Source organism: Sylvia atricapilla, chromosome 1 (assembly GCF_009819655.1).
Source record: "Sylvia atricapilla isolate bSylAtr1 chromosome 1, bSylAtr1.pri, whole genome shotgun sequence".
Taxonomy (NCBI): domain Eukaryota; kingdom Metazoa; phylum Chordata; class Aves; order Passeriformes; family Sylviidae; genus Sylvia; species Sylvia atricapilla.
The window spans coordinates 135,184,235-135,256,323 of record NC_089140.1 but is presented as its reverse complement, the minus strand read 5'-3'; the positions used below and the strand labels follow the sequence as shown (position 1 = coordinate 135,256,323).

The following is a 72,089-nucleotide window of genomic DNA, read 5'->3' as shown; positions in this document are numbered from 1 at the left end:
TGGACAGCTGTAAAATAGAAATTACATACATCTCTGACTAAAGGCTACACGTAAAGCTGGCAGAGCTAACCATGTGTTACTTGGAAAGGCACTGTTGTCTTCTCAGAGCTGGGTACAACCATCCTGGAAAATGTGCAAAGACATTCCAGTTACACTGTAAAGAATTTATTTTACATCAAGTGAATGAGAAATACGTGTAAAACCTTCATCTTTGACTAACATTTCTCCTACTTCTCCTTCATGTTTAACAAGTTGAAAACAAAACAACACCAAACTTCTTAGAGCCTGGTACAGCCTCAGGATGTTACCAATATAGACAGCGTGCAGATGTCTTCAGAAACTGTTCCTGTGGTATAAAGTTCTCCAGAAAGCATCTCAGCTGTCCAGTGCCTTGTTACTGCAAAAACACTGTGTAAGCAGGAAAGAGCACCTGACCTGGCATAAGCCTAAAAGGGCTTCTCCATTAAAAAAGAGGAGGGAACCAAAGAGATATATCTAAGAAAATAAAGAATTGATGTGTTTGAGTACAAGTCAGGATTTTTTTTAAGAAAAGCTAAAGGGTGCTTCATGATCTTAACAAAAACACCAAAAACCTTTTTCTATCATTTGATATGCAGATTTTTGTCGGCAAAAAAAGATTTGGGCAGAAAAAAATGTAACTGATTTTTAGTGAAACAAGTAAAAGAAAGGAAAGCAATCATACATCTAAAATCATAGGCTGTCTTTAAAATAAATTACATATTTAGATTATTTTTACCATTCCCCAAGGAGAGCTGTTTGTTCCTAGGAGTGGCTACAAGACATATGAGGCTTTAAGGGGTAGCCTAAATTTCAGCTTTCCAAGATCACTTCCACATACCAGTTCAATGTGCTGATGCCTCAGATCTCACGACCACATGGTTGGTTGCGGATTTATTTTAGTAGAAGTGGCTGAAATGCCAACTGATCAAATTTGCCTTGTCTGTGCCAGGATGGAGATCCTGGCTGCTTTGGAGTGACTGTAAGAGCAATGCTGGTCTTCAGTGCATGAGCTCTCACTCCACCAAATTTCAAAGTTTCAGCCACTTTGCTGCTGTGACTGGAGGTGTGAGCACAGCATGGGATTGGCCTCTTGAGGAGGCAGTGTGGTTCACATGGAGGGCTCTATTTCTTCAGTTGTAGGGAAAGGAAAAGACAAGAATTTCCTCTTCAGGATGACCACCAAAAAATGCTTTTTCTTTATAATTAAGCTCATGCTTGAGACAGTAAAGATAATATATTGTTATATATAAATAAATAATAAATATGTGAAATGGTGATGCCTATGGGGAGCTCCTGCTGAGAGCAAACCTCTCCCACTAGTTTGGGTGCCCAGCAAAGTTCCAGTCCAGTCAATACTTTAAGAAGATTGGACCACATACATTCAATGTGCCAAGCCATTATTAGTCCCTGGGTCTGTAAGATCAGAATCCGTTTTCTTCTTCTTTGTATGCAATACAACACATTTTTCCAAAGGGATGACTGAGTGCTCTCCCCTGCTGCAGCCACCCCCCAGCATGATGAAATATTGGGGTGGACAGGTTGGTCACACAGCAACTTCAGCTGTCACTCCTGGCTGGCTGGAAGCCACTATATGAGGGTTTGTGACCTGTTGCTTTCACAAAGAGTCATACTGTAAAACTCCAAGAGACACCACAGGATAAAGCACCTGCAAAATTCACTTACTCCAGAAATATTTTTTTTTCATTTAACAGCATCTCAAACCCTTAAGTAAGAAAACAATAGTGTTCCTGACAGTGAAAAGAAAAAAAAAAAAAAAAAAAAAAAAGAAAAAAAGCCAAACCATTTTCCTTCCAAAGTCTGAAACACAATTCCTAGGCTATGAGTATTGCCAATTTTTATCCCTCAATTACACTTTAGCTCATTTTAAATCTAAATCTAATGCAAACTGCAACTGAGATTTTACAGCATATCACCTCCATATTTAACACTCTGTCACTAATTCCAAAATATCAGATTTCTTACAACGGGCAAAATGCACCTTTAAAAACAGCTTAAAGGGCTAAGGAACTCTTCACAATAGGAATGCTCATTGCAAAGGTAAGGCAGAGAGAAGTTAGAGCACAAGAGTTAGAAATAGCATGATTTTGTCTTCAGAGCAGAAGGTTGCCTATGCAAATATGCAAATATGGCACTGCCTAGCAAAACATTTCAAGTGGCCAAAGTAAAGGATGAGCAAAATTTTACTATCAGAAATGAGACCTGGTTACTGGTCCTGTGAATGCTGAAATGACAGCTGAGCAGAGCCCCCTCAGAAACATTGTCTCAGAGATAAAGAAATGCAGAGAGGTGAAGGAGTGAAAATATGAAAGAATGGGCACACAAAACGCTCTGTCCAACAGTGTCACTTCAAGTTTTCTTCTCAAAACTCTGCCTTGCTTGAAGCCATGCTTCCACTTCATACACTGTTTTGCAGCCATTTCAGTGTGGGGCATGTTAACATCATAGCCACATAGCAGTGTGTACTGACATGCTAAACTGCAGTTATTTGCTGGCATTTTACTCCTGCTTCACCACCTTGTACTGTGTGCGTATGGTTGATACTCTGAATTCAGCCTCAGATCACAGTCTTTAAGCAAAGACAGCAACATCCACCATGCTTCAGAGTTCCCACCTGCCTGTTTGTGCAGTGCCAGTGCCATAAATACTTCCCTCCAAACTTCCTTGGCAATAGCTGCTAACCTGTGGGGGTAAATAAATCCCTCCTTTGTGCTCCCCAGATATACACCATCTAAAAGGAGTCATGCTTTAAAATACTAACAGCTTAGTATTTCATTACTTTTTCACCTTTACGTGGAAAATACTATTATTTGCAAAGTATTCTCAGCTTTTCTTCTGCATCTGAAAATATTCTTTTTGATTTAAAATACAGGGAGCACAGAAGAGGTCCAGCTGAAATTCAGACAAGCTTCTAAAAGAACACCATGGCCAGAGATGGCTTCACACTGACCTGTAACTCAATAACTACTTGATCAATTTTCGTAAGGCCCAAATACCTAGAAGGTCAAGAAAAAGGCAAACATACTTTTTATAATAAATTTTAGAAGTTTACCTACACCCACATCCCTGAGTGACCTACACGTGGATTCACTCAGGAACTATGTGATCTATGTGACGCAGCTGTGGAGGGAAAACCAGCAGACCTCTGCAGCAAAGGTCCAAGGCTGTCTAAACCCACTTATTCACCTGAACTTGCCCCATATCCATGCTGGGTGGATACAAGCTAGGAGGCAACTTTATTTTTTTATGACTGAATGCCAAGAGCAAAACCCTGGGAAATGTGGGTCTAAGTGTACACCAGCATGTACCCTCCACACACGGAAACAGCATCAGGCAGGCATTTGTCTCATGCTTCAAGCAACCCTTCATTTGCTGCCCATGGTAAGCCATGTTTTAGATCATATCTCTAACCAGCTTCTATGGAGTAAATGGCTCCATGTCTTGGTGTTTTCCATGTCCTTCCTTGCAGTGCTTGTCCCAGTGCTGCTGTTGCTCCACTTGACCACACCTTGGCTCCTCGCCCCATCCCGCAAAGGAGAAGGCCAAGCATGTCCCTCCCTGCTGGTCACCTGGCCAGAGCAGCACAGGGCAGAGTCCCTGTCATTACAAGTTTGCTCCTTCCCAAAAGACAGGGATGGCTGTTGCGACTTCCCACAACAGGAATTTTAACTTTACCTGTAGAAAGTTACAAGCCAAGCACACCAACTGCTCCAGCACATACTTCCAGCCACACAGTGCACTTCAACTAAAACCCAAGTTTTTCATGTTCCAAGTCAACATGAACTGAACTGAAATCCCTGCAATATTTACTCAATGTAATTAGAGCAGATCAGGTTTGATTTCCCCTTTAGATTACTGGCAAGTGCTCAGCACCATCAATGCAGGCCCCTCCACTTGTGAACAAAGCACTTTGCTGCTGATCCTTTTCCCAGTGCAGCTCTCCATGTGTGCAGCTGTGGTTGGAGATCTCCTGGCTGACATGGCTGCTATTTGAGCAATCTGACCAGATTACCAGGGTAGCTAATGTCCTCGCTTCATCACCCTCAACATCTGTACTGGCAGTGCTGAATAACTACATTTAAATAGAAGCCTTGCATGTGAGTGTTCAAAAGGCTTTTACTCTCTGCAAACCTGAATACTGCATGTTCAAACCAGGCACATGGAAAAACCATGCAGCAGGTGACACAATGAGAACCCAGCAACATCTCTGACTGACTTTTGCAGAAATACTCTCCTTAGAATGGAAGCTTGCTATTCAAATCCTGCTAAAGCAATATTCCCAATAAAAAAGCACAGGAAAGGACGAGGAGGGTAATATGATACCACAAACAATGCATTGTAGAAGCTTGTGGTTGCAGCAGAATCTACACAATATTCACGAAAAAAGTGGTGAAGCTTAGCCCAATTTCAGCCTAAAAAGTATTAGGCCTGTGCTACACTCCTGTTGAACCCTTCCAGTTCCCAGTGAATCCTCTGTGACACCATAAACAGGCACAGAGAGACATGCCTAGCCCAGCGTGTCATGTCTGGGCCACCAAGTGTTCCATGTACGCTGACAGGACCTCTGGGGGACATTCCCCATTGGGTTTGAATGTTGCAGAAGGCTGGCAGTCAAAAGTATCCTGAGTCTCTGCACTTCACAAATGTATGTGGGATTTGTCCTCCAGACAAAAATCTTCTGTACAGGCTGCTCTGGGAAGGGCTCTTTCACAATGAACAGGCACAGCAAATTTGGATATACTTTACCTCATCAGGTAGATGGTTTATCAGGACTTAAGCCTGACTATACCTCATAAACATGTCCTTTCAAAGAGTCACTCATAAATTGGAAACAACACATCCTGTGAAGGAGAAAGTGCGGCTTACAGTTAACTTATTCATTCCTATCTAACATACTACAGACATCCTGATTTTTACAGCATTACATGTTTTGAACCTTTTCAGTGAAGTGGAGGTTTCTCATTTCAGCCTAACTGCTGTTAATCTGTTCCAAATGTTAACATTGCAAATAAGGTCTGGTTACCATCTCTGCCCCAAGTCGATAATAGGAACAGAGGTGATCAGCATCTGGTTTAGTTCAGAGTACAACTTGCTGCCTAATGCTGCAGAATTTGGGTTGGAAGATCGTGCATTTCATGAACACCACCGAAAAAATTAACAAACAACACTCACATACAGTCATGTGTCATTATTTATTGCTCTATAGGCTTGCTAAAGATGGAATATCACATTACCAATTTTGGCAAATTTCAGCACACATAAACAGGCCAAAACCTCTTAACATAAATTGTACCAGAGCTGCCTAATGACAATCAAGAAAAAAATCAGTCACTTACATTTCACACTTGTGATGGAAAAATAGTTTAAAAATAAGGCAATTTTTGACCAGTTCCTTATTTTATCATATACTTTAAACACTTGACTTGTCATGTGTCACATTCATTACAAGGTATTTGGCACTGCAGCACCTTCAGTATAGAGAAACCTATGATAAAAATTTAAATGGTCCAAAAATTATTTAAAAAATATAAATTAGTATTTTAATGGAATATTTGAGCTAAAACTCACAACATTAAGTTCACATTCAGATCAAAATAAAAACTCCTGCTGAGTTAAATCAGAGCTGATCAGACTCTCAGTATATAGAATAATTAACTTCAGGATTAGCTGTGACCTCAGTAAAATTCAGAACCACTTGCATTTTTTTCTTCAAGACCCTTTCATACTTTATTCCACATCCCTTTATTGTGTGATCTCATTTTGCACTTGATTATATAATAATTCTGCATACAACATATTTCAAATATATTTCTCTTGTTAATCTAAATGGCAGATTATCTTTTTTACAGTCTATGAAGAATACAGGGTCAAAAGCTCTTGACAACTTACAGAAAATAAACCATGGATAAAAGCTGAAGTTAGCAAGACAAGCTAATTTATATCCCTCAACTACTTACATTGAAGTTCAGTTTGAGCAGAAAAACTAATAACCACCTCAACTATTAAAAGACCACTTTTAAAACTGAATACATAGAATGCCTAAAACATCTGGAGCTGGTAGGAAATGTACATGAATTCTGCCAAATTTACCCTACACTCTCCTGTCACTTGAAGCACTGACTGGATTGATGCACATGACATGAATTTCTTGTTACCTGTGAGAAATTACTTCTTTCCCCAGACAGATGTAGCTTGTTGATAGCCAGCTAGTACTACAACATTTATGAAGTTAAGCAGGATAAAACTGATAAGCAGTGTATTAATTTCGTAGCAACACCTATGAGCAGTGATTTTTGGGGGGAGCAAAAGATTTCGTTGATTGTATTTTACAATCCGAAGGAGAAAAACCCTAAATTACTGAACTGAACCACGTTGCAGAGCCAAGTCAGTAACAAAACTCAGGAAGTGGGAGGTTGCTTTGTGCTGGTTACAAATCTATACCATTACCTGCAAGATTTTTGTCATTAAAAAAGATTGAGTAACTCCCACTGCACAAGGGAAAAATAACTAATCAAAGATAATTTCCAGTGAAGTTACCTATTTTCTGCATACAGATTTCATCAGAGATATTTTAAACTACCCAGGGAGGGGAAAAAGGAATAACCCCACACACTGAATGACTCAAGAGATAAGACATTACTAATGTAACAAAGAACAGAATTTACAGGTGTCTTTTATAGAAAGATCAGAATAATAAGGAAATTTATCTACTTAACCCTGCTAAAAATTATATAAAAATTGCAAACTCACCATACTTTAGCAGGTAAGAAAAATGAAGTTATGTTTTAAGATGTTTTTGCAATGGCAAGACACTGTCAGCACCAGTTGTCACTTGAAATCTGAGCCAAGCAATGTGCTAAGTTAATCTTAAATATTTGAAGATGCATCTGTGTGTCTAAAAGATAGTTTACTTTCTTCAAGCTCAGTTAACACTTCAGTAGTTTGCTGATACAAGAAGTTCACCATGAAAGGAAGGCAAAGTTTGTCTTTTCAAGCTGCCAAGAGAAGCAGTCTCATACTGAGTTCTCCCTTTTTTTCCAACCATCTCTGGGCCAGAGACTTGACTCCACACATGATGAATAGGTCACTTGCTGGGAATACAAGAAACACAAGTTCAAAGTCTTTTGTAATCAGGTGGACAACATAAACCCTCACCTCCTACCACATAGGGAAATGACTCACTCATTTAGGTTACTGGTAATCCAGTGTGGAGTAAACCTTGTGGGTATGGCTTTTTCAATGGTGAAAAGGTTTCCACTGCTTTTTCTTTTTTCTGTTATGGAACAAGAGCAGCAGTCAAACCTCAATTTTATTGTAAAATGTAATTCAGGCATGCTAGCCAGTCCTCAGCAGTATAACTTCCCATCTATTTAATCTTCTTCATTCAGGGTGTTTGTGCTCACCTCCTCCTACTCCCACAGTAGCACTGAATTGCTGGTCCCACAGATTTCTTCTGACCACTGGGGTTGCAACAGCAGACAGACATCCTTCTGACACTTCTGATTTCTCTGGCTCATATACCTGAAATGACCAGAGGTAAGTGAACACTGTCAATATATGGCAGTGTTATGGCATTTATTGTTCACTGCCAAAGAACACACTCTCAGGTCTCACTCACCACTGAAAAGGGAACAGGAGAAGACAACAGACGAACCACCACCCAGACATCATCCCTCCATTGTCCTATGGACCACAGTTGGCCACAGCACATGGATGGGAACCTGCCCCAAAGAGCCACCACAGAAGATGTAACAGGTGGGAGGCAATGGGCAAGAGACTGTGGGAATGGACATGGATACATAAAGACAAAGGACTATAGGGCTTATCCAGAACCCAGCAGTGCACAGATTTCATTACACCTTCCATATTTCAGGCAGACTTCTAACCTTACTAACTCCTACAATTTCCTGTATCTGTAGTCTTTCTTGCCTTAATTTTGTTTAAAATGTTGATCTTACTGCATTAGTCAGCAATCACTTTCATTGCTTCCCTTCTCTACTTTAGATGCAGATGGCCATCTATGAAAAGTTACTCTTCAACTGCTTACAAACAGAGCCAGGGTGATTCAGACAACTATCTGTTCTGCTTCCACTTAGGAGTCTGGCAAATGAAGGACACAACATAATTTTTTTTAAAAAAAATGGTGCCTAAATTTAAGAATAAAATCCAAGTCTAAGCACTTAAATATGTGGTCTGATTAAAAAAAAAATTGGAATCAAGAAAGTGCCAGCAAGGCCAACTGGGAGTTGATGACTTGGAGAATTCCATCCCTAATTTTGTTGTCTAATTATGAATCCAGGAATAGGGATCAGGATCTCATTTTGAACAAAATATTTGTATGTATGCTGCCTAGAGCTGGAAGGAATAAATTGCATCACTGATCTCCTCTGAAATGGGAAATCATTGGATTTTTTTTAAAAGCACTGTTCATGTTATACAGGCATTCAGAACATTGAATACGATGGTTGGGCATTGAAAAGACACAAGGAAATCTGTTCTCATTCTCAACAAATATGTTAGAGCAGGGCACCAGGCCCTACTGCCTTGGCATGGAAGGCCCAGGTGTCATCAACCCACAACCAGCATAAGACAGTGCTCCTTGCACTGACCCCAGCCACCCAGCAGCCTGTCAGGCTCATGACCCCAAAATCCACTGTTATGTAGTTGGCTGAAACACCAAACTTCTTTTTTCTTCAGCAAACTTCACATTAAAAAAATGGGTCTAAAGAAAATCAGATATGCCTCTTGCTAGGCTTCTTCATCCAATTCCAATGACGGTATCATGTATTGATTTGCTCTCAAAGGTGCTCTCAAATGATCACATCTCCATCTCTACTGGAGAAGATGGTTTGTATGTGGAAAAGCCTTGATGTTCTTTGAAACTACTGTAACAGTTGTAGCTATATCTTTCATAGGGCTATCAGGCTCAGAATTACCTGAATATGGGAGCTTCCCAAGAGGAACATATTATCTGTATTAGCAAAGGCTCCTTTCTAAGTCTGGGTGGTGCCTACACTTAACTAAATCAAATTTTACTTAAAAGCTTATTAGAGCTTTTGGCTCCATATAGACATCACATTTCTGGGAAGTTTTGATTAAAAAGCTTGGCAAGACTACAATTACAATATTGTTACAAGGCACTAAATGGTATTGATATGTTTAAAACAGAAACTCTGTGTTCATTTTACATACAATTTATCTCAATTGCATAAATACCAGGGTATTTATAGATTTCTCAGTTTTCATCCTCTCTTTTAATCTTTCAAACATATTTCCAGCTTACAATAAAGCCTGCTAATAATGCCCAAGCAGCCCATAGAATAATAATTTAATTTAAAAAGGAGTAACACTGATTTCAGAATTGAACAGACAGCAGCTATTGACATTTAAAAGATCTACTAATAATTTTTTTATGGTTTTCATTCTTGATTCTACCATAAACAGAATAAACTGCAGTAGCTGTCCAGGGAAAGAGATACAGTTCTACTGGGTAGTTTTCTTATACTGCTGCCCACCTCGTGATCTATCCACATTTACAGGGTTTTCAATGTCTAAACTGAAACAAACATTCTCAGATGGGCAGTGACAGCTATGAGTGTTGTATCTGTACTTAATGGAATAAAAAACACAAACCAACTTGTCAGACACACCACGGTGTCAAGCTCAATTACCCAAATAAACAGAGGCAATGGCTAATTTTACTTGCTGCTCACTTTTTTCAAACTGCTTCACTGTTGATTTTTGCAGTCTCTTCCTGGGAGGATTACATCTGCCTGGTTTAAAGTTTCACTTCCAAACATTATGTCCAAAACCTAAAAGCTTGCTACAGACAAATGAATAAATTTGGGAAAAGATCCTTCCTTCTCTGGGGAAAATTACCCTGGATCCTAAGAAAAATTATTTAAGCAAACCTCATCTGTGAGACAAGCAGTGAAAGCAGGTTGTGGCCTGCCATGATGGAAGCCCACCAGAAACTTCCCATGTGAGCAGTCACTGTAAATGTGTCTTTCTCCACTGCCTTGAGGTAGATGCCTACATGCCACCCAAATGTGATGAGGAGCCATAACATCAAGTACACATTGAAAGCAGTAAAATACACAGGGATGATGAGAGAAACTTTTGCACGATTTTATTTTTTTAAACACAACCTAACACCTGTCATTGTTTTTCACCATGCAAAAGTGCAGCAGATTTTGTCACCTTCTACAGGGCAGAAACCTAGTGGATGTCTGCTGACTCACTCAAGCTGAAAAGGTGGCTCGTCCTCCCCCCAGCCACCCCTCTGACTTGGATAGAGCCTCCCATCTGGAACTGTTTTCCTGAAGTGACTCACCCCATAGTTTCACACACACAAACACACACACACACACAGAAAAGGCCCAGGGACTGTGAGACCCAAACTGCAGTTGCCACATCACTGTAACAGATCTTTCCACCTCCAGGTTATTCAGCACAGATCACATCCAACCTCAGACACTCTTTGCCAAGCACCCACAAGGATCTGAGCAGACTGACTCCAAGTCAAAGGCTCACACACTGACCTTTTAGGTGTGCACTGGTCACTCAGTGCACTGAAGCCAATGATGTGCAAAACATTCACCGTGCCAGGATCACTCCAGCAAACTGATAATCTTTAACCTCACCTCCACCAGTCCCAAAGCAAAAACAGACTGCAAGACTCTCCAGCTGTGGAGATGCTAAGGGGAGAAAAGTAAAGCAGAGGGACAGGACAATCCTTAGTAGGAGTAAGACCCTGTACGGAGACTCATTGCAAAGTGCAGCCACAGCTGGGCAGAGCTCAGGTGCTGTGCTGGGTGTCCAACCACATGGCCCTGAGCACAAACTCTGCAGGCTCTGGGCTAAGCCAGGCCAGGCTTATTTAGTCCTTTCCACAAGACCTACTCAGCTCTGGGATCCCGAGTGCAGATGGAATGGCATATTCTTTGTAACATGCCAGTGAAAACCCTACTATGGCATTGGGTTTAACAGGCCTATGTGCTTCTCCAGCCATTTTTCCTTCCTGATAAGCATTGAAAGGATTGCACTGCTTTGTACAGGGGACTTCCTCATCACATGGAAAAAATAAATTCACCTATGGAGTGCACAGAATAAGGGTTTTTCATTTCACATCTAGCAGCTGAAATACAACTTTACCAGGTGATCTTGGTGGGGTTGGTTTTTCTTTTTTTTTTCTGGTTGGTTGAGTTTTTGTTGTTTTGGTGGGGGTTTGGGGCCTTTTTTTGTGTGTGTGTTTTTAGGGGGAGGGGTCGGGTTTTGTTGTTTGGGGTTTTTTTCCTGTTTAGTTTTAAGAGGCAGATAAATGACCCATTTATTCTTGATAACTAGTCTCTGGGTAGACTCAAGCAGTCTGTTGTACTACTGTAGACAGCAGTACAGTAGACTATCTGCCATAGCTAAGCAACAGTCCTAACATTCTACTCATACACTGAGCAAGTACTAAGCAATATTTTGAGAAATACTCAGCCACATTAATTTTCTAGACAAGACCACAGTCAAAAACTCTACTAATGCTTCTCTACTCTGACATCAACTTGAAGGAGGGTGGGTGTAGTCCTTTCCTGCATATGGGGGTATGCACATCACAACAGCACTGTTTCACTGGAATCTCGACAGTTTAGATTATAACAGAGCTTTGAGTTTAGAGTTGAATATATAGAAGTTCTTAAATTGCAAGAATTATTATTGTAAACCTGACTGCAGTTACAGTTGGTGTTCTTGGAAGATGAGAGTGCAAGTAACAAGAAGCTAACAAATTCATGCCAGTAAGTCAAGTTTAATTTGCTTTCCTTTTCCCCTCCCTTCTAAAGCTGGCTTAAATTCAAGTTCCACTGTAAATGCAGTGACTAGCAAACATGGATGCCATTACAAATACAGCACTGCCAAGAGGAAGTCCTCCGTTGACTAATAACAGAGTTTCCAATAGCAACTGCAAGATATTCTGGGCAGTGAACTGAAGAGATTTAGGGATATATTCTAAACAAGATGTGTTTTTGCAGCTACATAATATGAACTGTATAACATTTGGACAACAGAGTTTGAAGAAGTCACCAATAATTTGTATCACAAAGGCAGAACTGGATGTTTTGGTGGCTCTTCAATGATTTTACCTCATCAGGGAACACTGAGCTCTCCCTGTCAAGCCTATTACCAAAGTATGGTTGAGAAAGTAAAGACACAGTCATTGCTACACAGCCTGGCATTGCAAAGGTCCCAAGCTTTTGCTGTCAGCTGAAACAATATGAAATGTGGCCTTTTGTTTTGAAAAGAGGAGACTGAATGCTTGATAATATTTTTGTGTAGCATTTGTCACTGTCAGAGCACAATACAGAACATAATGAAGTTCATTTGTTAATTAAGTAACCCATTCTCTGAAAACCTACTCTTTAATGCAACACAGCATCCGTAACATTACAAAATCATTTACTAGAACTGGAAAATTACTTTTACAAAGATCATATTGTATGACAGCTTCTCTTCTCAGCAAGCCCTTTTTTGCTGAGAGTGCAGGGAATTTCATATAGTTACTTCCCCTGCATAGGATTTTTATACTTTTAAATTTGAATATGGAAAATACTCTTAATTTCCACTGCTGCAATTCCGTAGTTCTGTTGGACACTGCCCATGGATTTTCACAGGAGTAATTAAGTTAACATTTGAAGTAAACACAAATTTGTCACAAATATTTGCAAGCTTAACTTGTAAGCTCTACTACATGTAAACTTCGTCAAAATACAAGCACAAATCAGAGTGCTAAATAGCAATTTCAAAGAGATAGTAAGCAGTAATGAAAATAAGACAGTGCTAAGCAGCCAAATTACATGAAAATTGTCATCAAATAACTGAAAACAAGAAACAGAACGAACTTCCTTACAGAAACTGATATACTAAATACCCAAGTCTGACAGTGCTACAATAAAAGCAGCCTCAGAACAAAGCTTTCTATACAACACATTTTAGCAGGAGATGCCTGCTAAATAAAAAAAAAAACAATGCACTGCTGGTTTTTAATACTTTGAAGGTAAAATGTTATGCACTAAGTAATTTTAGCCTTCAGTACAACTTCCCACCTTTTTTTTTTTCATTTTAAAATGCAACCAAGTTATACTAGATGTAGGTACAACAGAAAAAAACCACTAATGTGGGCTGAAAACTCTAGATGGCACACTCATACAATCAAAGACTACAACAGAAATACACCAGGATCAACCATGATATGTTTCAACTATGATATGTTCTAAACGCAATGCATATATAATCTAGACACATGTACTATTCTGAGGCCAGTTTGTGAATTATTATTATAAAAGGATATGTACTATTTCCCCAAGTTAGAATTGGATGATTAAACATAACACGATTTGCAGTTTTGTATTTCAACAGCAGTGAATTAAGCTATTTTATGACTCCACATACAATTAATTCTCATGGCATGGCATCCATTCTGTCACACTCCAACCTATTTCATAGTTAAGAGTCAGACCCTACATGTTTATTGAAGGCCCAGTCTCATGCAAAAACCAGCTTAGTTATACAAATTTTCAAGCTTTGAAGGAAGATTTTGTTAATGGTTTGTTTTTAAGAAGGAACTCTGCTGTGTTTCATTACAAGTCCAGGATCATAATACAGACAGTTTAGGCAGTATAAAATCTGTAAGTTTAATCATCTTGGACGGTTGTTAACAGCCATGAAAATATTGCAATATCGATGTCAGAATTTGCCAAGGGTATGCTGCTGCTCTTACACAATCTTATTGAAGCTGTAGTACATTAAATGATAGCTGTGCAACTGAATTGCCACACAACACACCTGAACATCATCCAGAACGATCAGAAGTGCAAAATGCTTGAAATAAGGGTGTTTGACTCATTATCTAAGTAAATTAACAAGTGCCTAAGACAAACAGAACACAGTTTTACAGTGTGCTAGATGCAGCATGTAGATGGTGTAACAAATACAATCCCACACTATGTAAGGCAGCTGAAGAAGCTCTCATGTCAGAGCAGTAGCCCTTGCTCCATGTGAAGAAGCCAAAGTGCCATAGCAAAGGGGTGCCCCTACCAGGGACACAGAAGAGCAGAGACCACCATGGAGCCCCAGCTGAAATTCATCATGTGGAACACATGTACAAGAAAGGACACAGAGAAGGAAGAAAAAAAAAGAAGGGAATCTGCATACCCTGATCAGAGAATTACGTGGACATGGAAGCATTTGCCCACAAAGCCACAGAGAAGAATGTCTTTGGCCTTAAGCCAGAAAAACAGCACCTCTGCAGCAAAGTCCACAAGTAACTTGTCTCCATTTCTACAATACTAGATACCAACTCATTAAGAAAATCCTTAACAAACTTTCTTCTCTAATAAAGTGTACTCATAATCACTCCTTGATGGATTTTCTAGAAAGGGTACCTCTGTAGCATGTTTTTACTCTTAAAAATGCAAACAGGAGAAGATATTTAGCATGTTATTAATTTATATATATAAATTTGTGATTTCCATTTGCAAGTTCAATAAGTCACCGTATATTTTTAATCATTTAACAAGTTTATTTCTACAAATTATGGCTTAGAAGCAGGTACTGTACATACAAAAATCTGAGGAGACTGATGTGCAGCACGTCATTTCTTTATGTTGTTTATGTGGATAAGTTATTAATTTCAGGGATATTCATCACATTTCTTATAGCAGCAATAAATAGGCATTTTACTTTTCATAAAATGTTATTTTATATAGCACATAATCAATACAAAATTAACTTTTAACAGCACTAGAGTAACATAACCCACAGGTCATTACAGGTTGAGTGTGGTATTGGAAAATTTTGTATTACATCTCTGCCAAGCTAAGACTGAGTGATTTGCAGGGTCTCCAACATGTCTTCCACTGCCTTCAAAGAATATTTAGTTTCTTTCTTACTGCGACCTGCAAACTAAACAGGAAAGAAAGGATTGTTATTTATAAATATATAATAGAAATACCAAGAATTAACTGTATTTACTACAAACTTAGAAGCACAAAACTAAGCCTTAGAATTTTTACCAGAATACAAACTGTATCACCTTCTTCTATGAAGTAAAGAAAAATACTTTCTTTAAAGAAAGACAAAAAATTCTACTTTTTAAAATTCACTATAAAATAATCCAGACAACACATAATTGTATTTTATGGTTCAAAGTAACTATGACAGATGACACTGTACTTGATTGTAGCCTATTATTAAAACAGCCATTTCAGAGAACATTTGAAATAAAGTCTATCTTGATAAAAAAGAAAGATACAACTTAATAAATAATAGTAATGACTTTAGACAGGAAGGGGTAAAGGGACAGGAAATGCTGACCACCTCGTGTTGAACTCGAAAAAGTTTTTCTAGTGATACTGACAATCCCCATCACTCATCAGTCATATCTAACAGAGGGGATTCATTGAGCAGGTTGGTCTTTAGTCAAATGAAACTCCTAACCATTTTTAATACACCTGCACTAAAAAGTTTTGCATTTCGGGTTGGGAGGGGTGATAAAGAAACTACAGTAACTAAAACTTGGTTCTAGTAAAATAGCTTATTCTCTACTTAAATGTTAACATCTAAACACTCAATAAATTTTCAATTTGAAGTTTTTTATTTCAAATAATACTGGTGTCTCGTGTAGTTAGTCCTTGATTTATAATGTGTCCCTGCTTTCTTGTAATTAACTTAATTTAGCAAACTCTTCATGACCTGTTAAGAAAGATTAAGTCATCAAACTCAGGTAATATCACACCAGCAACAAGTTGCAGGACCTGTTAACCTGCTTTTGACCCCCAGGCTACAATCTAGCATTGCGATTCCCAATCAGTACTGAGTTTTTTAAAGAACAGTTTTGGCACAGTAAATGATAAGCTATTTCAAATCAAACAGTTAGGAGAAATTCTGTTACTGCAACAACACTTTACAGCTTCAAGATGTACTGAACACACTATATTTTCATGTTTTATATTTCCACATGATTAACTGGTGTACCGGGTTTTGATTCTAGTAGTATATATAAATCCATTCTTCAGGTTGTGCAGTTTCCATAGTGACAGGCAATAGTCAATTTCAGAAGAAAATACAAGATTTCTTAACACATTCCAAGGTGAAAGCAGCAACTTTTGCTTGTATCTGATTGAATAAAATACTCTCTCTTTGTTCACACTAAACAGGCACTTGGAAATTCCAAATCTTTTCACAAAACCAAACAAGTTTAAAAAACACAAGTCAAAAGTTTCAACTGAAAAATTCTTTCAAACTCAAAGCATCCAGAAATTTAAATAAAAAGCACAGAAACCTAAATATACTGTGGTCAAAAAACACATTTGGCAAGATACACAGGAAGCACGCAGAGAAAAACTTCAAAATAAGAAAAAATTTACTTATTCTTGTCATGGACACTGGAAGCAAAATTGACATATGACATTAGTTTTAAAAAATGCTACTTGCTAATTTCAAGAGTGGTTGCCTTCATGATACTGACATGTAGCTTAAGCTGAACAAATAAAACCAAACTCTGCGTCATAACAACCAGAAGCACACTTGGAAATGTAATCACTTCAAATTTGCCCTGACGAACAATTATTTTGTCTATTCAGCCATTACACAGCAATTTAACTGATTGAGCTGGAATCCATTTCTTAAATCATGATTTAATTTTCTGCTTCCCAAATGGTTAGTAACAAAATCACCACTCCCCAGCCATAAATAACATGTAGACTGCTAACACAGAAGAGTTTAGCAATATACCCAAGAAGCATGTATCTGGAAAATTACTATGAGCAGAATCACATTAAAGATTTTTGTGAGCATTAATCAAACTCGCCTGCCTCTGCTGAAATGCTTCTACCAGAGGACATGCTAAATCAATTACCTAATTGAAGAGCTCCAGGTAGCCTTATTTGGTTTCGGTGTTGAAGTAACTGTGACTCCTGTCCCCACAGTTAGAACAGACAGAAGTTCTTCTCAGGGTCTGCACATATGGAATGATCCAGTTTTCCAGTCATAGGGCAAAAGTAAGCTTGTAATAATAATAAAACTAATTCTTTGACTAAGGAGTACTTCACTAACTTCTGAAATAAAAAATTAATTTTTATTTGGGTCCTTTTTCCACCCAGTCAATTAAATTTAAGAAGCCTCGAGCATAATGACTGTTTTTTTTTTTTTCCAAAGGATGTTAGCAGCCAGGAATTCCAGCTCCCTACAGCAGCCCTAGCTACAAAACCTTTCTGTCTTCCTGAAGAAGTTCACATTTCTCCTAGATTAGACACAGATGAGAAGTACTAATCAGCACAGATGGTTACATATGTAACATCAAAATAAGTATATTAACTAGCTGTAGTGTCAAATATCTGTGCATTTCAGAAATTTTTTTAACTATTCTTTATCACGATGTTTTCCTGTAAAGACAGAGTTGCAGTCTAACCAATATTGCTGAAATAAGATTTTCTTTCTATACTCAAACACTGCCTTCCATAGATGACAATAAACTAAACTGTTCTTCTGATTTCATAGATGAATGCACAGGAAAAGCAAAAATCAAGTGCCGAAGCACATTGCTTGAATGACAGGATAGAGTGGAAGAGGGGGACCAGTAAAAATATTTCATGTTAATTGCATATAAAATAATTTTTTAAAAAATAATTAAATAATTAAAAAGTAACTACAGGCAGTCACTTGAAAAAATAAAGGCAGTTTTCCAAAACTGCTGAGTAAACTGCTGGTAATTTAAGTTCAAATCCAAACTGGAAATGGGGAAAGATTTCACTGCAAGGCAATTGCTCAAAAGTAACTTTTTGCATTAATAGCTTGGAATTCAAAGTTGAAAATACATATAAATTGTATGGACATCCAAATCAGGATTCTAAATTCACCTTGTTCTCTAGAACATGACCACCAGAACAATTTCATTGAGCAGTACGAGAATGTCCAACCAATAAAACAAGTCAATGTCAAACCCAAAAAGCTTTTAAGGCTCTTACTGCACTTTACAGGTGGATCATGCATGGAAAGTGGGGAGGATTTATTGAGATCATATAAATATCCAGCTTAAAACCTGTCTAGACATACCCTCCCACTAAGGCAGAAACACTGTAAGGGCTTTCCCTGGCACAAGCGACCAAGGTTTCATCCTCAGGTCCAAATGGTGACAGAATTCCAACTGCTCAGCTCACCAAGAGAGCAACCAATCAACATTGACTCACAGGGGGAACTGCCACCCCCTGCATCACCTAACACCACCGGCTGGATGTTCTGAGTCTCTGACACAGAGACTGGAGTAGCCAAACACTTCTGCAGCCCTGTAACAAGGTCAGGAGGGTTGGGCTGGGAATGCCCTGCCCAGCTGTGCTCACTGAAGCTTCTTGCGGTTCTTCTGGGAAGAGGAATAGGGGTATTTACCCCATTTATTTGCCCCATCATGGCTTGAGTTTGAACACTTTCATTTTCTCAAGAGCTGAATATCCCCTAAGATTCTAATCACACACAATTCTTCACCTTATATCCCAAACAGCTAACAAGAGCAGCTAAAGTGGGCTATATACACACACACATATATATATCTCTATATATGTATGTATGTTAGTTGTGTTAACATGGCCTGTTCTGGTAAGCATCAACCAAAAGTGCTTAATGTAGGATCCAGAAGAATTCCACAGAAATAGTAATAAAAATTTCAAACTAAAAGGAAAAAAAAAAAACACCAAAAAAACCAACAACAACAAAACCCCTAAACCCTCTCCACTTAAAAATGCCCCCAGCATCACACCACTCCCAATAAAATTCATGTTTTATTAGAGACATTATGATGTAAACAGAAAGCTATGTGGAGAGAAAAGAAAGAAATGGAAAAAACCAACAAAACAAACAGGTCTGCTTTATCTGAATGTGAATCAGTAAACTAGAAACTGTCACAATTAAATATCCATTATGTTGAGAACCAGGAGATGCCTATTTCCAGGTCTTCTGGGCCATTCCACAGTCATAGCCAACACCGGTTTTAAATTTCCACCCTGCTGCACCCTGAAAGTGCATCCCAGAAGTGCTAACAAGTCTCTACCAGTACTTTGAACTCCAATCACAGTATTTACTTAAAACATGTGCTAATCCACTCCAATCAAAGCAGTTCATTTTACTAAGATGTAAAACATGGAATTCTGGTTTTTACTAACATTTCACGTATCTTTTAAAACAAGTTATGTTCTGTCAATTATGACTCCATGGTGTATTTCATTCTTTGACAGTTTTTTCTAAGTGTTTGGTTATTTTGGTTGGATTTGTGTTAGGGGCTTTGTGTTGCCTTTTTTTTCTTTGTTTCTGTTTTTGTGTGGAGATTGTTGTTTCTTGGGGGTTTTTGGGGTTTTGTTTGGTTTTAATCCTTCAAAACTTGAGTTTTTCAGCTATGCTCTGCTTATAGGAATGTCAGGCATACTTCAAGTTAAAAGAAGCCCTGGTTATTCACAAAACACCAGACAGAAGTAGTTAATTCACACACACCTTACCATCACGAGCAGGTAAATGGTTTATTAATGAAAAGCAGAGCAATTTAAAGAGCAGAAGAGAAATAAACTTCAGGCATGTAAGTATAAAATGCTTCATTATGTCCCCAGGGATACAATGCTCTTCACTGTACAGTAAGAAGCTACAGGGCCAATTAGGAGAAATGTAAAATATCTCTAAGCTGGAATATATCAAAAATACATCAGTTAATGTTAGTAAGAAAAATCTGTTTAAAGCTATTAAGTAAATGACAGTAATTAATAACAGTAAAGTATCAACCTTATATTAATTGAAGTTTCCAGGAAATCAAACAGAAGAAGAATGTAAAAAACCCATGCTGATTTACATGTCATATTTAACCTTTTGAACAGCAGTGGATAAAACTGCAGAAAACAACGACAGAACATGTTAAGAATATCATAAAGCAATGAAGTACTAACCTGGTATGCTCTGTTTATTTGGTTTGCTGCCCAGCTGGCATATTTCATATTATCTTTTTTCATTTTTGCACTTGCTTTTGGATTGGAAGCAATATGACTGGCAGACTAGGAATACAGTAAAATAAAAACAAACCCCAGAGTGATTATAAAATTTATGCGCATGAAATAAACTGAGAACTTTCAGCATCCTTACAGTCAAAGCCCCACGTGCAGTGATAGTAGGACAAAAAAACCAAACCAAACCAAACCAAACAAACAAACAACCCCCCCCCAACCCCAACCAAAAACAAAACCAAAACACCACCCCCCCACCCCTCCCCCCCCTCAAAAAAAAATTACTGCCAAACAGCATCCTGGTAAGAATTAGCTAGACTTTTTAAACAATTGTTTTTTCTCTTTAAAGCTACATTAGACTACAGTTCAGTTCTGTACCGAGTTAAGAACCAAACCTGGATGTGATCAGCTAATCCAATTTGCTTTTCCTAAAGTGAGAGTTAGGAATTAGTTTTCCACATTAAATCTGTCCCCACGGACAACATAAAACACATCACTTGTATGTCCAAACTGCCATTAAAAACATTTTTCCCTGTAGCATCAGAAAACACATTTTAAAAGCAGGTAAGACTCTACATAAAACACGCCCACTCTCACCTGAAAGGGAAAAATTTTTTAATTTTACTTAAAGAATTATTACTTAAGAATCAAATTACTTAAGAATTATTACTTAATAATCAAAGAGAGGGTTTTTTTTATGTATATAAATAAATCGACTATGCAAGGAATCACAGTTACTGTGCTGGTGCTTTTTAGCAGTTCATCACCCTCTAGAAATGAGCACATCTTTAAATCCTTTTTCATAGGATTTAATAACTCTAGTTCTTTTGAAAATACAGACAAGACTGAGAGGTTAAGAGCACTTCAGTAAGGAGTAGTTACTAGCACAAAATTATCCATATTCCAAATGTATGTAAAATAGTCCATATTTTAAAACAGTGTTAATAATCTGAGCTTTTAAGTTAAAAATCAGGGGGAAAAAACAAAACAGCAAATGGCAAAGGATAATATACATATATGAACATATTCAGAATGATAACATGGAAAATCTACAATCATGCTTACCATGTAAAGTCCAAATAGAGCTCTCATATTTCTGTTGTTAAGCTTCAGTGCTTGTGCAAAATACTTTCTTGACAGCTCAAGGTTTTCAAGCCCTCCCTGAGTGTATTTAACCTGTAAAAATGGTAAGCACCTGAAACTTGCATGTCATTCATACCTCAGGCATTCACTTTGAAGCAATGACATTACAAAAATTCGCTCCAAGTTTGTTTCACATGATATTTCAAATCAGGTGATGCCTATGAAAGGCCAAATACTGGCCTGGGAGAAATCCAAGTTCTTCGCAATATATGTATTTAAAAACACTTAACTATAGGAGAAAAAAAAAAAAAAAAACAGCATAAATTTAATTAATGCACTGCTACAAAATTAAAAAGTGATTATTTTTCACGTATAAATACTTGAAACCTTGGACTTACCCTTATGAAAAACAACACAAACTTTAAATCTAAATTCTGAGTACTAGAAATCCATACTGACACTATGTTCCCACAGCATGCATGAAAACAGTTCACAAAACTACACAATGCCTTTCATTATGTATTCAAAATAGCACACAAAGTTTAGAGGATTACTCCATTGTTTTTCTACTCATTTTTCCAGATATTACATCAACAAAAAGAGGGATAAATACTAGAAGATATGCTTTGAAGTCTTTCTATGAGAAAGCTACTTAGGCTTTCAAGTTTTAATGTCAATTTTATCCATGTTAACTAAACAAATTAAACCCATTCTAAGCAGTTAACAGTAAAATTTAGGAAAAAAATATAATTTGGAAAAAAGGATTAATTCAAATGGCCAAAACCTTAAGCTAAAGCTAACCTAACTTTACCTCTAGTTTTTACCTCTCTTCCACTAGTGCTCCTTCAGGCAAAATCTGGTTTCCAAGATCTGAGTCCACAGTAACAGGCTATATAACCTCCTGGGCAGAACTGTTGTTGAAAAGTTTAACTTCTCACACACTTAATTTGAAAAGTGCATAAAAATTTCAACAAGAAGAGTTCATTTAAAATTAGCTTTTATCTTCAACAATTCCTGCCCTCTTATACATAGCTTAGTCACACTGTGACTGAGTCACTAAGTAAGAAACCAGTTTTCAGAACATTTTCAGTTCTATGAGATATTAGCATTCTCTGTGAACTCTTTTAAATCTCCTAGGGAAAAATTAAAGAAACCATTTTCACCACTTTTGCAACATAAAACCAGAAAATGTAATCAAACAACTGATTTTTCTGAAATACCTACCTCAGCATACTGTTGACAATATAAGTGGTTGTGTGGATTAGTCATCATAAGCTCCTCTAAGCAGAAGGCTGCCTTTGCATAGCTGAAGGAATACAAAAAACAGTGATAAAATGAAACACGAGTACATAGATCTGCTTCAGTTTTTTTACAGCACAATAAAAGTCTTACTTTTCCCTCATAAAATCACAATTCACAATTAATAAAAAATGTTTAATTTTAAAATTATGTTTAGAACCAGGTTACTATTTTTACATCATAGAGAGGGGAAAAATACACAAAATCTAATGGTCTAGGTATAAATGGAACAGCTCATGAAAAACATTTAATAAACTAATCTCTTATTAACAGATTTCTTGCCATTTCTTATCAGCAAGAGTGATGAGTAGAAATAGATAATAGCTACTCTAAGACACGGAACTGAGACTACAAAATATTTATTTTTAAGAAAATTCAGCTACCTGAGGATTCACAAATGCAGCTACTGATCACAGCGTTTACACTGTCAACTAGCTTTACCTACCAACAGTCAATCACAGAACTGAGATTAAAAAAACATACTACGAACAGTCTTAAAATTTAACAGCTCAAATCTATGTATGAAAATAGCATCAGACCTCTCCAAACAGGCAAATCCTTACCATTTGAAAAGGCTAGTCCTTGAGGTTTTTTAGTGAAACCTTTCAGAAAGAATTAAGTCAAGCTCAAAATACAAGTTTATTGAGAACAATCTTAGCTTTGTAATCTTTCAAATAATAGAACTGTCTGCAGAATTTGCATTGTCTAGAGATACGTGATAGCGCTATTGCATAGTTTATGTGACACGATTCCAAAATTCAGAAATACAAGGCTTATAATGACAGTGTAGGTAGATTTAATATCACAGTAAAAGCAATTTAGCAATTATGAGACCATATTAAACCATATTATCAGTAAAATCTTGTATCCTAAAATAAATAAATTTGTGGTTTTCTCCAGTGCATGTCATGATAGTCATGTATCTATATCCTTTATTAATCTGCAGATAAAAGGGCAGCCACCTCAGTCTCCAAAAGCAGAAGCCAGAGTCCTCATCGCAGAACAGGGTAAACTGAGGACTGTGTAAACCCTGTACATCAATGTGCGTTTATGAACAACAGTGAGAGCGTGGTGATTTCACAAGTCCTGTGACTTGTGACCCTGATAAAACATATAAGCTGATGAATTGTCTTCTTTTTTAAAACTTAACTTTTAGTTGCCTTTGGCCAATTTTTCCCTATTATCAAAATAACAATAATGATGCTCATGGAAGTATAGTGAGGAAGTGAATTCTTTCGATGAACTGAAATTCTACATATTGCTTTTTATTGGAATTAGAGACCAAAACAAATACAAGCAAAAGCAATTTCTTTCTTGAGTTTTATTGTACAATTTAATAATAAAAGATTACAGAAAAAAACCCAATAACGGAATACATATGTTTGCACCACTCTATCATTCACTTTTGTACTGACAGATTTGACAAGCTTAAATGTCTTCCTAGCCAATTTTTTTAGTAGCTATTTTCTTGGATAAGTGGCTGGTAGATTTCCCCAAAGAAATGGAAATCTGGGTATCAAAATTCTAGTTTATTCCTGAAGTCATCATTTAAAAGAGTTTAATAACTATTTTCTTTGAGAATGGTGTGCAAGGAGAGGTGACTGGGGAAGAATTTTTTCCTCACAGTGAGAATGGCTATTTCTTGACAATTTGATTCTTTTATCACCCTCTGAAAAGGAAAGAAGGAAACAATGTGATATAATTCAGGCTGGGTTGAAGAACCAAAGAAAGAGGGGAAAAAAAAGATACGCCTTTGGGTGGAGGTTTGAATTAATGCTGTGATATTAGAAAACTTGCACTAAGGCTTTGAGCTAATCCTCTCACACTGGGATTTCCTCCTGTCACTACAGCAATAAAAAAAGCTAACAAAAACATTAAATATCCAATAAGCAAGTTACTACAACATTCAGCATTCTTGATCGCTTTGGGTTTTGTACCCAGGCGACCAAATGCCTCCAACTCTGAATCCATGTTTTGCTTTGTGGGTTTTTTTTTTAAAGCTTACTACAAGTTCTAGGAGTGATGAATTGATTTTAGAAGTAAAGAATTTAACATCTCTAATAAGTAAAATACATAACTTGAACAAGAAGTGATGGGAAATAAGTACTGTTCTCTGCTGCACTCAAACCACTCCTTTTAAACATCAGGTTTTTAAAAACTACTGAAACATAGAGGTAATTAAGTAAACTCCTCTTGTTTGAAAAACAAATGCCTTCTTGAAGTATTTGGTAGCCAAATAAGCTTGATAATGATTTCCAGTTGAAGCCTAGTATGTTGGAAACAAGACTGCATACTTCGTAACACTAGTCCTTAAAAAAATCACTAAGGTTTTTGACTTACACAGAATGGGTTTCAAATCAACAGTTTTTATATGGACTTAGCAAACAACTTACTCATGTTCATTGATGTAAAGTTCTGCAAGTTCATGCCAAGCTTCTTGGTCACCAACAAATCTGTATAGAGAATACAAGAGAGGGAAAAAAGAAAAAAGAAAGAATGTGCAAGGGATTCTGTAAATGACAAGCACTGAAGCAAAAGCGTAAATTAATGCAAATTCCACTTTAATTAAAAAGATTTATCAGAATAGCAAAACACAATCCGTATTCTTGTAAGACACTCACTGTTCCAGATACTCATTCAGCTCTCGGATGGCCTCGAGATTTTTCCCCTGGGCTTTTCGAATGGCAATCTTACGCTTTCTTGCTGCCTATGGGTTGACATTAATAAAGGATTAGGCTTCATAATTCCCTGGGTTTTTGTAAGGAAAGCAATTTGACTGTGCAAATTATTATCTCAATACCAGTGGAATTCCACTGCAGAGACACTGCTAGGTTGAAGTTTATAAACATACCCTATGACATCCCACTGAGAGACTGAAAACCTCTTCTTACAATCACATTATGTATGCTTTTCTTTGGAGGCACAAACTGTATGCATTATTTCATTCAAATAAATGACTGTCCAGATTCTGATAATTACGAAACAGCAGGGGATGCTAATCTTCTGCTATTCCAACAACCCCCACCTTGTCATTCCATGACTGTAGAGGAGAAATGGTGACTTGAGTCCTAGAGAACCCCACAGATGCATCTTGGTTGTCTCTGTAAAAGCATGGCTTTCAGCCATTATAAAATATTCTTGCTGGAGTGCTGAACGGCACCTTTAACTAATACTAAATACGTACCAATTTTCCTAAACAAGTTTCTCATCATTCTTGGAGCACAAAGTAGGCTCTGCAATGTAAAGGGAATACAAAATAGCCATTTAAATGGCAAAAACTGAGTAGTATTTTGATATGTGGGTAGAAAATGTATTTTAATTAAACAATATAGAAATGAGTTATAAGAATTACAATGTATTTAAATTTTGGAGTTCATAAAAGGTGTCAGAGACCAGAAGGAGGAAAGATATAGAGGACTGTAATAGCTGATTATTCTGTACTTTAATCCAGTATTCCAGCTTCTGAATGATGCTGGTTAGAGTTTTCCCGCCTGTAGCTGTTGTCAGTCTTACTGAGCTGGAAGGGACCCACAAGGATCTCATCGAGTCCAACCTTCAAAAGAATGGTCCATACAGAGATCAAACTTGTGTCCTTGGTGTTATCAGCACCATGCTCAAACCAACTGAACATCAACACGCACTTGAGGTATGATTCAAAACAAAGGAACCTTCCCAGATGGGAGCAAACAGCACATCTCAGCCAGCCTCAAAGTCATCAGAACAGAAATGGAAGGCAAATGCAATTCCAGCATAACATAACTCAAAAAAGGAATGGCATCATAAGCCTCTTTCCTGGCCTCTAATGCTTGTGCTCTTGGGTGACCATAACCACTGTGGTCAGACGTGAGACAACAGACGGTGTGGTGCCTGTGACATCTACATGTACACAACACCCTTCTGTATGCCATTTCTCCATGAGATAATATTAATGATAAAAAATATAAAGCACACTTCTCTGGCAATTAAGTCCCACTGTTTATCACCTTCATAGCTCTCATCCTATTTCGTATCTTATAAAGAGTTTATACAGCTGGGCATCACCTTTCAGAAGCCTTGACAGGACTACTCTAAACAAAATCCTTAACAATTTTCATCTTTGAATTTCACAAGCTCTGAAATCAGTTTCTTCATGACGAACCCTAAGTTCACAGTCACATATACCCTGCAAGAGTTCAGGTTACAGCATGTTACATGTAACTACTCTCCTAAATAATTTTTTATCCTTTAACGCATTTGAACAAATCAATTGCTTCCAAAACAAGAGAGTGATAAATTAGTTCAAGCAGCAAAACAGAAAAGCTAGAAATGCTTTTGACACTAAGTTCATTCTTTCTAATTCATCCCCTTTATCTCCCTCACAACCACATATCTAATAGAAATTCAGTGAAAACAATTCAAGTGAACAAAAAAAAATTCACCCTTCTGATTAAACTAAGGACACAGGCAGAGAGAGGCATCATCAGGGGCCAAATCAGAACAGAAGCAGTGTGGTTTCCACTGCCTCTTTGTCAAACTGCAACCTGTGAAGTTACATACATCATTCTGTTTTTACTGAGAGACATCTGGCTAAAAGCCGTAACTGGAAATTTTAACTGCTGACACATTTATCACTGTAACAATAACACACTCCCTGTTTTACTTTTGCTATTTTAAAAATAAAGATAACAGTATAATTAAACTTATTTTCTTTAAATTCGAGAAGAATTTCCCACATGCTTATCATGCTGCTATAATAAACAAAACCACAAAATAACAATCAAAAAACCCTCAACCAAAACCATTGTTTGCTGTCACATTTTATGTGGTTCTCAAGGCGTTTGTAAAGCAGGTCACCCCTTTCTATGGTGGGAACTCCAGGGCAGTGTTAACCCACTACCCAAAGCTGACATTATCCACAGCCCAGTGACCTGCCCACTGAGCCTGAAACATGAAAAGCGAGAAACTGGGGATAACAGCGTGCACAGCCACAGGAATGCATCAAGCAATTAAGCCTAGGAGGACAGTAGGGGTTTTGCAGGTAACAGACTATCGACTTTATATATGTAGCTTTTCAAATGTAGCTCTTGGATTAACAACTAGGCAACCGGGTAATTTTCAAAATTTAAAGAAATCAACAGCCTGATTAAAGAAAACCCTTGAGAACTAAAATAATCTATTAAATATATAAAATCAATCAATTCATATGACAACTTAATTTGCAATGGCAAACAAGAACAGTCTATGTAAGTCACTCTTGTCTCTATTTCTAACGCAACTACTTCAACTGCATCCAAGTCAGTCCTCCAAGAGTCTGGAAAGAGATTTTTTCCATGGCTGCTTTATTTCTTAACCACAGCACTCCCAAGTAACATAAATCACCAGTGCATCAAGACATTAATTAATGAAAAGCTGCAACTATTTCTAGTCACAGACAGAACTTGATGATTACCTATAGCAAGCATGTAATCTAATGCAATCAAATAACAAGGACAAAAGCAATAGACATAATTAACATAGTCTGGTGGTAGCACTTAGGAATTACTTAAATTACATATACCTTTGACAGAATCTCTCTATTGCACCAGACCTATGAAACTTCTTCAAAATTACACTTTTACAACTTTTAAAATTTCGGTTTATTTATCCACCTTCCTCATCACCAAAAATACAGCAGCATCTGGGCTTGGAATCTGCACTCTCTTCACCCTCAAAAATGCTGGGAGATAAGTTTATTTACAGAGAACTCCAAGTTTACAAAAGAGAGGCTCGGCCACTCAAAACAGTGGAAGAACATCCTGAGGAAGAACAAAATGTTGTCTAACAGCACAGAATTTCTGAAAGTCTTTTTAAAAGCACTGGAAAGAACTCAGCAATGATGCAGAGGTTTTTTTAAAGCAGATTCTAACTTTTTCCATCACATGAATAAAATAATGAAGCCAAGAGATATGCACAGAGGTATTCAGCAGATCTGTGATTCATAGGAATGATATGACAGGTAGAAAAACAAAGACATGAAAAGAAACTACTATTGCTTTTAATGGTATTCAGACTACTCTTCTATCTGACTTCCTATTCCTAGTTTTTCTTTGAATCATAAAGTTTTAGGGTTTTTTTAAAATAAAAATAACATTCAATAATTTCAGTAATCAGTACATCAAAAAAATTATATTCAAAAAGGCCTGCATTACAATCAGAACATGGGCCAATTTGTGTGCTGTAAACTTCTATTTCTTACTCTCGTTTATATAGCCCCTGAGCTCACTATGTGAGTCAGCTTAAGTGCTGCTGTGTGAGCTGGGCTCACAGTTTCCTGAGCATCCTGAGGATGAAGAAAAACTAACAGCAATTTACACTCATAGCATCATTTTTTCTTTACTTCCGTAAAAATTAAACAAAATGCACAGAACCACTGCCAACACTAACAACCACTGTAGCATACAAAAACAGTTACTTATTAAGTAAAGCCACACTCACACCAATTCTACAGAAGCTTTACCAGCATTTATGACATGTTTCCAATTTATTACCTGTCTTACAACCAGCTGATAAAAGAAAACCAGGCAATTTCACGTTTTACTATGTTAAAGGCCCTCTTTACCAAAACCCTCACATCGCAAAATACAAATTTTTAGGGGATCTATTGCAAGATACTAAAAACCTGCAAAATGCAGAGTACAAATCTGTTCAATTATTAATTTCAAGTCCACCAAGAATATTCCTGAGAACTTATTTTTTTAAATACAGAGACCTGAAATTATTTTGAAGTCTAAAAAGCCTACTAAAACAGTCTCAAACAATTACATTAACAAAGATTTCAAAAATAACATTCAAGGGGTACATTTCAATTCTTCACATCACAACATTAAGGCTTTCTAGAAAAAGCCTCATACAAAAATTGACTCAACCTTCTTTCTCCTTCCACCTTAAGTAAAAAGGAAAAGGCAAAACCCCCAGTGCTGTAATAAGATCTGCAGAATTTGACCATGCAGATACTATGACACAGATTTCCTCCTCAATTTTCCAGAGTTTAAAGCAAAACGCTAGAATGGTTACTGGCTAATTCTGTAAATCCATAATTCTTAACGGAAAGATATATGTGTCTTAAAAGAAATACTTAAAGAATCAGCATCATATGGCCTAAGCTACTTCAGTATGTACAAATTCTTTAAGGAGTGAACCTTTTTAAGGTATTTCTTTAAAAGACTAGTAATTCCCAATCTAGTATAAGAACTAATCCTCCATTTGTCATGATTCTTTTTAATTAGAATTAAGTAGACTCAAATGAAGTGAGGACTTCAACATTTATCAACTTCTGCATTTCATTAATAAAATATACCAAGAGAGAATCTAACACTGTTCTAAATTTCATGGCTGCAAAGAAAGTATTAGTAGGAGAATTTACAGGGATTAAGACCTCTAGGAAAGGAACAATTTCTTATCTGTATAACTAGTACAGCATCAAACACCTAATATTTTTTATCTTAAAAAGACTTTTTTCTTTCTTTTTAACATTTTAGGAAATGTGCATTTGATCTAACAGTTTCATACACTGAAACATTTTCCTTCGAATTGCAATATGCAAATCAAAACAGAAGTGTAAACAGCTGCAACTAAGACATAAGGAAGAAATTACACAGATGTAAAAAATAGCACATAATCAAAAACAACCAAAATAATGAATATATTCTTACCAGAATTCAGACTTTTTTCAAAGTCAGTCATGCAAGACAGTTAAATCTTGCAAACCTATGCAGGCACAGAGCTACTGTGTTGAAGCTGCTCCTTTAAAGATAACATCAAAGCAAAACATAACTTTTTGTATCCAATAAACAACCTATGAAGTATAACACCAGCATAGAGCAAATTGGTAGGAGCTGTACAGGCTGAAAAGCTAAAGTCTGGAATCAGCAAACATGAAAAATGTTATATACCAACAAAAAGAAAGAACAGTTTACACAGAGGAAAGTAAGGCTTCCCTTATCTAGTGGAGTTCCTCAAGGAGTCTCTAAAAGATCCATGTAAAAGTCATCTTTACTTAAAAAAATATTTCAAAAAGATGCCTCGCCATGAAGCTGAAATCTCTGAAGAAAACTAAAGTTACCACAGTCCAATAGGGGAAGGTCTTTACATGTTTAAATAAATAAATCAAGATATAGAGGAAAGAGTTCTCTGCACTGAGAATCCCAGAATCACCTGCATTAAAAAGTACTGCTCAGCACTCTTGATAAGAGCTCTTATAGAGAATTCATAGTGATGTGAAGTTAAATTTTGATAAGGATTTATTTAAGTATAAAGAATAAAAGACAACAGCAAACAATAGCATTCACAGTAGTGAATCTTCATGAATACTTTTACCAGCATAATAAAACAACCCGTGAAATTTAATCTACATAAATGGCTGCATAGAGGGTCAAACAATACTAATTTAATGTACACAAAAAACCTGTCTGAATTTGTCTGGTTAAGAGGGAGATGCTGGACTTGCAATAAACAGTTCTATAAAACATAGATTCAGTGTTCAGAAACCATCTTAAAAAATCGCAAAACCCTGCCCCAAAACCCCAAATTGAAAATAATGTGATACTGGAGTTAGCAGACAAGAAGAGATACATCCGTGGCATCACTTTGTCAGTCTAGAATGCTCTTTCACTTTTGATACTGACTGCTATTCAGTCCTTTCGTTTCTCACCCAAATATAGGAAAAAGCACAGAAATGACATGGAGAACAGCAGCAGAGTTTTAAGGCACAGAATGGCAACAAGAACAGCCGCACATTAGGACTTCTTAGCTTAGAGGGAAGAAAAGTGCAAAAGATCCCTAAAGTCATGAGTATTAAAGTGAAAACAACTGCTAACAGTAACAGAAAAATTCAGAGGCACTAAATAAAATTGTTAGATTGCAGGTGTGGAAAAAGAAAAAAAATCCACAAACAGGAGATTTGCCCAATCCATTAAAAATGACAACATTTAATTTCTCAATTATGTTGTAGATGCATGCATGGCAAACTTAAGCAAGTTTAAAAATAAATCTATGCAGAAATTTTATGAAGAGCCATTAAAAACAAAGTTATGACTTCTGGCACAGAAAAACTGCAACATGAAAATGAATAGAAACTGGCAGAACAGACCACAGAATACTGTCATTGCCCTGCTCTTACACACTTCTGGTATCTGCAATAAGTCAAAGCCAGACATAGGAAAAGTCAAATGGACTTTTGTCACAATTGCAGTACAGCTGCTCTTCTGTTCTCAAATAATTTCAAGAGACAAAATCTCCATCAACATTTAGAAGTGCTGCAGGCACAAAACATGGGAAAAATGGAATGCACTCTGCTCTCTCACTTCACCAACCATGGCTGAACAAGAAGCAAAAAAACCCTGCAATGGTAAATGACGCTCTGTCAAAAGCAAAAATCCCATTTTTTAGGACCATATAGCGCCAACTTACCCATCAGGTCTCATTGGGAACTAACTGAAGTAGCAGCTGCTGTTCTTCACAGCTCTCACCAGCTCTATGCTGTGTCAGACAGTGCCAAGATATCTTTTTTGATTCCCTTTAAAACTGCCACTGAACACACCTATATTTAGGTGTAGTTCGGTCTTTCCTGGCAGCATGGCCAATATATTTCAGGAAACATACATGTCACCTCAGAAAACTCTCCCCATTGGTACATGCTTCATTTGGTGAACAGTTTTCCCTTCTGCAACTCAGAGCATCCTGTAGATGAAGGTATAAAGCTGCAAGGTATAAAGGTATAAAGACCTTCACAGGAGGTCTCTGTTTAAAATCAATTCACAGCTACTGCAGCAGTTTTAAGCAATTATCATGGTTCACATGATACACAGACATCCAGTGCTCAAATTTAGTGCTCATTATCCTCCTCATCTTATTTAGTGGAGACAGGGAGGTAGGGAAAGAAAGATTACCTATAGAGTCAAGATGGTAGTATAGCACAGAAAGAGATGAAAGATATTCACGGTATATAAGTGCTGCCTATTTACATGATACTAAGTACTAAGATTTTGCTCTGAGTCCTTCTAGCATTCTGAATTCTCAGAGTTCTTCAACCACCTCCTGTGCCTCTTCTGAGATATGTCCAGCTCATCTATGAAAAGAATCTCAAAACAGTAAGAGAAAGGGAACTTCTTGACACCATATGCATACACTCACTCCTGCCCACACCTATAAACAACAGAGTTGAGGGGAACACCGTCCTACTATGGAAATTCTAAATTCTTCATTCACACAATTCTGTTACTAAACCCACGATGGTAATGAGACTATCCACGTGTCCTAAGCTAAGGAAGCACACAGAGTGTCTTGAATGAAAAGCTTGGTTGAAAAAGTGGCAAGAAAAACGGCTGAAGAATTATCCTAATAAAGACTCTAGATTTCTATGGATTAGAATTAAGGCAGAATTTTGTGCCTATCTCGTTTTCCCTTGGTGCTGATCAAGTGTTCTGCAATCTTCTTGATGGCTGAGCTGAATAACCAGGAGAAACTGCAGATGCACTAGAATGACACTGGAGTGGGTTAGACACCAATCTTGAATTCATGAACCCAAATTCCTTTCTCATCAACAAGCTTCTCTGCTCTGCTGAACAGACCACCTCAACAAGAGCCTGACTGACGAAAAATATTTATCTGTCTAACTGAAAGGTTTTTTTCCAAAGCACGGCAGGATAAGTATTTGTCAATAAAATACATAGAGAACAAAAAAAAAACCCAAAAAAGCCCTTTCTATCAACACTACTAAAAAACCAATAACTCTCTTTTATTTTGTTCTGAGAAACAGAATAAGCATTTTATCTGAAGATCCACAAACAAATCAATCATTGTTCAGCATCACTATAAACATTTTCAATTGGACATGACATGATATTTTAATTAATAAAAAGAGCCCTGTGATAGAAAATACTATGTAGCCTTAATAAGAGTAATGTCAGCTTGACTTCTAACATGCCATCATTACAACCAAAATAGACAAGAGTGGAAAACATTCTAATTTTTACCCTACCGAAATGTATGCAAGTTATGCATTTCACAAGAGTCATATTTCATTCAAGTCTATAGAAAATACTATTACTCAACATCTACATGCTTTGAAAAATGAAACAAAATCTTTGAGGTGACATTAACACTTTTCCATTGTCAAATGAGTAATCTTTTTCAGAAAGTGCAGAGTGAGATAAAACTTAGAGACAAACATATTTTAAAAATAAAGACTATTTTGAATTCTATCCTAAGAAATTATCTATCTTAAGTAATTACTGTTATCTTAATTTCAACAACAAAATCTCATACAAAAGTGTAAATGTCCAATACATAATTTGAGTTCAAACTTTAGTTTTTATAACGGAAAATTGTGCTATGTGTCGAACAGAAGTATTTTTTTTGAGAAATCTTTTTCCATGCTACTTTTTGATCAGTCAATGCAAGGTATGATTTTTATACGGTTTGTGTGAACAAATGTCTACATTTCACTTAAAGCATTTGCCAAAACATTTAATGTATATAAGGAACTCAATGTGTCAGCAGACCAGAAAAAAATTCTATAAAGTTAGGTGAATGCCAAGACAAACTCAGCAACAGTTGCTTTTCTACAGCAGCCACATGTGTGCATGGAAATAATTTACAGGTAAATGACACAAAGAAATCTACACATGACAATTTATCAAAGCTTTCTACTTTCACTCTTGACATGTGAGCCTTACCCAACCAATTCTAGTTATATACAAAGGAACTTTCCTTTGCATTTAACATTCTCCAATTCAATTATTAGAACTTATGAAATCCAACCACACAACTGTTCTAGTATTTACAACTTATGCTTCTAAATATGAAAAGTTTATGCATCTTTATGATTTCATAACAGAGGAAATCAGAATAAAGAAATATTCTTGTATTTTACTTATTTAAATATATAATTTTGTTTTGTAAAGCCATCCAACAAATCACTCAGATAGCTGGAAAGTAAAGCTGCCAAAAATGTGTACTTCGAACGTCTGTGGTCCGTAAGAGTCACTGTAATATGGTGCTCCATTTTCCACTGCTGTCAGCGGAAGGTCATACAAAATGCACCAAGGTGACCCATTCTGTGATTTCACTGCAAATGGGTCCCATATTGGCTCAACATGACTCTGAAGACTTAGTATCTCTGAAACTCTTTGGGCCATACACTGATAAAATCCACAATTTACTGTGGACACCTATGCATCCTGTGTTCGAAACTTCTTGAGCTCAAGCTTTTCTACTACTTCAGGGAGATGAAAAAGAAGAGTGAAGAACTGAAATAGTTCCTTTTACCCTTGCACAAAATCTGTGAGTATTATCACTGCTAACAGACAGACTTGAACCTACCACTATTGTCCAAGTGCTTAACTTGGTATTGTTTCCAGATGTGTTGCCTCGAAAATAACTTTCTGGTGGTTTGGGATGTTTTTTACTGTTGTTGCTTGCTTTTTTATTTGTTTTGTGGGGTTTTTTTAATGGTTTACTTAGTTTAAGGGACGGCACATGATGTAGTATATCCAGCTATGGCATACCCTAGTTAATCCCAATTATCCCTGTTTCTGAGTTTCCCCTCCTGAATAGCAGACCACATCAAATAAGCTGATCAAGGAAAGGTAGAGGTTCAACACACACCTAGGAAGATTTATGTGAGATTGCCAAAATGTCTGCAATAGCCCAGGTATTACATTTACACAGAAGTTTACCCAATAGACATTTCCTCAAAACCAAGTATCACTTATACGCTCAATGAGTAATAACAATTTTTTGACTTTCCAGCAAATATCTGTGCCATACAAAAATCTGAAACTCCATAGTTTTTTCATATTTCAAGTTTTATCCTTGTGGGAAAAAATACCAATGAAAATATATTGCTTCAAGTTTCTCTAGACTTTTATTTTGGCAGCTAATAGCTCACAGTGGCTTTTGCAAACAGTATTCAAAAAATGCTTAGAAGAACAGTACAGTCTGTCTCAGACTTTGTTTTATACAATTGGCACGCTTCATGCATTTTGATTCAAGAGCTAGTAAAGCGTCCCAGACATAAATCAAAACAATTGCTATTCAAGCACTACCTTAATGTACTAAGAGTTATTCCTTAAGTAAGATTACACATTAGGAACATAGAAGACATGTTCTGAGTCTATTAGTCTTTTAAATACTGAATATTTTGGGAAATGAAGGAGTTGAACGGCTCAACTCTAAACACTAAGACTTCTGGAAATATTGCTAGTTATAATCTTTCTCCCGAAACCAGTGTTTAAGTAAGATATCCCATCACACCTTTCCATCATGAAATGAGTAACACTGCTATAATAACATTGGTAATTATAGCAGAAGACTAAAGGAAACAAATACATTAATACAGACATATTTTTCCACACTGAAACAGAAAATAAAGTCACAATATCATGTAACACATCACTGCAGTTTAGAATTATCTTTTAAACTTACTGTATTAGTTGAATCTTCTTGTAGAATTCTGTCATATAACTGGATAGCATCATCATACCTGTAAAAGAAATCATTCACATTTATTTCTGCTAAGACAGAATTTCTGACTTTTTGATTCCCCTTACAAAAGTTAATTACCCTCCTGCATTTTTTATACTGAAATACAATATACATATGCGAAGCAAACTATTTTTATACAAAATTATTTTGAGAGAGTGTTAAGTATCAACAGCAGTATTTTTTGTCATGAATTAAGAAAAACACATGGGAATCGCTTCATAAAGTAGTGTTTCAGCAGCAACTTAGATATTTTACACCCAACATTTCACTCTCCTGCCTGTTCTCTCTTTATCTCAACCCAATAGGTTCAACCATCACATTCCTTTCACATCTCCAAGAAACAGAAACTCCAAAATTTGAAAAGCCATCCAAAATAGCAACATTCCAGATAACTGCTGTAACTTAAAACTTCATGTAAAGTTCCTTTTGTTGTGACGTTAAAAAGTACAAGCAGCTGCATACAGTGAACTGGAGCGATCCACAGAAGAGTCCACCAAAAATCTTTACAGAAAATATTTTCCAACATTTTCCACTTTTTTTATTTGTTTATCAATTAATTCTGCTATCTGAAGTGTGCCTGAAACAGGTTACTTCAGGTGCTATGAGCACTTCAAACCTTCTTGGAAACAGCTCTGTGTGTTCAGTCAGCTGTGTACATGGCCCCAACAAATGAAGTAATTGAATTCAAAACACATTTCACTGCACTGTTTCACCAATAGCTGTTGTGCTACTGCCACAGAACTAGGGCATACATTGTGTCTTCATGTGTAGTTTGACAAGTAGTTTGTCAGAGATACTGCTGATTGATTTCCGATGCTCCACATTCCTTAGACGTCACCTTAGACACTCATTTACATACTTGCACGGCTCCTCAAGCACTGCTGACATTACCATAGCTCAGCTGTACACTCCAGCCACCATGGTGTGAAAGGAAGCACAAAAGCACAAACAAGTAGAAGGTGACTGCTACAGACTTGAGCAGATGTGCTGTAAAATGCTGTATTAGTGTTCTCTGTTAGTTGCTGCTTTGTCAAATGCATCTTAGTAGACTGAATCTTTTGCCCATAACCCCAGCTTTACATGGTGAAGTTCCAGAATATTATTCTTTTCATTAGCAATTGTCTACAAGGATGTCTCAGGATATGGGGAAGTTCTTCACTGTTTCCTCTTTCTGTTGGGGAAAGCAGGATCCTCCCTAGATCTTACAAGCCACTTAGAACTTAGTAAGTTTGCATAAACTGAAGTGAAACACGATGCCTGCAGCCTAAATCTTTCTAGATTTCTTTTGTAGTCAGGGGAGACAGACGAGCTCCTCCAGAGCAAGGCTCAGAGCACCTGCACATGGTTCCTGTTAAAAACAACCTCAAGCTGAAGCCTCTTTCTGCTCTGACTTCTAGAGATAACCTATGGACAGGAAATCTCAGGTTTTGTTAATTTCTCTGCTCCCTGATTATCTAATCTCAAGGATCGGATGTGACAGAGACATTTTGTTAAGAACTTTGCTGAGCACTTTTGGAAAACTATGGCTCAATAGTGCTTCACTGCTGAAACCACACATGATGTTTGTGCAGCAGTCATCTCCCACAAAGATGAGTTCACATGCAATAACATCTTTAATGTAGTGACATAAGCCTGAACTGAATTATGATCTATTGTACTTCTGAATAGGTTTCAGGAAGGGAGAAAAACTGCTGTCACTCTCTGTCCTCCTACCCTATATAAAATGAAGAAAAGAGAGCTAAGTTTAATAGATATTCTTCGAAAACATGCATTTTATATAGTAAGTATGAAACATAGAGCACCTGGTTGCCCTGAGACAGCTCCTGAATGGAGTGAATGGAGTACATTTATTCATTCTTGTTGATCCAAGCATTCGACATTTATCAGTGTTTCATATCAAATACCATTTTCAAAGCTAATTTTGCAGGAACGTAATGGATGAAAAGCTTATACTAACTAAGTAGGTTTTAGAAAAGCATTTAGGGTGTATTTCCGATTCCTTTTATCAAGATGGCCCAAAGGCTCCAAACTCACCAACTCTGTAAGCAAAATGTAGCATGGACAGATTTTCTATCATTCAAAGGCACTGGAAGTCATTCTTAACACCCAAGACAAGTGCTGTAGAACAGAATGTTGACAACAAAGATGTATCCAAGTAGAAATGTGTACAATAAAGTTCATCCTCAAGTCCTGAGGCCATTCATTTGGAAAGCTGTCAAATTTTAATATGTTCATTATTTTAGTAATTCCTGTTGAACTTAGTATATTATAACCCTTCTACAGGATATTTCAAAAGGATCAGTCTGATTTTTATGTTCTGTTATTCTATTCCGTATGTTTTTTTGTTTCTATTAAAAACTCTATAGATTTAATCCTTTTTAAGTTCATTTACCCACACTCAGGAAACAAGGGTATAGAGCTGCACCCTGCAGTAATCAGGAGTATAGAAGAACAAAAAGGCAAAAAAACCTGCTGGCACTGATTTTCATATGCTGCCCTGAGATGAAACTTACACCTCACAGAATTTGCCAAAAAACTGTGCAGTGTTCTACTGCATAATGACCTATGCTGTGAAGTAAGAGATCCTTCTGATCTGTGATCTCTGATGGGAAGATTGCAAAAATGAAACACTGCACAGTACCTGAAAAAACACAATACAGATATCTAAAAATCTTAATATGATCATGTACACTGTTATTTCCTATAAGGAAACTGCCCAGCATTATTTTGCCATTTTGTAATGGCTGAATGCTTTTTTAAGAAAGAGCAAACATTTTTTTCAGACAGAAACTATATTTTTTAAAATTCAGGTTTTACCTTTCCATAGCTTCAAATCGCATTCCAGTTAATCGTTTAACTCTGTGGCTCCCAGGAAACTGCCGCCTCAGTTCCTGAAGACAAAACTATACAAAGAACCAAAAATAGTATTGTGAATTATAATTCTCTTCACAGAACCTAGAAGAAGAAGAAATAGAAGAAAAAAAAAAAAAAGGCCTTGGCTCATAATTCAACTACCTGCTTGGCCAGTTCTGAGTAGAAGTAAATACCAATTTTTGCAACAAGCAATAAAATGCATTGATAAAGAGAAGGATGGAAACTGAAATTCTGTTGCTTAGATGATAATTTTAAGAAGTATCTTCCATACAGAGCACTAATCATGTCGCCTTGGAAATAGTTATTTGCCCAGAAAATCACACTCACCTACTAAAACACTAGTAAAACTTGAATTCTATTTAGTTGCCCCACAGTGACACAAGACAGTAAAAAAAACAAAGACAGTAAGAGCTTAAGTGATACTTCTTTAATAAATGGATATTTCACAATGGAACAAACTATGCTAATACAATGCTATGTGTTTATTTTTAAAATAAAACTTTGAAATCCAAAGAAAATGTTTGCCACTGGCTTGGGTACAGCCTGCTGGCAGAACAGGCATAATTTTTAACTCCTGAAATCCATGAGACATCTGGGCTGGATAAAAAGAATCATCACAGGCAGATTTTTCTGGATTAGCAGAAGATGTTTGGTATAGGGACCAAGTCACAACTTCCCCACAGAAAACTAACTCATAACCATATCATGAACGTGGCCAAATAGCTTTGTAAAGTTTGCAGCTTGACTCATGACAGTGGGAGGCAGGACTGTCCATAGGCTGTCAAAACAGACCAGTAGTGTGTGTCATGTTAAAAGGTTCACACTGAATCCTCCTCTTCCAGGCACTTATTTATGCAACTCAACTTAGAAACTTGTTCTTCAGACCTAAGGTTCTAGCAGAGGCCTATTTATCTGTTCCATCTCATCAAATGCACTTGTCAAAGGGAAAGTACAAATCAGTAACAATTAGTAGTATCCCTCTTTGTTTCTGTAGATAAACAGGTTGCTAAAGCACATCCAAGAGGAATATTCGCATCTCTCCCAGATGCTAAGAAACAGAAGAGAGAAAAGCAAGTGACCAAAGTTGGGATGCTTAGCCTCAAGCAAGAACAGACTATTTTCATCACAATCAACTTAATTTGCAATGAACCAAGATCTTTACAATGCAATTTCACATAGAATGGCTCAGCTCTAGTCAAAAAAACTACATGTACTTAGCAGCATGTTACATGATGTCTGAACTAATCTCTGACAATTCTTAAGACGCAGGGCAATTTTCATAACACTGCAGAAAAGACACTCCAGCTTTTAAAACCTAGACAACCTTGAAGACTTTAAAAAGAACTTTTGCATACAAGAAATCCATCCTGTGGTCCAGTGATCAGTGAATCCTGAAGGATAGTCGTTTTTATAAACACATGAACTATTTCTCTCAAAAAAATGTACAAATAACAAAAACTGTAACATTTACAATACTTAAGTCCAAAATCCGTAGATGAACTTCACATCTGAAAAATTCTCACTGACAACATGAAAGTCGTGCTCAAGTGCAGGAGTAATGCAAGACCAGAATTGTTCACATTAAATCTCACTACACAATCATTACTCAACTGGACACAGCAGTCCAGGGACCAAAATAAACTCCTGTGGATTAAGCTATCAGACACAATAAAGTGACAAGAAAAGTTGTAAGAAAGTCATGAACAACTCACTGTAACACTGATAAAACCAAAAGCACATGAATAAACTACACCAGCTATATCTTCAAAACGTTCAGGACTCAGCAGCACTGAATGCCCTCTTTTTAAATGGGACTTGTAATCCCTGTAATAATTTATTTTAGTGAGGACTGTTTTTGCACCATGTCAATAATCTATTTGCGAGGAGATTCTTTCAGAATTCCCTCAGTTACAATGGCAAACATCATTTGCATGTGAAACTTCAACTTGCACTTAATATGCTTTCTGGCTTTTTAAACATCAAACAAAAGCAGAGAAATATAAACCTGCACTTCAGCAGTTAAACACTGGTAATGCAAGTGCTGCCAACAAGAGGTGATTGGACTAAACCACCTGCATGAACCAACTGGCTGCCTGCAGCAGGGACATGCATTACACATGGGGGTTTTGTGCAGGGCATAAAGGACAAAGTAATAAATAGAGGAAAGAAAAATAAAAAAACCAAAACTCAGAGAAATTACTCTGAAATCTACCTCAGCTTCTCATTTGGAGTAGATGATACCTATCCCCTTAAGCAAAATGCATCCCAGCTGTCAAAAGCTCACTGCTAAAAAACCAGAAGTGTCAAAGCATTTTGTCTACTTTGTCTACTTTGTCTACTATGTTGACTTGTTTGAATTAACTACTTACTGATTGCAAATCAATCAAATTAAAAAAATAAATAAAAAAAAAAAACTAAAGTTTCCACCTATGCTTTTAATCTCATTTCTGAGCTGCATATAAAAGGTTGCATTCCCTCATCTCAAGTAATATTCCTTAAAGGGCACAGACACTGAAATTTAAACTTCCTGCCAGGGTTAGTAAAAACAGAGAGTGTTTCACAATTGATCTTTCAACACTGGCTCCATCAACAATTCTGTGAAATCCTTCTTTAAAAGACCCTGAAAATAAAGATCAAATCTGTTTTACATATAAATCAGGACACAAATGTATTTATTTAAACAGTAAGTCTATTTGTTTTTGTTTAAACAAACAGCTATACTACAACAGTATTTTCTTCTGAGGGACGAAAGAGAGGGAAGTTCAGTGGGTTCACAAGTTCAAAGTCTAGTACTGTATTTTCCAGCATGTTCCATTTTACCACATATATCTATATATATGGGATGCCTGATAACCATAACTGCCAACTTGCAAACTGCCCTTCTCCCAACTTCATCCTCTAGTCTGACCCCTTGCATTAAGTTTTACCCAAATGACATCACATGCACCTCAAAGATTTTATGAGGTATTTTGTCATCTGACGGTGAACAAGGCACTGGAGGAGTAACTGCTGTGAAAGATCTAGAGCCTTGAAAATGTGAAAATGGCTTTTTACTTGTAATAAGCTCAAGCTTGATGGCTTTCAAGGCACAAGGTAAGCCTCTGTTTTCTTCTGACTATTTTGTGAAGGAAGAGTGAAAAGATTAATAAAATTTTCCTGTAAGGAAAACTTTTGCCTTTTCCTGTTTTTGCCTTTAAAGAACTAGCTAAGCTAACTGGGTTGTTTTGTTTGTTTGTTTCAGTGGCTTTTTTTGTTTTTAATCTAACAGGCTACAGTTTAAAATAAGCTAATTCTATCTCAATTGTTATTTATATCATTCAAACAAATCTGCATACAAACTGGCAAAACTCAAATATCCATTAACAATATTTTTATCAACAATTACCAAATAACTTGGACTGCAAGGGACTTTTGGAGGTCACCTGCTCCAAATCCCACTCAAAACAGAACCAGTTTCCAAGGGGGTGCAGAGCCATAACCCGATCTATTGTTAAGCATTTCCAAAGGAGATTGCACAGCTTGAATGTGCCATTTCTCATAAAGCATTCACTACGATTGTCCCAATATGCAAGCGGAATTTCCTTTGTTGCAGCTTATGTCCCACACTTGTCTTTAGTTGCACACCTATGAAAATATGTGTCCACTTTCTTTACACCTTCCTTCCCATCAGTACATATCCAAAAATCCCTTCTTGGCTTTCCTAAGACTTGACACAGATCTCCCAGCCTTTGCCTAGACATTATGCAGTCCAGCTTTTTATTCATCTTGAAGACCTGCTCCAGTATGCCAGCGACTTTCTATGATGGTAGCCAACACAACATATAATACGATACGCAAGATGGGTCATTCTACCTAATGTTCAGAAAACCAACATAATTTGAGAGGTTTTCAATAAACAAGCACTCTGTACAATATGGCAACTTCAATATTATTCTTGACCTTTAGCCCATACCAGAATAGCTGTAAATATTTTCACGGCTAGATTGGAGGAGATGTGATCTGTCTAAACAAAAGTCATGCCTTAGAGGAGGTAGGTGGTGGCAGTTTCTTCATAGTTGTGAATTTCTTGATAGATATTCTTTCTACCAGTCCAAGCTATGGAGTTCAGAATATTCTATAACTTCCAAAAAACTATCTGGAAGAGACACCCAGGATAAATACATACAGTGTGAAAGAAAAGCCAGCTTGAAAACTTACCAATGCCAAATCATCTCGACTGCAGTCCAGGGCAGCAATCATCACCTGCTCATAAATTATCCAAACTGGACACAAAGAAACAATAAATGCAGATAATTGGTTGAGGTTTGTTTAAGATAATTGAAAACACCTATCATGTAAACACGATTAATTAATTCTCTCTGTACATTTTTCCCCTTCTACTCCCATGAATCACAGTTGAAACACAAACAAATTAAGAAACTGCTGGAATTAATCAAAAACTTATTTAAGCAATTTAGCGCTTTTAATGCCAAAGTACTTTCTGACATCTCGAAAGCCAAAAAATCTCTAATTCTCTATTTTTCCCCAACATCATAAGTGCCATGTTATAGACAGATCCCTGTGAGGACTTGCTTCAATTTCTGTCACAGTGTTGAAGAACAGAAAATCAGGCAAATAACATCTAAGTTACCGTTTCAAATGAAGTTTTCACATTGTAGTCTAAATACTATTATAGCAAGCTAACAGTTCTATCGGATAATTTTTATGGCTGTTTTCACTGCGGCCCACATTTGGGAAAGAAATGAGCTCTTGGAATTCTGGAAGTATATTACACTAAGAAAGTAATATACATTTCATCAGCACGTACTGAAAGACAATATAAAGGCTGTTTATAAATAAAACAGAGACTGAAAAAAGAAAACCAAATCAGACAAGGAAACTTAAAATACTGTTTGTTTACTTACTATCATCTCCAAGTTTGGATGCATATTCATTAATTAACTCTTCTCCAACATCCACTATCTGTTCACTGTTTCGGTAGTTTTCTTCCCTCCACTTTCTCATTTTATCACGCATATCTGCGGTCAAAGGGAAGAAAAAAAATTGAGATTTTCAGATAGTAATGGAACTTGATTGTGCATATGATAGCTAAGACACACATCTGAAGAATGGCATTAAAGAGCAACAGAGCTAAGAAAGTAACTTCTACCAATATTAAAAAACTACTAGAGAACAGACCTCTGAAACATTATTACCCAAACTGCGCTCATGCTCTAACATAATCAATTCTACTTCTACGTCTGCAGTCTCTCAAGACAATAACATATGCAGTAAAAAAACGGGCATACCTAGTTATCCAAGAAATAATAAAATGTATCCATTGTTACGAAAGATAGCCTATGAAAGATTTCTCTCGAGTAGTTTCACCCATTTACAGACAACGCTAAAATTCCATTTCTGCTACAGGTGAATAAATTTTTATTTGAACTTTTAGAAAAACCATTAGAATTTCCATTCTGAAAGGAATTTACACACTCCTAGAGAACAGAGCTTCAGTAAAGGCAGACATGGATATGAAGGCTTTCTGCACTAGGGAAGTAAAAAATGTATCACTGTTTACCTAGGCAAGATAAAAACAACAGTTTATTTTATTATTAGGATTTTTGTTTCAAGAGTACATTTCAGATCTCCAAGAGATCAAGCATATTCATCAATTCAGCTAGAGAATGCTACCTTGCCTGAGCTTTATTTATCATCCAGATCAGGAAATGGCTAAGAATGTGATGTTATATATATATATATATACCTTTGATATATGTATGGCTGTTCAATACACAAGAACAAATTTTGAGAAAACTTAAGGACAATAGTTTTCATTATTAGATAGTGTCTTAACTAACAGGAAAACTGTTGCTAATATTTTTTTTAACTTTACAACAGCTGGAAAAGCAAATACAGTGATAGATCTAAACACTGTCAGTTTTTCTTGCACTTTGAAAGACGGAGTTAATGTACATGACAGCTAAAAATAAAGCACTGAAAGTTGTTCCATCTACCTGAAGTGATCTCAGATCGCTCATAAGACTGTTATTGTGCTACATTTTGTGTTTTGAAATTCAACCAAAACCACCACAGGGTTACATTTCATATGCATGGGCAAAGTTAAATGGTTCTAGACATATGATGGTCCCTGGAAATTCAACGTTAGACGGCAAGAATGTGAGTGAACACAAACATTCACAAAAGCTGACAAGCTAAACGCCTAAAAATAAATAAGCTGTCTGATCTCCACCCACTCATTTACTTGGAAATTATCAATGCCTTCATTCCTGTCTGATTCCAAATGGAATAGTGTCTGAATTATGTATTAACAGAAGGTACATCTACCATTCATCACACAAGTACAACATTTACAGCAATGGAAAAAAAAACACCTGTAGGACAGAGAATAGAACATCAGCTGATGAATGAAACATTTATTAATTTTAGAAATGCTGAATTTTATGTAAAAGGTAGAAGAAAGAAAACACTAAGAACTGCAGTAAAATTAAAAAAGGCTTTTCACAATGTTGTCAAACAATGAAAATTTTTACTAAGAAATCTATCAACAGACTCAGACAATAATAACTTAAGTCTTGGAGACAATACAAGGCTGAGCAGAAGAATCAGAGATTTTAGAAGAAAAAAAAAAAGTAAAGAAATGTCTTAAGCTTAATTTCAAGCTCTCTTGTCACCTATAGGCTGGTACTGAGCAATTGATACATTTGTTTTAGACTTGGGTTTTTCTAAATTGGCACCCATGGCAGGTGCAAATCATTACAAGTTCTAAGGAACAGAGGCACTTGGGACAATGTTTGCTTTTGCCTAAAACCAGGCAAGAAGTCTACAGCAAGCCAAGAGACACAATCTGTGTTTCATTTCTGTGTCCAGTAAGATGTCAGTTCATTTGGCCTGAGCAACCAGATATGAAATAATCCTCCTGTAATTACCTAAAGTTCCACTGATTAAGTGGAACATAATTTTCAAGCCCTTGATATCTAACAGCACCTGATGAAAGGAAGGAAATCAGCACTTTGAGGCAGACAGAAATGGAAAACTCAAAAATGTCACCATGGTGTACAGCTACCACGGCAGTCACTCAGGTGCCCTGCAGCCTTTGTATGTCCAGAGCTCATCTGTACATTGATTCTCTGTTACAGACACCAAATCTTTACCCACAGCCCACCTCATCTGGCAGGTGCACGCAGAGGCACAGGTGTCACAGCTGGGTGCTGCAGATGCTGCGTCTAAGCCTGGCAACTCCGCTGTCAAAAGGGTTTCAATTAAAAAAAAAACAAAAACAAAAACAAAAACAACCAGCATCTCACCTTTGCCTGCTGTAATCCCATAAAACCATATATAAAACCCAGAGTAAACTAACTGATCCTTTGATTACAACTGGAAACTAGGAATAGCCAGAAGAAAGCAAAGACAGCACAGAACACTACAAAACCATATCAAAAATAGTTAATTGCTAATAGATTATTACAGAGATAAAATGTCAGACTGTTTCCTATTTCCTAGAGACTTTCCATACAAACTAAAGACAAATTCAGTTTCTAAGTCACAGGAAGGGAGTTTGTCACCTAAAGTGGACTCTAATGACTAGAGACATTAAAGATAGAAGTCCTCAGATTTTAAATTCATTTGGCATTTTCTCTTTATGTGTCTATAACGGGTTCCCAGATACACGCATTTGCAAGAAACATACACACTGTTAAACTTCATTTTATAAAGCATTTTACAATATTCTCAAAAATTTTGAAGGCTTCCTTGAAAAAAGTCTCACATGAACATGGTAATGAAAACTTTTAAAGTGCCAGTATTGAAGCACTGCAATTTTTAATACAGAAAATAGTAATACTAATTTAATGTTACAGAAAACTTAAGCAAGAGGCATTCAGAGCTAATAAAAATCTTAAAAAATACCTTTTTCACTTTTTCAATTTACAGCAAAAGAAAGCTAATTTAAAGAATATATCATTGTTTTTTCTTTTTCATTTTGATATCCACTGAAGAGAATTATTGACTGAAACAAGAGTTGCTATGACAGCACTCAAAGATCCCCAAAAAACTCAGCTGTGACAGCCAAAAGTCACTGCTTCCCTTTGGCAGGGTGTGATGTGTTTAACAACATTCAGCTGCTGTGCAAGGTTAAGAAAAGAAAACCTGGCATATTCTGTCCAATTCTGACAATATGTCAGATGCATTTTCTGCGAAAATCAATTGTTATTTTAATAGCTCTTGAGCTGCTGCCTGTTTGCAGATCGTGCTGATTTTACACATGTGTACTCCAAAACGTGCTCCTAAAATGATGTTACACAGGTGTTTGCCTTTTTTTTTAATATTTCCCCTCATGGGATTAATTCATCTTTAAAGTATCACTGAAAATATGATAAATATTTATTCTGTGAAGTTCTACATAGCTTAAGAAAGTCCTAGTAAGAGGCTGCACATCACCAGGTACCAAGTGATGTGCAAGCCTACTTCACCACGCTCCTTGGCTACACCTGCAATTTCTGGCTTCCTGTCACTCCACAGAGTTTCCAACTCTTTTATTTATGAAGGAAGCAGGAAATACACCATTTTCTCTAAGATAATTACTACCAGTATTAAAAAAAAAAAAAAAAAGGAGCAACATATCACCTTTGTCTGAAGTAAATAAGCTACATAACAATATATATGTTAACATTCTCTTTCAATACTACAGCACTCTGTGGTATTTGATCATCTAAGTCCATTGATCAAGACCATGAAGTTAAACAAGATGTTTTCCTACTACACAGATTTCCAAGCACACTTTAAAGCTTGAGATACAGCAATAAAGGAAAGAAAGAAAAAATAAAAGCAAGAGCTCCACACTGTTGTTTTCAGTTATCGTTCCTAACCACCTCTACCATGCATGTATCTAAAAAAATTTAACCATGGTTAAATTCCTACTTGTGTCTCATAGAACCTGAGTGAAAAGCAAAGCAAGGTACAAACTGTTTAATTTGTAAAATGTTATTCTTCTTTCCTAACCTTGAATCACAGATTCATCTTTAAGCAATATGTAAGTATAAAATGTCTTGTTTAGAAAGGCCTGGGTATATGAAGGACACATCAACCATACACCTAGTTTCACATAAAGAAGGCATTTAAGAGAGATTAAAAATGAGCTACATAAAATTCCTAGAACTGTGTTCAAGTTGTTTGCAAGGCACTAGGTCACAACACTGCCGGGATCACCTCACCCATGAAAAGCTTTGTTGCACGTGGATCTGTGAAAGCTCACATAAAGAAAAAAGAAAAGTTTTCTCTTTTATGCCATTGCACGGTCTGTTGTAGGACTCCTTTTTCACTTGACTTTTCATCTCTTTGCAATAGAGAGAAAAAAATACAGAATTTTTCAAATGCGTGCTTCCAAAGTGGACACAATCCCTTGTACCAACACACACCAGCCTTTCATCTGGATGTACACCTGAAGAGACTGAGAAGTTGACTTGATAAAACTCATCAGCTGCTCCTCTGAGATGTCTCATTCAACCCCACTCACATGCAAAACCCTACACTTAGCACAATGCTGCAACTGTCAATCAGAACTCCTGGAAACAAAATGTGGAGGTTATTTCTAAGAGTAGGAAGCTCACCTCAATATGAATGAACCAAATCCAGAAGCAGTAAGCTTGAACATCCTACTGCTGGCCTCTACATTAGAGCATAAACACACATCCTGCAATAACCTGGGCCAAAACAATCCAGGGTTAAGTGTACAGAGACACATCCACAGTGTGTGTTACCCACCCTGTGAAAAAGGGTTTTCTCTCTTCTTCTCATTTCTCTTTTCCATCACCCATACCCAAGAGTAACAGGAAAAACAAAACAAACAACTAAATCCCTGCATTTTGTAACAATCTGCTCAGGAAAAATAAAAACTGGAAATTTTTTCAACACAAGGTGGTTTAGGGCAACTTCTGTGAAAATCTAACAATAACACTAGTTATTGACCCATATGATCTCCATCCAAGCTGAGCTTCACAAGAAGTATACCTTCATTCAAGAGATTGAAAAGAATGGTCAATCAAGGTTTTCCCAATTTGTCTAATGACATCACGATGATACAACCAAACACCAAAGTAAAATTAACTTTATAATGATCTCCAGACACAGTGACAAGCAAGTTCACTTCTTCATCCTTTTTAATTCAGTTACAGCACTATTTTCTTCAATACCAGCTAAAACTTTTTCTGAGATTAATGGAATTTGAGCCAAAGCCTGAACGTTTAAAGTTCTATTTTGTTTTGCTTCAATCCTGGAGAAAAAGGTGCACAAAAGACAGCATGGGCACTATTTCAATGGACAAGTTATTAGCATCTGCCAAAATACATCCCATGCAATACATTCCTCCTGTTAGCTACAAAACCAAACTAAACCTTAATTCATGACTGGGGAATTATTCTACTGATCAATTATTTCTTCACAGATTGGCAGTAAATAAATGAAACCCCAAGATCCCAGTTTCTCTCTGCATTATCTTCTCTACACTATAATGTTTGCAATGCCTGGTACATAGCTAAAGGTTCGCCCTTTATGGCCAAAAGTATTATTATAAACCATTCATTGATTCCTCACAGGAGACTGCAAAGGGCTTGAGTACTGTCTTGAGCTCACATGTGAATTCTGGTTATGAAAAAGGAACCACTGAGAACGTTGAAGAAAGCTCAGATAGCATTGCTATATGGGAAATAAATCACTGGTATGACCAAACAGACGTGAAAGCCATAAACACCCAGAGGGCAGGATTCTCAAAAACTTTTGCCACTTCAGACCGTCTTGGAGCTTCCCCACAAACTCTTAGATCGAGCTTTACGAGAGTACCAAGTAATTTTCAGTTCACCACAAGATGAACCATGACACGAACTGCTGACCCTGCCAGGAGACCATTTTTTGCTGCTAAGCGCTGTATCCACGGGGAGAAGGCCGGGAAGCGGCCGCCGCCGTGCCCCGCGGAGCGGAGGCGAGGGGCGGCCGGCCCGCCGCTCACGGGGGCAGCGCAGGGCGCTCCGGGCCGGGAGCGCGTCACCGCCCGGGGAGCTGCGGGCACCGCGGGGCCGAGCGCAGGGCGCCGCTTTTGCGGCCCTGCCGCCCACAGCACGAGGAGCCGGGCGGCCGCCAGAACCGCCGCCCCTCGCTGCTGTTCCCCGGGCCTGGGTACGGCCGCCCGGCGCCGGCCCGGGCCCGCCGCGCTCCGGGACTCCGGGAGCGCCGCGCCCTCCCCGAGGCCGGGGGCCGGTCGGGCTGGGCACGGCCTCTGCCCCGGGCGGGGACGGCCGGCAGCGCGGCGTTACCTTCCCAAGTCACGTCGTACATCTCCGACACCTTCGCCATCTTGGCGGCCGCCCCGTGACGCAGCGCGGTGACGGCCCCGGCCGTCATTGGCGGGCGGCGGGAGCGGGGCCGGCCCGGCGGGGCAGAGGCGGGCACGGCGCGGGGCCGGCCCGGCGGGGCAGAGGCGGGCACGGCGCGGGGCCGGCCCGGCGGGGCAGAGGCGGGCACGGCGCGGGGCCGGCCCGGCGGGGCACAGGCGGCCATGGTGCGGGGCCGCCCGCTGCCCGCAGTGCCCGCACAGCGCGGCCGGGGCCCCGCGGGGCTCCTTCTGTCCCCTCTGTCCGCATCGCGGTGGCCAGAGAGAGCCTCGCCCCGGTGGAGGGAAGCGCCCAAAGGGCCGAAGCGTCAGGCAGCCGGCGCCTGTCCCACCGGGCCTTTGGGCTCTGTTAGTCCTTGCTCGAGTCTGGCGCGCAGTGACGGGGACACGCGTGATCCTCTCCCTCCGTTCCTGTCCCGCCCGGGGCCACCAGGGTTAAAACTTCAGAGCCCAAACTGCAGGTGGCACTAAGGGCTGCAGGTTAATTTCCTGTGTTACAGTGCGTATGGATTGTCCAGGAGGACCAGTTCGCATTGCATGCGGTAGTACGCCTTGAACACGCACCGGGCGCAGAGGTGCCCCGTGTGGTTTGGGTTCAGTATGGGAATTGCCAGTGTTTTTCCTGCCCCTGGCATCCTGGAGAAGGGCATGAACCGTCAAGGGTGAACCATCGGTTTCTCTGTGTCGTGATTTGACACTGGCCCATCGCCAGGCAGCCGCAAGATTTGCTCGCTCACCCTCCCTTGCCACAGCTGGGCAGCGGAGAGGGAAAAAAAATAATTCACGAACGTTTCATGAGTGAGATAAGGACCAGGAGAAAATACTCCAAGGGCAAAACAAACTCAACTTTAAGGCTGCAAAGTGAGGCTTTTTACTAAGAGAATAAGAAGAGGATAATGAGAAGTAAAATAAGCCAGTAAAACACTTCTTTTTCCTCCAGTCCCTCCCTCCTTCCCACCGACAGTGCAGGGAGATAGGGCATGGGGGGTTTGGTCAGCTCATCACCGAGATTTTCTTCCCCTGCTCTGGGAGAGCAATCCTTCCCCTGTGAGACCGTGGGGTCCCTCCCACGGGACACAGTTCTCTGTGAACTTCTCCGGCGTGGTCCACTCTCATGAGCAGCAGCCAAACCGCACCTGCAGCAGCGTGAGTCTCTCCACAGGCAGACAGTCCTCCCAAAACTGCTGCGGCATGGGTCACTCTCCCACGGGGTGCAGTCCTCCACGGACAGGCTGCTCCAGCCTGGAAGCAGGGCCCTCTGTCTCTGTTTGGGTCTCCCATGGGATCACAGCCTCCTCCAGGCATCCACCCGCTCCAGCATGGGCACCTTCTCCACGGGCTGTGGGTGGATCTGTGTATCCCCCATGGATCCCCATGGCCTGTGGGTGGATCTGTGCATCCCTCATGGATCCCCACGGGCTGTGGGTGGATCTGTGCATCCCTCATGGATCCCCATGGCCTGTGGGTGGATCTGTGCATCCCTCATGGATCCCCACCGGCTGTGGGTGGATCTGTATATCCCTCATGGATCCCCACGGGCTGTGGGTGGGTCTGTGCATACCCCATGGATCCCCACGGGCTGTGGGTGGGTCTGTGCATACCTCATGGATCCCCATGGGCTGTGGGTGGATTTCTGCATCCTTCATGGATCCATGGGTTGCAGAGGCACAGCTGCTTCACCATGGTCTCACCACAGCCTGCAGAGGAATCTCGGCTCCGATGCCTGGAGCACTTCTTGTCCTCCTTCTCCACTGACCTTGGTGTCTCCATGTTGTTTTCCCTCAGATGTTCTCAGCTCCTCCTCTGTGACCAGGAGGAAAAACCTGACTGTTTTGATTTCCTTCTTACATATGTCATCCCAGAGCCATTACCAGCCTCTCTCATTGGCCCAGCCTTGGCCAGCAGCATGTCCATCTTCAGAGCCATCAGGGACTGGCTCTGCTGGACATGGGGAAAGTTTCCAGCAACTTCCCACAGGAGCCACTTCTGTGGCCCAAGACCAAAAAGCAGGCTGTGCAAAACCAATAAACTCTCTCTGTGTGCCCCAGACATCCCATGGGCAGTGAACCACTACAGTGATAAATTTCTGACCATGGGTCAGACAAGCCCAAAGGGGCTCTACCAAACAGGAATGGGGCCAGCTGTGCCTACCTCTGTGTCCTCTCCACTATTTACCTTCTGGCATCACAGCTTCTGCTGTGGAGATGAAGTGCTTTTTAGTAAACAAGGCTCCTGATTTCAGTACTGTATAGTTGGTAAGAAATAGATGTAGCTCTGCTGATGATATTGGGAAATAAAAAAGGTGATGGATTTTTAACTTCATGTATACTAAAGAAACTGGGTTTTAGAAAATATGACCAGAAACTTATTTGTCTGACATTTAATTCTGACAAGATCTTTTATGGGAAATCCCTCAGACTCCATACTCAAAATTAATTCCCTAGCTCCATCAACAAACGAACCTTAGTATCAAGAATGCTTTCTACATTTATGTTCCTCCTCTGACTAGAATAAACTACTAATTCTTAATATTATCTACATTATATCTATTCTTAATACTATCTACATTATCTACAGTGTAATTACATACCACAACTTTGACAGCTAAAAGGCCTCAATTCAAATGGTGGTCTAGAAAGAGGGAAGGTGCCTGATTTTTCTTCCCTCTAACAGGTTTTTGATCTTCTGAGTGACTGTATTGTTTAGACTTTGTATAGCATAGCTGTATTTCCATCTAATTTTAAAATTCCAGTGTCTGTATTACCTGAACACTTTACAAAAATATTTATGTATTTGTTCTCATAGTATATGAGTAGGGAACTGATATTCTTCTTCTACATGTAAAGGAATGAATATGGAATTATTATAATCCAGATGCAAAAAGAATTTAGCACACACCTGCTCTGCACATTATGGGTAACACTGAAATAGCTGAGGTAAAAAGAAAAATTAACTTTGAGAGTTCAGTGTTGCTGGAATGCCTGATGTCAGAGAGACAGAACTTTCAGGCACATAAATCCAAAATTTTGATCCTTTTAAAAGTCCCCTCTGCTATCATCTAATGCGGAAGGAGCTGAAAGATGAGAAATGTGTTTGGGAAGGGTTTGGACTTTTAGTTCCCTTCACATCTAGCCCTGTGCTTGTGCACCTGCCCACGAGTTTGTCTCAGCAAGAGGCAGGTGATGGTACACCAGAGGCACCCAGTCCAGTTACTGTTCTCAGTGATCTCTCTCCTAGCTAGATTTAGACAATTCCCCAGTTATGCAGTCTTTCACCTGAACTGTAAAAGGAGACCAGGCCCTGAAGTTATGCACTCTGTGTTGCCTGCTGCCTTTCTTGGACGTGGTCTCGAACGACTTGCCTAAAATCACATATGTATGCTGTGTTCTGCCAAGCTCAAAGCTGACCCTTCCACTGCATACCTCTGCTCTTACTGTGGAGCAGAAAGCCATCCACACTCACCAAGAGACAGGAATTACTGTTGTAATATCACATTATGCCAGATATTGTTATAGTTGGAAACAGGAATGTTTTTGGTATTAAGCTTTTTCTTCTTGGAAACTAAAACAGTGGTTTTCAAAGCTGTTTTCTAATGCCAAGGAGCTTCATCACTTAATTCAAAGTTTAAAGTGTTTTGTTAATAAAGTTTAAAATGCTCTAAAAAGAGAACAGTCATGTGAAATCTCTTTTCTGGATCTGTCATTTTCTGCTCTTCTGTTATTTTCTGCCACTTCTACGGGAACCAGTTAAGGTAGTACCCAGTGGAAGGTAGGGATCCCAGTTTCACATAATAAGTTGCAAATGTACAGGTTGTTTGAGGGCATTATTTTAAAGTGCAGCAAACTCACCACCTAATTTTTGTAGGTACCACATTTAGTTCTACATTTAACCAAATGGAAATTTTAAAAAAGTAATTTTTCTTTTTTTTTTTTTTAATTCCATGTGCAATTAAAAAAACCTTTCTTTTTATTCTGAAACTAATCTGTCAGTTCAATAATAATCCAGTCAGAATTGCTGTTCAGACAAGTGATACTTGCTAAGGAAGAGAAACATAATAGTTTAATTTGCAGGTTACTAATATGGCAAATTATGGGAAGTCCATGTCCTGTGCATGAGATATGGGGGCATATAGAGACATTTGGGCTCATCACCTAATAAATAGCATCTGTGTGTCAGTGGACACATTCTCAGGTGCAGTCTCTGCCTCTGTCCACACAGCGGAAACAGCCAATCATGCCTGTCAACATTTTTTGCAAGCATTTGCTTCATTAGGTGTACCCCAAGAAGTAAAAAAAGACAATGGCCCTGTGTTGTGTATACATCCCCAAAAGTGGCCACATTTTTAATGGTTGGGGTGTTCACCACACTTTTGGTATTCCCCACTCCCCCACAGGTCAAGCAATTATTGAAAAGACACATCACGTGATTAAAATGCATTCTAGACCAACAGAAGGGGAGAGTAGAGGCAACAACACAGATGAGGTTGAGCAAAGCTTTGTATGTTTTTCACTTTTTGAACAGCTCTTTTGCAGAACCTGGTCCACCAATTTTTTGGCATTTTTCAAATAACACATACGCAAAACTGAAAGAAAACCTCCCTGTTTTAATTAGAAACCCTGAGACAGGACAAATTGAAGGTCCTTTCCAACTAATAACTTGGGGCAAAGGGTATGCTTGTGTGTCTCAGCAGGTGCAGGACCTAAGTGGGTTCCAGCAAAGTTCAGTAATGTAACCATGGCGGCATCCTTTAAGTAAGTAGGACATAGAAGAAAATAACTCCAGGACAGCCATGACGCAAGGAAGAATGTACACATGTAGGATCCATGTATGTTAAGAATGAATAAAATGAGAATTTATCCTCTGTGTGAATCGATGATTCATTTGCTTGTTAAGATGCAAGATATAGACAAACTTCATTTTATGTGAGGAGCATTTAAAGATAAAACTGTCTTGTTTAGTGATGCTAAAGATCAGAAGTTAAATAAGGGGATGAAAAATAGAGAGAATTTTAAAAAAAATTAATAATGCAATTTAAGGACTTTGTGCTTTAATGTAGATGACTTTGACTCTGATCCTAGTCAGCATTCATTTATTAGTGTTAGAGCTTGAGGTGTTTTCTTACATCAAATTTAAAACTTACAAAGTAAAAAAAATAGGTAAAAAAAAATATACAATTGCCTTAAGAGAATTACTATGATGGGTAATATATGCAGAACATTTTAACAGACTTACAGTATTTATTACAGCATCACCATAGTAAGAAGTGGCAAGTAAAATTTCTCAGTCATGCTGAAAAATCAGAGGCTTTTTCATTAAAAAAAGCCATTTTCCACAAAATATTATTTATTGAAATATACATATCAAAGTGGTATAATTTCAGATTTTTAATCTAGCATTAGTATTCATAGTCAATTTAAAATTAATTCCCTGTTTCTGACTCCTAAGCTAAAGAACAAGAGGAGAGCATAGCCAGAGGAATTTTTTTAACCTTAGGCTATAAATCTTCTTGCCTATTGACAATCATAAATGGAGAACGTGTCAGAATCACATCATTCAGTGTGCCATGAGAAAAGGCAAAGAGGAGACAATTTTGGAAAGCTGGGGAAAAGAAATATAAATCAACTTAATGAATTGACAATGTTAGTGATTCTTAAGCAAGTCAAACAACATTTCCTCTATGGCTTGATACTCTAAACCTGAGTACCCTGAGAGGCTTTTGAGACTGATTCTAAAATGGCAATGAGGTGAACAAACACTGCAGATCCAAGTTTCTGATTCCACAGAGCAAGGTAGTGTAGGTTCGTGTTTACTAGCTGAGCGTACAGAAGCTTGAAATTGCTCTCCTAAAGACACCTCTCTGCATACTTAATTAAGAATTTTTGTGGAGCCTTAACTGTGTCTGTGGGCATTAAAGAAGTGTAAGAATTCTTGAATTTTAATATGTTGCCGAGGCTTACATTTGGTGCTGGAAGCTATTTTTTCTTAAATCCAAAGCGAGGCACTTTGTTGTGAGGAGAAGCCTTTGCCGGGGTCAGGCGGGAGCCGAGGAGGGGCCATGAGGCCGGGGCAGCCCCTTTTCCCTGCCGGCGGGTCCCGGAGCGGTGCCTCAGCCGTGCCGGGCGCTGCCGGAGCGGGGCCTCAGCCGTGCCTCAGCCCCGCCGGGCGCTGCCGGAGCAGTCCGCGCTGTCCGGAGCAGTCCGCGCTGCCGGAGCAGTCCGCGCTGCCGCCGCCCTCCGCCCGGGCCGTGTCCGCGCTCCTTGGAAGGGCTCGGCAGTCGGGGCGTGCAAGCGGCAATGCCCCTCTGAGAGAGGGCAGAGCAGAAGAACGGAATGTGCCTGTGTAGCGGCGCGGACGAGCGTTTCTCTCCTGCACAACAGGAGACGAGCAAAGGACGAGGGACATGAGAAAGCCCCGCTCCCGGGTGCTCCCGCTCCAGACGTGCCAGCTCCCCAGCCGCCAGCTGGGAAGAGGCAGAGGAGGGGCTCGGATCTGGGGGTCTGCAGCTCAGCACGTTCCATGGATTTCCTTCAGGGATGGCAGGGACACAGCAGGCAGCTGTCAAGGAGGGTCAGATGTTCCGTCTTGCATTCACCTCTACAGCTCCCAGCCCAGTCACTCATCTCCTCATAGCTGCAGTAGTGTGTCATATACATCTGGGATCTTTTTTGACTGACTTGAAATAAATTGTACTGAAGTTAAGAGAATTACAGTACTCTCTCTGGGCTGCAGTCTGCTCTTGGAATGTTTCTTTAACGCCCTCCTGACATCCTGACCATTTTAAAATCTCCTCATTTCTGGACCACATATCTGTCTCAAAATTCTCCTGTGCTTTTCTCCATCCTTATTTATTAACTTGGTTCTGTTTTTCGAGCTCTCTCCTTGTGTCTCATTATTTTTGTGGTGTTTCTGAGATGATTTTGTCTGGGCAACCACTGCATTTGGAGAGGAAACGATCTCTTTGTAGGGCAGCATGTTTTATTCATGGCTAAAGTGATTTGTGTTTCTATCCTTAAAAAGAAAGAGGAATCAGTTATTCTACCTGCCAAGGCAAAATGATGGTGACTGTCATTGTTAGATAATCCATTCTTGCTTCAGCAGAGGCAGAAATTACTTCCTTGAGCAAGGCATCACCTCATACTGAGGAAAATAACCAGTTTCTGTATACGTGTTTCTCATCTCAGTATTAGAGATGAGAAAATTAAAATATGGGGAGCTCATGTAACTTATCTAAACTCCTAAAGCAAAACAAAAGACTTACTCCCCGCTTATGTATAATCTTAACTGTCCAAATTGAAAGTCCTTACTCCTGGTTTCAACCATATTGCTATTTAGTATTCACACATGTTTCTTTTACAAGCTGCTCTCATCGTGCGCTGCTAGGTCCTGCTGCAGGTTGGGTAAGTTTGTGACGTGTCAAATTTCAAGACCGATTCCCTCCCCTGCCCGAGGTATTCCAGCCTTTCTTCTGCCTTGACTTCTTAGAAACTTAGTGGCAATATATACATCATTTGTCATTTAATCCCTCATTTTCCTTACAGACTCTCCGAGGCTGCTTGGCTAGCCTTTATGAGCTTCCACACTGCCAGCTAGCTGCTGTTTTACCATTGCAACCAGTTTCTCTCAAGCTCAAGTCACAGGTTAGAAAAGTAATCTTTGTCCAAAGAGTAGGGCATGTCTGGAGGAGCTACAGTGAACACATTCATTGCAGTAATAAAGCACATCAGTATTAATAGCAGCCACCTCAGCTGTGTTTTTATTTTACCAGAGCCACGAGTACAACACACACATGCAACAGCTCAGCTGGGAATCAAATGAAATTCATTAAAAGGCCAAGAATGTCTTCACTATTTACCCTGCTACAAAATCCTGGATTTTGACACTTGCTGGTTCTCTCAATGCTCATCTACTCTTTGCTTCATTCAGTTCTTCAGCTTGAGGCTTCTTTGTGAAGGCAGAAACAGACTAGGAGAGTAGTAGTAGAACATGGACACTGCAATAGCAGATATCCCTCAGGAAGTGCAAACCTCTGCTCTGAGCCTGCTCCATGGGATGGCCTGGGAACTTTCTTCACAGAAGTTTTTTGTAGTACAGCCTAAGTTGCACCCTCTGCTACCAAGAAGTCTCAAATGTGCCCTCTTTGGTTGATCTTGAAGAAACATTTCAGAGGGGAGGAAGTTTTCTCATGGATTGATAATGCAAACAGAAGATTTTGACTCTTCTGGGGTGTTACTAGCTTTAATTTGGGATAGAAGCTTCAGTAAATTGTTTACACATCTCCCCCACCTTGCTACATTCTTAGCAGTGTAGCTGCCAAATGACAGAAACTACATTTTAGAAGCAGAAGCTGAGCAGAAAATGCCTAATAATAGTAAGAACTGTGATTCTAATTACTGTGAAATTGTTACACACTAGAGCTGTTATATAAGATTTAAAAAGAATATACATCATTACAATCTGCATGAGTGAGTGTTAATGGACTGCAGCTTCAGAAAAAAGTTAATGAAAACAAGGCCGTGATTTTGCCTGCAAATAAAATGACTGGAAACCGTTCCTGTTAAAAGTCAGCAGCAGAAGGGTTCCTCTCACTTTGCTTTACATCCATATGGTCTTGATGTCTATATACAAGCTATTTATCTTAAATCCAGTTTATACTCAGTGGAGCAAATTACACATTTGTGGAGTATGTCCCATCCTATAGAAGATGTCCAAGTCATAAGGAGAATCACAACCAAACACAACTCTTTCTTTCCATTAACTCTAAAGAGAATTGAGAAGACTAATTTGCAGATGTCTTCATTGACAATGTCTGTGTTTAGTTAGATGAACTATCTCTGGAGGGGTATATCCTGTCCTTTCTTAAGCCTTGCTACAGCCACTGAAGATGAGACAGAAGAAACTGCTTCTGAGCTCTTCTTTCTTCACCCTGCTGAAGAAAGCTCCTGAGCATCTTCTTTCTTCACTCTGGTGATGTTCTTCTTTTCTCCAGCTGTTACACAGAAGTGATATTTGCCAGTTTTTAATAATTGGTGAATTAAATAAATGATCATGCCCCTTAGTTTATGTGCATCTTCTGCAGTCACCAGACTTGTAAAAGAGTGTCCATGAAGGAAGTTTTTCACTGGCATGAAGAGACACCATGCTTTTCCTGTTAGGAACCTCTGAAATATATATGTCCTGAACAAGGTGATCACCTTAAAAGAAAGCTATGGAGCCCTGACTAGTGAAAGAGATCTTTTGTATCAGTCATAACCATTTTCCATTTGCAGAAAAATTGCAATCACCAAGTTAGAAACAGACGGTGAAGGTAATTAAGTGTTTTAAGAGACTGTTTGGACAAATTATGGAGCCTTTGTCAGTGAAGGGTATTAAGAACAGACAAAATAGGACTGATTGCATCAGTGGATGGATTTTGCGTTTCTATGACTGCCTATATTACTTGGTTGAAAAGACAATAACTTACCTTCTAATATGACAACAGTTGCTTTGCCTTTCACTGTTCACCTCTGCATTACCTTTCTTGGATATTTGTAGTCTTGACAAAAGCATAAAATGCCAACTGTAGGTTTATAATACTCAGGATAGGATACAAGAGGAAATGAGGAGAAAGTATGTGTAGACAATTGAAAACAAAACACTGAATGAACTGTTTTTATTTCACACTGAAAGCACATGGGGGTTTGTGGGGTGAGCTGTCTGCTGCTCAATACAGATATGGCAGTGCTGCTCCAGATGGATGGCTGGAGGATGAACCCTGAGGGTCATTCTGTGGCTGCTGAAGAAGCTCAGCACCTGCAAGGCTGTGGCTTCCTCTTCTTCTCACACACTTATTCATGGGAGAAAAGATGGGAAGGGAAAGTAGAAAGCAAAGGGAAAAGATTGCAGAGGACATAATTTCTAGGGGGATCATACTTATGCCACATGTAAGATTAGGCAGCAAGGCTGGTGTGAAAAGTTGCTTGTCTTGTGCAGCTGTCATGCTGAGAGCACAGTGTATCCTCAGTTGTGCTGGTACAACTCCTCTCTGGTTCTCAACCAGTCAATACAGACAGGTGAAAATTAATCCTAACAAAAGTTTAACAAAGGAGGATAATTTGCTCCAGCTCAGGGATGGCGCTCTAGTCTCTCAGTTAAGCTGAAGGAGCTATGGTTAGGAGAAAATGGCTAAGGATTTCCTTACACATGGAGTGATGAATCCCTGCTGTACTGGAACTGCAGCTGGATAGTGTGACTATTCTCTTGAACTTTAATTTTATACACACTTCAGTTTTGGAATTATTCTGCATTTTAGTTTTGTTGAACCTCATTTGTACATTATTTTGGCATTTAAAAGAAAACATTTGTTTATTTTTGGCACAGCTGACTGTGGGTAGTTTAGCTTTCTTTATCACATATTTTGCCAGTTTAATAAAACTCAGTGTTTGTTGAACAGTTTATTGCTGTAAATGCAATTGCAATGAAACAGAAAGCCTCAAGGCATTACTGAAATATTGGAAACCACCAAGCAATATGTATAAGCCTTAGAAATAGTGTTCCATGATCTCAAAATTGGAGGCAGAAAAAGATCCAATTAAATCAATACTTAATTCAGCAGAAAAATCAATGTTTTATACACTACCAGATTTAGAATTTTTTCAGGGATAACATCTGTCCTACAGATCAGCATCTTCTTCAGTGCAGAATTGTAGCAGTAGGAGCACTTCCAGTTTGCAGAATAGCATAAGTTAGCAGGTGACTTCTTGAAAGGATAACTATGTGTGGCATGAATGTGAGCACATACATATTCAAGCTGCCATATGGGCTATATTTATCTGGTGTATATATGCAGAGGAGAAAGAAGTATATGTGTCACATTTCATATAATAAAACAGGTGGTGTTGCTTTTTGTAAAACACTTTTTGTCCTTCTCATGCTTTTCTGTGAAGGCAGAAAAAGTAAGCAAAAAAAAAAAAAAAAAAAGTAAGGAAAAAAATGTGAAGAATTTCAATAACAAAAGGTGCTATAAAAATGCTATTGATCATAAAGTGGTCAAAAAAATTGTAATTGTTTTATGCTAAAGTTCCAGTGTGACTTTTCTAATTTCCCTAGTCTCTTGAACTGTGACCTCCACTGCCTTTGGGAGTCTTTTCCAGGTTTTCACATCAGCTAATGAGTTCATCAGTATTCAGATATTATTCTGATAATAAAAAAATAATTAGCTATGGTTCCTCATATGTTGTAAATAGGTAAAGCAGATCATGATCATCATCATATGTATAGTATTTATAGTATTGGCATTTGAGTGGCTCTGGAAACCATGCCTTCTTGCCTCCAGCTTTCCTAGTGAATTATCCACCACCATTCTACAACTGTTACAAGATGTAATAGTGTGCACTGGGTGGATGCAATTCATGCATATTTGGCTTCTTAAGTCCTGGCAGTAGAAGCTAGATGGAATTCCTCAAAATAACAGGAGGCACCTGCACCCTATTGAGAATGTTATTAGTGGGAGAGAATAAAGCTCTCAGCTTGTCCAAGGGTCTGTGTGTCTTATCTGCTCCAAACACAGATGTTGCATATCTTGCCAGTGCCTCCCAGGCTGATGCTCATAATCTTTTTCCATGGTCCTCAAGGCTCTTAAGGAACTTCTTATGGCTCACTCACACACTGATTTCTTTGGTGAAAGGACAAATAATGAGTACATTTGTGCCATCTATTTATTGCCTTACTGCAGGCTGTAAGCCCCATTCTCTAAAAGCCAGACTCTAGTATTTACCACACAGAGGTTGAAAACTTTTAAACAAGCATCACAAATCTACTAAAACATGCAAGGGGTTTTCAAGAACACATGATAGTCTTGATTGGCTTTTAGATCATGGTCTTTTATTGGCATAAGCTCTCTAATTTGTGTGCTTCAATAACAGAGTGATGGGTGGACTTTTCAGATTGTCTAAGGGATAGGAGATCATCTTGGACAATGGGTTTTCCAAATGTCTCCCATTTTGTCACTGTGCTACAGGTCTTCTGGCCTGAACATTTTGGAAAATTCACCAAAGTCATCCAGCTCTATGATCATCTGTCTGCCTAACAAACATTTATTTGGTCCACATTCTGAGAAATTATTCTGATGGATCTGTGGTGGTTGCTTCACACTACGTAACTATTTTATTTTATTTTATTTTTATTTTATTTTATTTTCAGCATTTCTGTGAATATTTTCTTTAAGTTTATACAATCATCTCACATCTGTTGTAACAGGAACATTGTTATGGCGCTCCTAAAGCAATGAATGGATTGGGGACATTTTGTTGTACCACAGAGATCCTTTTGCCTGCTGGCCTACTCTTCTGAGGCTTGAAACTAACAACTTGTGCTCCTCTTTTAGTTCTATCCTTCTGCCATCTGCCATTGCACATCTCTCCACCTTTAACAGGACTTCTCTGCAGGACAGACCTGTCTTCTCTTAGCCTGGATCTGAAGCTCCACTTTTTCCTTTTCTCCCAGCTTTCTGAGTATCGCTGTACCTTTTGTTCTTTCTGATGATCTCCTAAATACGTAGGATTGCATAGATGATTTCTACTCAAGATGTGACCATTGACTATGCCCTCTATATTTCTTCTTTACTTCTTGATACAGAATCTCCTTTTTCTTCCACCTTTTGTTTCATTTGGTCATATGATGGCTTACTGTTCCATTCACAGATCAGTCTTTTGTGTCTTCTAATCAGGTCATATCTGCAAACCTGATTTTTCCTATCCTCTTCCACTGCATGCCTCTCTTGACTTCATTATGGACTTCAGACATATTTCTGGGTATTGTCTTCCTCGGGGCCTATCAGATGACTGGATGTGGCACAAACTTCTCTTGAATGCACAACAGTTACATTCAATCCATAACTGTATTGTGCAGATAATCCTTTCTCTGCAATTTTCTAGATCTCTTCCACTACTCTAGCAGCTACTCTCTTCTCTTCTCTTCTCTTCTCTTCTCTTCTCTTCTCTTCTCTTCTCTTCTCTTCTCTTCTCTTCTCTTCTCTTCTCTTCTCTTCTCTTCTCTTCTCTTCTCTTCTCTTCTCTTCTCTTCTCTTCTCTTCTCTTCTCTTCTCTTCTCTTCTCTTCTCTTCTCTTCTCTTCTCTTCTCTTCTCTTCTCTTCTCTTCTCTTCTCTTCTCTTCTCTTCTCTTCTCTTCTCTTCTCTTCTCTTCTCTTCTCTTCTCTTCTCTTCTCTGTCTTACCAGTAAAGTCCACCACAGCAACCACAAACACCAGACCCACTGCAACTTTCTCCTCTTTGTTTTGTCTGCCTGCTGTTGTCCTTAATTAAAGAACTCAAGTATTGACAATTTTGAAGTTTCCTTGCTTCACAGTAAGTGTTCCACTATGTAAATAAAATATTTGACAATGCAAATCTAAAAGTTGCAGAGCTTTGCTTCCACAAAAACATTAACAGTGATAACCATACTGGTTGAGGATGAAATTGAACCACTGGTAGCCTGTATTTCATGCCTGTTCTATGATGAGACCCTGTTATTAAAAGGAAAAGACGTTCATCTATCTAGGTCCACTGAAGTTTCTAACAGAGGGTTTTCCTGTACTAAACCTGAGGGCAGTTTGTGAATCCCCTGTGCCCCTATGGAGGTGATCCTGTAAGCATCCCAAATGTGGCCTGATTAGCTTCTTCACTGCTTACCATGTGTGCACAGCCAGAAATCTAATCTGCCTTCTTTATACCTCACACTATGGTTTAAGCAGCCCCACTTTATAACAGCCAAGTTTCAATAATAGTAAATTGTATGAAGTGCTGATATTATGCATTTTAACATATACTTCTTTGGAAGCTACATTTAAAAGGATGTATATTACTACATTTTTTAAAGAGGCTGGTAAGCATGACAAAGTTTTTCCTAAATTCTGTAACAAGCTACTTTCTATGCTGAAATATATCTGCAAGCACTTCTTTGGTCTTTTTTCACATCTCACTAGTTTTTGGTAAAGGCCAGTGGCACACTGTTAAAGTGAATATTTTGCCTTTACAAAACAGCATAAGCATGCATCCAACTTGCTTGGAAATTCAAGGGCATAGTCTAACCAGATATTTCCACACACCCACTACTTTTGTTTATTGTCCTATGTAATAAAAATTAATTACATTAATATCATTGTGAGAAGATCAAGCAAATACATGACCAAGACCTAACTAGCTTTTAATGGATTGTGCTGGAAGTATGAGTTTAAGATGCATTATTTTTCCTTTAAAGCCAAGGACTAATTCTATTATCTATTTTAACTATTTCCTCTGCATTTCTCTTTTTATTTGTTATTCTGTGGAACTCCTATTTTTCAAAAGGCAGCAGTGAATGTAAAAATGCAAAATGTGCCCTTCAAGGTCAGTAAGTAAAACACTGGTATAGGATCTGTGAAAATTAACACCTTTGAAGGTCACAAAAAGAAATTCATATGGTAATTTTTAAAATTTCTGTTTCAATCATTTCTAAGTCTTAAATTTTAATCTCTTCAGATGATTGTGAGTGGCTGTGCATCCAGACTTATCAGAGAATCCAAAAACTTCTCTAAAATAATCAACTGCCTTTTGTCTAACAATTACTTGTCTAAAAAGGACCAAAGAATAAGGGAAGTTATAATCTCAAGATGCACTCCAGGCCTCCCTCAAATGCTGCTTGAAGTCAAGAGCCCTTTCTTGCAGGAATTTTCTTGTCTTAGAGCTTCTGAAAGCAAGTTACAGATGTGAGCTTTGACTAGGAAGGAAGACAGTTTACATGCCAAAATTGCTTTCTGTGGAAACCCAAAGAAACTGTGCATATGTCTTTAGGCTAATTCTGCGGACAAGAGGGAAAAATTGTGAATATATTAATTTTAACAGCCCCTCTCTTGTCTAAAGAAGGCATACTGTGTCATTTACACGGATGACATCTCTTGAAGGACTAGCATCATAGAAATGAAAGTGAGAACTAATGGCTAGATCACCTTTGACTATAATAACAGCCATCTGGATGTTATGAGGTAAGTCTCCATGATACTCCTACAGTGGAGCTGCCTCTAGTGAATGAATCTCAGGACCAAAATGACAGAGTGTGAGAGCTTTCTGGTGAAAGAGCCCTTGTAGTGCGAACTCAAGAGGGTTATTGAAATTTCATGTACTTCTCCAGTAATACAAAAAAGCCCATGGCTGTGGGTGATTCTATTCAGACTGTCACATGCTGTGTCCTGAAATTCTTAGTGAGTGAAAGAACTGCCTTTAGCCCAGGTAAGGTCTCAGAGGCTGTGGTCTGCTGGGGTCAGATGTGGTGGCCACCTCTAGTGTGCAGTGGTCTCTGGCCTATGCCTCTTCCTGAATTGCATCCAGAAATTACTTGGGAGATTGGTAGCTGGCCTTGGCACAGCCATCAGAGGGACTCTGCTGGCAATTTAACAGTGGAGGCAGTTAATTTTCTGTGAAATATTTGATTTACTAACCTAGAGGTAGTCACTGAATATCCTTTAGAAGAGTGAATGAGACTACTAGCAAATGTGAGGGATTTGGCAGAGGTCAGAGGAATGGAACTCAGACAGTGACCTGCGAGTGGCAGAGGATTTATGGCATCCTTGCTTTTCATTGCATTGGTTTTTTTTTGAGTTTTCATTATTTTTTTTCTGCCTGCATGAGCCTACTATAAATAAATCTAAAGGAAAATTTTTTCACTTTCATTAAATTTTTTTCACTACATGACTGTTTCTACAAGTATTATTTCCAGGGTATGCTCATGCTTAATGGGAAGAAAAGTGGAAAAATGTGTCCTTAAATGTTTAGGGGAGTGAATTGGCTATGCTTGCACTCTCAGTTTTCCTAGACACATCAAGGAGAGCTTTGATTGCAAAAGACAAACAGAATCTGGATCACTGCATATGTAACAAATTATTTTGTCATCAGCACTTTTCTTGTCAGATAGATGGCTGCTAAAAATAATAGTTGTTACTGTCTTCCCCTCAACTGCACAGTAGTTCTACAGTGAGGGCCAGAGATGGATTAGTAGAGCAATCGAAAGTTTCAGCCACAACATTCTTCTCAAAGGTATCACTACTTGAAACCCCAGGGACATTAAGTGGAAAGGAACAAGAACTTTTTTCCCTACATGAACTACAAGCTATTGCTGAAAATGTACACATTTCTGAGCTGAAAATGTACAAATTTTGACAAAAAAATAGCTACTGTGAATCTCACCATATATTAAGTGTTGTCACTGGATCACTTCTGAGACAAGTAGTTCAGGTTATTGCTCAAGATATATTTTTACTTATGAAAATCAGAGTGAAATAGGAAGTCCTAATTAAAGAGAATTCTATGATTAGATTCAGTATCGTCTTCCATTTTACTCAGTATTTACCTAGGTTTACATTTACTGACAGTTTAGGTAAAACGCTTTGTGATCTCATGACAATCTGGTAAGTAAGATCTCACAAAGTAGTTGATGTTCACTAGTGTATTGAAGAGATCCAGAGGTAATGTATGGGATTGTCCTGGTTTAGGGAAAATTTGGGAGAAGCTCCGATGGGGTCCCTCTAGAAAGGAAATTCAAGTGGCCTCTCCTCCAACTCGTTCGGGAAAAGACTTCCCTGGAGAAAACCAGAAAAACCTGTTTATTTAATGAGCAAAGTATTCACAAGTGTAAAAAATGAATAATATTAAACACTAAAACCTCTCGCTGTTCTGAAGAGATGGCAAATTCAGAAAGTTGTTTTCCTGGGGTGTAGCTTGGCTCGCTCAGTCCCTGATCAGTCCCTCCTGCCGTGTCCCGCCCCGGTGGGCCACAGGTGTGATCTCCCGGTGTTTTTCAGGATTTTCAGTCCAGAGCAGGTTTAAACAGTTCCAAGAAAAAGAAGAGCCACCACCCAGGGAACTTCTCTGCCTCAGCTTGCTAAAAACTAATTAAAAGCAAAGGAGAGCTCTGCCCTGCTGTTTGTCCATGCTGCAGACAACGCAGTCCAGGAGCAGAATGTGAGGAGTGAGAGCAGTTTCTGAAAACAAACTCTGCTCTTCTCTTTGCTCTCGGAACCAGTCTAAAAGGTGCAGAGCAATATCCAACATAAAAAGGACAAACGACTGCAGATACAAGCGTCATAAAATCACCCCAGGACAGGGATTTATTTGGTTCTGCAATTACTGGACTTGATCCTACTCAATACAATTTAATTTGTATTTCTGTAAATTGCAAGAGTTTTCAACACACTGCAGTATATTTTTCCTCTAAATCAGAAGCAAGATCCAATATGCTAATACTGCACAAGTGTCATATTAAGTCATACGGATCCATACAGCGTGCACATTTTATGTCTCAGGCAATTCGTATTCTATACTTTTGTTATGGAGAGAGAACATGGTCTATTACCAACACAGATAGTTTCCTAGGTGATCATATGGGTCACACTGTGTTCTGCTGTGGTTCTTATGCATAGAGCACAGTTTATGTACTGATAAAATGATGGAATGTTATATTTAGGCATTTGCAGGAAGTTCAAGTAAAGTGGTTAAACCTATATTAAAGTGGGCAATGTTTAGATAGAATGTGTGCTTTAATGTCTTGATTCTTCCTGCTACTAAGCAAGTCAATTACATTTTCAAAATTATAAAAATGGAGGAATGTCTGAATTCCTTAGAAATTACAGCTTAAAGTACTAGAGTTGGTTTGTAACTCTTGGTTCATAATTTGTATGGATTTCCTACTTTTATGTAAAACTATAGTTTTACATATAGTTAGTGATATGAGCTCTTAGCAAATGTAACTGAAATTTATAGTCTAGGTCAAACCTAACATTCATAGATATATTACAAGTGCCTTCTTACTGTTCTCATTTTCCATTCTTATTCAATAACAAAAATGCCTTTTGTTTCTGCAGGAAAGGATCAGCTCCAAATCCTGATGTCCCATGGATGCCAAAAGAAGCTGTACCTCAATGCCTGTAAGAATTCTAAGCAAAGTTTTTAGGATTTGTGCCATACATACTTTAATTTTACTTTCCTCTCTTCAGATGATCAAAATGTCCTCATTTTTTTTTTCCTTTCCTGGTTGAGAGGCATCACATTTTACTTTTCTGAAGGTGAAAAATATTGTGTTGAAGTAATTTTAAATAGAGGAAAAGAGCTCTTTTGTTCTGTTAGGAAGTTCTAACTGAACCTCTTTAGTCACAGCTATGAGAAAACTTGGCTGAAGTTTGAAAACTGAGATGCCACTGCTAAATTGACTAGGCGGCTATAATGGTTACATTTGACTGAAAAAACACTTCTGAAAATACTCACTGGACATCTGTCAAGAAGCAGCTCCTCACTCATGATCTCACATAGGAAATGAGAAGGACATACATTATTTATCTGCCAAGTTTGATAAAGCAAGTGAGTTTGAAAAAATGATTGTATAAAGAAGACTGCAAGTGCCTTGTTGCTATGTTCAGAACAAAGTTCTCCCCAAAACTGTTGCCTTATCCTGAGGGCATGAGGGGAAACTTCTGTATGAGCTAAGTGCAGTTAGTCAGATGTTAGACTACTCAGTGTGCATTTAAAAGGTCAGAATGCAGAAGATGCAGTCTGGTTAGAATGAGGCCTTGGCCTCATTCTGCTTGTGCACTCTGGGAAAGCAGTGTACACAGGACACAAGGAAACAAACACATCCCACAAAACCTACGCTGCAGAGGGCGGGGAATGGACATGCGTTTTTTGCAGGTACAGTTGCTCCATATTTGTAATGCACTTTTGCAATATTTCACTCATAGGAAACAAATTTACTTGATTCTGTGTATGTGTGTGACATTTTTTCGTTTCATTTTGAACTCTACAGGCCACTAACTTCACACAGAAATTCAGTATTACAGTTACTCTGTGCATTTAATAGTTCCTGTTCCCAAAATTAACTAGTCAGTGACAAAACCGGTAGGTCCCAGCCAAAGACACTGTCACAGGTACAATACAATTGGAAGACTTTACTCAGAGCTTTGAAAATCTTAAAGAGCTGTACCAATCTATTTTATAATGAAGAGTTTGTAAAAACCTTTGGCCCATGAAAAGCAAAGCTTTCACATGTTAGTTTCACTGTTGTTTTATGTTGTTTTCATTGGAAATTACTATGAACTTGTGACTGCCCTGTGCTTGATGCACATATGTGCTTAGCTGAACACAGCAGCCTATCAATAGAAAAAAGACCATTGTAGTCAGAGCAGCATTCACCATCTTCTAGATGGAGGCAAAGCTCAGTCGCTGGGAAACCGCAAAGGTAAATCCTCCATGCGTTCCACAGCTGTTGTTCTGCAGGAAATGAGTACATCTCGTGGGTACTACGAATTATAAAGATAAACTTGGGCAACCACAAAAAAGCATTAATAATGAAAGGCAGTCTGACTCCTGTTTCATTTTCCCTTTTGAAGGTACACAGCTCACTGTCTGTGTCAGTGTTATGTAACCACAAATTGCCTCCTCATCTTCTGCAAGCTGCATTGCTGTCAAATTATAGTGATGACCCAGCCACACTGTCTAAAGATGTCAGGGGAAGAGAAAAACCAGACTACTACAAATGACACAGTGAATACTCCTTTCCTGTTACAAATTCCACATTAAATCTAAGCAATTATTTGGCTGCAGTGATACTTAGTCGACAGGACAATGCATTTACAGGCATTTAGGAACAGCAGTTTACAATAATGCTTGCATATGGGTTTGATATCTTGTGTTGTTAAAACAAATCAGCAAGTCTAGACTGTAATTTGCTGAAGCAATTTATGGTTATTTCATGTTTGTTTTTTTTTTTTTTCTCTAAGTAGAGGTGAATACATTTGACTGTCTTAAGAGGAAGGATGGTAGGGCACATTCTTTTGATTTTAACTGTAAGACTGATCTGAAACAGAAGTATTAATATCCTGATTTTCATACCACATCAAAAACTGATCTAAACTATAAGTGCTTTATTCCACTATGATGTTCAAATATTTTGGGAACTGCTGATTAATAATGAAAAAACACTACTGCAGCCATTTCTTCACAAATTAGTAAATTGAGACTGTCAACACAGCAAGTCAGTAGCAGAACAGGGAACAAGACCCATGTGGGAAACCCTCAGCTGCCTTAAATTGTTACTGAAGTCATCAAAGTCTAACAGCTGCCAGTAGTTGATGATTCCCTTTAGCTTCTTCACTCCTGGGCTCCTTCTCCGCTAGCAAGGTTAAACAAATGCTTTTTGTATTTCTGGGAACATTGCAACATTGCTTTATGCCAGACTTGACAGCACTTTTCTTCTAGGTGAGCAAGTACTTACAGGTAATTTTCTTACAGTTTTCCAACCTTATTAAAAATATCACACAGCTTCAAAATCTGTATAACACAAGAAGACACTGTGCTCATTCTGCTTAGATGCGATTGCATTTCTGAAAAGTGTAACATAATATACAGATAAATTTAAAAACCAAAGCCAACCAAACAACAATGAAACAAAACAAAACCAAAAACAAACAAACAAACAAACAAACAACCTAGGCTCTCAAGAGCTAAGAAATACTTTCCTAGTGAGAGTTTGATTTCCTTGTGCCTTTGAGTGAAAAAAATGAGTCCCCAGTCCCACGTGGCTGATGCCAGGCTCTCTGCTGTGGTACAACCAGATACCGAGTTTCCAGACAAAACTGTTCCCCGGTAAAAGACTCAGAGGGACTCTGGAATTTGCAGTGAACCTTACAGAGCTGTCTGTCTTCCAAAAAGAGAGCCTCCTCAAACAAAAGCTGTGGACTACAGCTTCAGGGCTCTCAGCAGTGAATGAACATACTTAGCGCTGCCAGAACAGAAAATGGATTTATATGGACCAGTCATTAGATGACTATTAAACAGAGAAAAAATTAGGTCGTATCTTTGTTGTAAAGTTTTGTTAAAAAAAAAAAACAAACAGGAATTTAGCCAACAGAGACTTTTTCTTTTGCATGCATACTTTCCAAAGCTAATCAGTTATCTTGTACTTTATTTTTTAGATGCTTATGTAGATGTTTATGAATTACATTCTAACAGCATAATGTTTAGTTTACTGTAATTTACTTGTTTGGTTTACTGTAATTGTCATACTGTAATTTACTTGTTTGGTTTACTGTAATTGTCATACTGACAGACTTTGAAAAAAAACAAATACTTTTATTGTTCCTAGAAATCATCAGATTGTGAATTCACAAAAAAGTATGCCTTTTTGTTAAGAAGGTAGAATGTCCATCAATTTCTATTAGTATAAAATGTCATAGCTCCATTGAAGGAAGTAATTTGCTGCACTACCCTATTTTCATTAAAAGTAGAGGCATGTTATGAAAGAAATAACTGTATAATATACTCATTACTTGTTGATCTTAACCAATACCCAAGTTCCTAGATGTGCCCCTCACCTTTTCCAGTGGTTCCTCATTTCTGTGCTCCAGACAAGCATAAATACATGATTCTGTGGTAGAGGATGAAAGAGTTGCTGTTTTACAGAGCATTACATGAGGATCTCACAGCGTTGTGCAGAACATAACTAATTGAGCCTTTAAGCCTTCCAGGACTTGGGAGAAAGAAGTTGGACTGGACTTCTGTTCCAAATAGACTGCAGTTTGTAACAAGCCACCTCATTCAAATTATTTCTCTTCTGACGTTATTGAACTTTGGGCTGTGTTTGGTTTTATTTTGTGTTGTCCATATGGAGTGCAATTTCTCTGTAACTTAGTCCTTAAAACATTGGTTCTAAGAAATGATCCTTCTTTGTGTAAGATATGTGCATGCTTATCAAGGTTATCAAGAAGCAGATTTGAGATTCTACAGGTTGATATTAAAATCCACTAAATGGTTTCCCCATTTACCTAAAAAGCTTGTTCGGATGATCTAAATAGGGTGTAGAATGAGGTGTGAAACTATGTGGTTGTATTGAGGCAA

At 38.3% G+C, this 72,089-nt stretch overlaps 1 protein-coding gene across 1 annotated transcript; it reads right to left on the bottom strand.

The window, feature by feature from the left end:
- Window positions 1-14,581: 14,581 nt before the first annotated feature.
- Window positions 14,582-50,210, bottom strand: EMC2 (ER membrane protein complex subunit 2). The gene is made up of 11 exons (XM_066334857.1): window positions 50,123-50,210; window positions 43,721-43,834; window positions 43,014-43,078; window positions 38,760-38,845; window positions 35,883-35,940; window positions 25,061-25,146; window positions 24,833-24,892; window positions 22,365-22,446; window positions 21,123-21,233; window positions 20,004-20,108; window positions 14,582-14,985 (listed from the first exon to the last, which is right to left on the bottom strand). Exons 1-11 carry the CDS (start codon window positions 50,208-50,210, stop codon window positions 14,899-14,901), a joined length of 942 nt encoding a protein of 313 aa, XP_066190954.1. The 3' UTR covers window positions 14,582-14,898.
- Window positions 50,211-72,089: the final 21,879 nt, after the last annotated feature.

Bases quoted from the DNA above. Each gene is read 5' to 3' on its own strand.
- EMC2 (XM_066334857.1), bottom strand. From the start codon at position 50,210: ATGACGGCCGGGGCCGTCACCGCGCTGCGTCACGGGGCGGCCGCCAAG. The intron at 43,079-43,720 runs GTAAGTAAACAA...CTTTGTGTCCAG, and splicing joins ATCCAAACTTGGAGATGATA to TTTGGATAATTTATGAGCAG. The intron at 20,109-21,122 runs GTAAGCATGATT...CTGTATTCCTAG, and splicing joins CTCTATTTGGACTTTACATG to TCTGCCAGTCATATTGCTTC.